The sequence below is a fragment of the Phacochoerus africanus genome, chromosome 8, assembly GCF_016906955.1.
Source record: "Phacochoerus africanus isolate WHEZ1 chromosome 8, ROS_Pafr_v1, whole genome shotgun sequence".
Classification (NCBI taxonomy): domain Eukaryota; kingdom Metazoa; phylum Chordata; class Mammalia; order Artiodactyla; family Suidae; genus Phacochoerus; species Phacochoerus africanus.
Genome location: NC_062551.1, coordinates 59928869 through 59990405, shown reverse-complemented (window position 1 = coordinate 59990405; position 61537 = coordinate 59928869). Strand labels below are relative to the sequence as shown.

Genomic DNA, 61537 nt, shown 5'->3' with positions numbered 1-61537 from the left:
AGCTATTGAGTACATTTCCCTGTGCTACGCTGTAGGTTCTTGTTAATCACCTATTTTATACAGTAGTGTGTATATGTGATTCCTGTCTTCCTAATTACCGTAATTGGAAAAGATCCATACACACCCCAGTGTTCACTGCAGCCCTAGATACAATAGCCAAAACGTGGAAGCAACCCAAATGTCCATCGACAGAGGAATGGAGAAAGAGGGACTGCATCTTTAACTTGATGGCGTTTGCCTTAACTCAAGTAGCTACATGGGCTAGCAGCTACCACCCTGGATGATGAAATCCTATAGATCTTTGCCTATTTTGGGAATCCCTTCATTTTTCTCATTCTAGTACCTACTCTGTTTCACTCAACAGCTTCCTTTTCAGTGCTGCCTATGGGCTAAGCACCATGCATAGACAGTGGGAAACAAGCAGTCCTGAATCTTGTCATCATGGGTGTATATGCCTGGGAGGTGGCAAATCTGACACAGAAAAGCAGTGTTAGTGGCCATCAGTGCTATGAAGGAAACTGGGTTGTGGTGTAGAAAAGAGGGTGACGATGATGGAAAGGCAGGCATGTCTGTCCTGGTGTCACTGGTCGTGGGGTCCAGTGAGGCTGGAAGAGAGGAATCTGTGTATCAGGAACAGAGACGAGAGATGAGGTGTGGTGTGTTCTGAGGAGGTTGGTGTGGCATGTGCAAAGGGCCTGAGGTTACCCCTTGGAGGGCTTGAAAGAGGAGCATTTAATTAAAGCCCTTGATACCTTGTTCAGTATTCTGGAGATGAGATCAGAATGGTAAGCAGTGGTTTTTTTTGTCTTGTTGTTGAGAAGGACATTAAACTAGGTACATTTTAGAACTTAATTGGCAACTCAGTGGATTAAGGATCTGGCATGGTTACTGCTGTGGCTCAGGTTCAATCCCTGCCTGGGAACTTGCACCTGCCATGGATGTGGCCAAAAAAAAAAAAAAACCTAGGTACATTTAGCTGCTTTGGGGTGTTGGTCAAAATCTGTGTATGTAGGACACTTTGTATTACCATCTTCACATCTGAGCCATACATTCTAAAAAATGAGATATAGGTAATTTAAAATGTTGAGTTAGCTTCAGGTGTTTAGCACAGTGATAAACAGTGTGGGATCTTACTGTTTATTTTAGATATAGTTGTATGTATATGTTAATTCCAATCTCATAATTTATCCTCCCCCAACCTTTCCCCTTCGGTAACCATAAGTTTGCTTTCTATGTCTGAGTGTGTTTTGTATATAAGGCTGTGTGTGTGTGTGTGTGTAAAGTATATTATGCATAATGATATATATATTTTAGATTTCACATATAGGAGATATCATATGATGTCTGTCTTTGGCTTACTTCCCTTAGTATGATAATCTCTTTGTCCATCCGTGTTGTTACAGATGGCATCATTTCATTGTTCTTTATGGCTGAGTAATACTCCATTATGTGTGTGTATGTGTGTATACACACCACATCTTTTTTTATCCATTCATCTGTCTATGGATATTGAGTTGCTTTCATGTCTTGGCTATTGTAGATAGTGCTGCTATGACCATTTATGCATGTCTATCTTGCTGCTTTATTTTTTTTGGGGGGGGGGTGGGGGGTCTTGCCTGAAGCATATGGAAGTTCTCGGGCTAGGGGTTGAGTTGGAACTGCAGCTGCCAGCCTTCGCCACAGCCATGGCTACTCAGGATCAGAAACTGGTCTACAGTCTACACCACAGCTCACAGCAATGCCAGATCCTTAACCCACTGAGCAAGGCCAGGGATCAAACCCACATCCTCATGGATACTAGTCAGGTTCATTACCATTGAGACACAACAGGAACTCTGTGTGTATATCTTTTTGAATTAGAATTTTATCTGGATAGAGGCCTGGGAGTGGGGCTGCTGGATCATCTGATAACTCTGCTTTTAGTTTTTTAAGGCACCTCCATGTGGTTCTCCATAGTAGCTGTACTAATTTTAAGTCATGCATTTTAAGAGTCTCAGGATGGTGACCACCCCAGATGGACTTGTCTCCCGTTACCAGCGGTGTGTGTGGGGGACTCGGGTTGTAGAGGAGACTTCTCGCTGGGTCCCCGCTCTGCAGTCTCTTCTCGAGGAGAAGCACTCATGAATAATGCAAGTGAGAGGAATAAGATCTATGCACAGTGACAGCAGTGGCCTCGGTACCTTGTCCTGTACCTGTTTTGCCATCTCTCCCTGGGATTTCCCATCTTTGTTCTCTGTGGTTGTGCCTTTGCCTTGAGTACCCTTCCCAATGTCTCTGCATGAAGCTGGAAGTACAGAAAGAGTGATGTGAGGGTTCACAGATGATAGCTTTCCTCTGGGGTACCTATTCTATTGTCTCATGCTATCACCATTTCTTCTCCTTGTGTCTCTCTTCTTGCAGGCTTAATGAAGACTTGTATTCCCTAGTGAAAAAGGACTTGGAGGAATTACAGGAGAAGGGGTCCTTGCTGAGAATTGCATATAAGTGGGATTTTAATGACCATGAAGACAGATGGTGGTGGTGATCCAGTGGTGAGAGGCCACAGCTTTCCCAAGGAACATCCTCAAACTACAGCCACCAGGAGGTCCTGACCCAAATGTTGCTCAGGTGCTAGTGCTCGTGGGGACCTGTGAGCCGTGACCTCCAGGATTTCTGGCATAGTTTGTCACAGACAGCACAGTAAGCACCCAGTCTCCGGAATCCTAGTCTAGTGCTCTATTTGGCCCAAGATCCTACACTGGCTTTGCCCTCAGTGCTTTTTTTGGTCCTTGGTGTAGTGTTATTTGATTCTGGAGTCTGTTAAGAAGATGGAATAAAGCAAAAGGTATGAAATGTCTTTAGGAGGCCTAAAGCTTCACTGCTCATGGATTGAGAGGTGGGAGAGATGTAAATGTAATTTATAATTCCATGATGCTGATACTGTGGTGAGGTAAGCCACATGGACATCTAGAATGATGCTACATAGGCACATAGACCCAATGTTGGCCTTTGCTTCTCCCTTGGAATGATCTCTGGCTGTGTTATATCTAAAATTTATTTCACTCACCTGAAAATCCTGAGGAGCATGGATCCCCCACAGGGTGTAGGGGGAAGTTGCTGATGTCATGCATGAAATATATGTGAAGAGTTGGAGCTTATTGAATTGCAATTTTTTTTCTCCCTTGCCCCAACACCAAGATTCTTTTTTTTTTTCTTTTTATGGCTGCACCTGCAGCATATGAAAGTTCCTAGGTTGGGGGTCGAATCAGAGCTGCAGCTGCAGGCCTACACCACAGCCACACCTGATTCAAGCCGCAGCTTGGGAAAGTGCTGGATTCTTCACCCACTGAGTGGAGCCATGGATCTAATACATGTCCTCACAGAGACAGTAGTGGGTCCTTAACCTGCTGAGCCACAAAGGGAACTCCCCAGGATTCTCGTTTATTCTACTTTTCATCATGAAAAGCTACCAGGAGTGGTCTTAGGGCACAGTTGGCTATTTCACTTGGAACTTCATAGCTTATACAACACATTTGCCGTGTTTCCTGGGGTTCCTGCCAAGGCCCTGTGGGTTAAGAATCTGACTGCAGCAGCTTGGGTTGCTGCAGAGGCATGGGTTCATCCACAGCCTAGAGCAGCGGGTTAAAGGATCCAGCATTGCTGCCGCTACAGCATAGGTTGGCATCTGCAGCTTGGATTCAAAGCTGCAGGAACTTCCATGTGTCCTGAGTACAGCCATTAAAAACAAACAAACAAAAAAAAACCCCAAAATAAAAAATAGCTTTGTAGTGTTTTTCAATCCTTATCAAGCCTTCTAGGTACAGGCCCTACTTTACTGATTTAAAAAGAGAGACTGAGAGAAAATGATTTGCAACAGGTTACAGAGAATGGGGGGTCAAGAAATCAGGTTTTGAATTGAATTTGTCTATTGCATGCTGTACAAGACTTGGTGGGACCTTCCAGTGAGTTGAAGGCCGTGATCTTTTATCCAGTTGGTTAGGGTTAGCTCCTTCACCATGAAACATAAGTGAAACTCAGAGTCCTTAAAATACTTGATTCTCTTCCATCTGCACCTACATCTACCTGTTATTTGTAGATGAAACGTGGGGTAGAGAGAGTAGGGAGAGGTCTGTGAACTAACTTAGAAAATAGTGTCAAGGTAGGTACTTAAAGGTTTAGATCTGCCTTAATCACCATGTCATTGATGACTCACCTTGAGTGACTAGTTATCAGAATGGGAACATGTTATTTTTTTAAAATTATTGAAGCTCTTGAGTTTAATTAGGTCCCATTGGTTGATTTGTGTCTTTATTGTCTTTGTTCTAGGAGGTGGATCAAACAAGACGTTGCTATGATTTGTCAAAGAGCATTCTTCCTATGTTTTCTTTAGTTTTTTTTTTTTAATAGTATCTGGCCTTAAATTTAGGTGTTTAATCCATGCTAAGTTTATTTTTGTGTATGATGTTAGAAAATGTTCTAATTTCCTCCTATTACACACGGTTATCCAGTTTTACCAGCACCATTTATCAAAGAGACTTTCTTTCCTCCACTGTATGTTCTTGCTCTTTTGTCATAGACTAATTGACCATAGGTTTTTGTGTTTATTTCTGGGCTTTCTGTAGTTCCATTGACCTATATTTCTGTTTTTTGTGCAAGTACCATACCATTTTGATGACTGTAGCTTTATAGTTGAGTCTGAAGTCAGGGAGCCTGATTGCTCTGGTTTCCTTTTTTCTTTTCAATATTGTTTTGGCTATTCAGGGTCTTTTGTGTTTCCATGCAGATCTTAAAATATTTTGTTCTAGTTCTAGAATGTCATTGGTAATTTGACAGGGAGTGTGTTGAATCTGTAGCTTGCCTTAGATAGTATTGTCATTTTGACTATATTGATTCCTCCAATCCAAGAGTATGGTATATTTTTCCATCTATTTTTGTCTTCTTTGATTTCTTTCATTAGCATCTTAAAGTTTTCAGAGTACAAGTCGTTTGTCTCTGCAGGTAGGTTTATTCCCAGTAGAGTTGATTCCCAATGTGGCATTAATTTCTGGTGTGTAGCAGAGTGATTCAATTATATATATTCTTGTTCTTTTCCATTACTGTTTATCATAGGATATTTAATATAGTTCCCAGTGCTGTGCAGTAGGACCTTGTTTATCCTCTATATAATAGTTTGCATCTGCTAATCCAAACTCCCCTCTCTTTCCCTCTCCCTTGGTAACCACAGAATGTTCTCTATGTTTGTAAGTCTGTTTCTGTTGAGATAAGTTCGTGTTATATTTATTTTAATTTAAAGAATTAAAAAATTTTCCTTTTCAGCGCCCTGCAGCATATGACGTTCCCAGGCCAGGGGTCATATCCAAGCAACAGTTGTGACCTATTCCAGCTGCAGCAATGCCAGGTCCTTAGCCCACTGTGCTGGGCTGGGGATTAAACCAGCCCAGTGCTCCAGAGATGCCACCAATCCTGTTGTGCCACAGGGGGAATTCTGTGTGTTATATTTTAGATTCCACATGTAAGTGATATGAGTGTCTTTCTCTGACTTCACTGGGCATGATAATCTCCAGGTCCATCCATGTTGCTGCAAATGGCATCATTTCATTCTTATTTAAGGCCAAGTAATAGTCCATTGTGTATATGTAACATATCTTCTTTATCCCTTCCTCTGTCAATGGACATTAGGTTATTTCCATGTCTTGGTTTTTGTAAAGAGTGCTTCAGTGAACATTGGGGTACATGTATATTTTTCCCTTTTCTTTTTATGGCTGTACCTGTAGCATATGGAAGTTCCCAGGCTAGGGGTCCAATTGGAGTCACAGCTGCAGGCCTATGCCATAGCCATGGGAATACCAGATCCCAGCTGCATCTGTGACCTACCCTGTGGCTTTCAACAATGCCTTATCCTTAACCCACTGAGTGAGGCCAGGGGTTAAATCTGCATTCTTATGGATACTGGTTGGGTTCTTAACCTATTAAGCCACAGTGGAAACTCCCACACGTATCTTTTTGAAATACTGTTTTGCCTGGAAGCTCTATTTTTAGTTTTCAGAGGAACCTCTGTACTGTTTTTCATAATGGCTGTACCAACCTATCTTCCCACCAACAGGGTAGGATGGTTCTCTTTTCTCCCCACCCTCTCCAACATTTGTTATCTGTAGACATTTAATGATGACCATCACTGGTATGAGGTGGTACCTCACTGTAGTTTTTTTTTTCTTTTTTCTTTTTTTTAGGGCTTCACCCATGGCATGTGGAAGTTCCCAGCTCACAGGCTCACAGCCATGCCAGATCCTTAACTCACTGAGTGGTGCTGGAGATCTAGTGTGCATCCTCATGGATACTAGTCAGGTTCATTATCACTGAGCTGCAATGGGAACTCCTCACTGTAGGATTGATCATGTTTTTATGTGCCTATTGGGAATCTGTATGTCTTTGGAGAAGTGTCTACTTAGGTCTTCGGCCAATTTTTTTGAGTTGTTTTTTTTTTTTCCCGGCTGTAGAGTTGTAGGAGCTCTTTGTATATTTTGGAAAGTAGGCCCTTGTCCATTGCATCATTTGCAAATATTTTCCTCCATTCTATATGTTGTCTTTCTATTTTGTGTATGGTTTCCTTGCTGCACAAAAACTTCTAAATTTGATTAGGTCCCATCTGTTTATTTTTGCTTTTATTTCTCTTAGGAGGCTTACCTAAGAAAACACTGGTATGATTTATGTTGAAATGTTTTGCTTATGTTCTTTTCTAGGAGTTTTATGGTGTCTTGCCTTAGGTTTCAGTCTTTAAGCCATTTTTTTTTCTTTTCCCACTGTACAGCAAGGGGGTCAGGTTATCCTTACATGTATACATTACAATTACTTTTTTTCCCCCACCCTTTCTTCTGTTGCAACATGAGTATCTAGACAAAGTTCTCAATGCTATTCAGCAGGATCTCCTTGTAAATCTATTCTAAGTTGTGTCTGATAAGCCCAAGCTCCCGATCCCTCCCACCCCCTCCCCCTCCCATCAGGCAGCCACAAGTCTCTTCTCCAAGTCCATGATTTTCTTTTCTGAGGAGATGTTCATTTGTGCTGGATATTAGATTCCAGTTATAAGTGATATCATATGGTATTTGTCTTTGTCTTTCTGGCTCATTTCACTCAGGATGAGATTCTCTAGTTCCATCCATGTTGCTGCAAATGGCATTATGTCATTCTTTTTTATGGCTGAGTAGTATTCCATTGTGTATATAGACCACATCTTCTGAATCCAATCCTCTGTCGATGGACATTTGGGTTGTTTCCATGTCCTGGCTATTGTGAGTAGTGCTGCAATGAACATGCGGGTGCATGTGTCTCTTTTAAGTAGAGTTTTGTCCGGATAGATGCCCAAGAGTGAGATTGCGGGGTCATATGGAAGTTCTCTGTATAGATTTCTAAGGTATCTCCAAACTGTTCTCCATAGTGGCTGTACCAGTTTACATTCCCACCAGCAGTGCAGGAGGGTTCCCTTTTCTCCACAGCCCCTCCAGCACTTGTTATTTGTGGATTTATTAATGATGGCCATTCTGACTGGTGTGAGGTGGTATCTCATGGTAGTTTTGATTTGCATTTCTCTTATAATCAGCGATGTTGAGCATTTTTTCATGTGTTTGTTGGCCATCTGTATATCTTCTTTGGAGAAATGTCTATTCAGGTCTTTTGCCCATTTTTCCATTGATTGGTTGGTTTTTTTGCTGTTGGGTTGTATAAGTTGTTTATATATTCTAGAGATGAAGCCCTTGTCGGTTGCATCATTTGAAACTGTTTTCTCCCATTCTGTAAGTTGTCTTTTTGTTTTCTTTTGGGTTTCCTTTGCTGTGCAAAAGCTTTTCAGTTTGATGAGGTCCCATGGGTTTATTTTTGCTCTAATTTCTATTGCTTTGGGAGACTGACCTGAGAAAATATTCATGATGTTGATGTCAGAGAGTGTTTTGCCTATGTTTTCTTCTAGGAGTTTGATGGTGTCCTGTCATATATTTAAGTCTTTCAGCCATTTTGAATTTATTTTTGTGCATGGTATGAGGGTGTGTTCTAGTTTCATTGCTTTGCATGCAGCTGTCCAGGTTTCCCAGCAATGCTTGCTGAATAGACTTTCTTTTTCCCATTTGATGTTCTTGCCTCCCTTGTCAAAGATTAATTGACCATAGGTGTCAGGGTTTATTTCCGGGTTCTCTATTCTGTTCCATTGGTCTGTCTGTCTGTTTTGATACCAGTACCACACTGTTTTGATGACTGTGGCTTTGTAGGATTTCTTGAAGTCTGGGAGAGTTATGCCTCCTGCTTGGTTTTTGTTTCTCAGGATTGCTTTGGCGATTCTGGGTCTTCTGTGGTTCCATATACATGTTTGGATTGTTTGTTCTAGTTCTGTGAAAAATGTCATGGGTAATCTGATAGGGATTGCATTGAATCTGTAGATTGCTTTGGGTAGTATGGCCATTTTTACAATATTGATTTTCCCAATCCAGGAACATGGAATATCTTTCCATTTCTTTACATCTTCTTTGATTTCTTTGATTAAAGTTTTACAGTTCTCGGCATATAGGCCCTTTACCTCCTTGGTCAGGTGTATTCCGAGGTATTTGATTTTGTGAGGTGCAATTTTAAAAGGTATCGTATTTTTGTATTCCTTTTCTAATATTTCATTGCTGATATACAGAAATGCAACTGACTTCTGAATGTTAATCTTATATCCTGCTACTTTGCTGAATTTATTAATCAGTTCAAGTAGTTTTGGGGTTGAGTCCTTAGGGTTTTCTATGTATAGTATCACGTCATCTGCATATAGTGACAGTTTTATCTCTTCTCTTCCTATATGGATGCCTTTTATTTCTTTTGTTTGTCTAATTGCTGTGGCTAGGACTTCCAAAACTATGTTGAAAAGCAGTGGTGAGAGTGGGCATCCCTGTCTTGTTCCAGATTTGAGTGAGAAGGCTTTCATTTTTTCCCCATTGAGTATTATATTTGCTGTGGGTTTATCATAAATGGCTTTGATTATATTCAGGAATGTTCTCTCTATCACTTTGGCGAGGGTCTTGATCATGAATGGATGTTGGACTTTGTCAAAAGCTTTTTCTGTGTCTATTGAGGTGATCATATGATTTTTGACTTTTCTTTTGTTAATGTGGTGTATGATGCTGATTGATTTGCGTATGTTGAACCATCCTTGTGAACCTGGGATGAACCCAACCTGGTCATGGTGTATAATTTTTTTGGTATGTTGTTGGATTCGGTCTTTAAGCCATTTTGAGTTTATTTTTGTGCATGGTGTGAGGGCATGTTGTAGTTTCAATGATTTACATGCAACTGTCCAGCTTTGCCAGTTCCACCTGCTGAAGAGACTTTTTCTCCATTGTATATTCTTGCCTCCTGTGTTCAAGATTGACTGCAGGTATCTGAGGTTATTGCTGAGCTCTCCATTATGTTCCATTGATTCATATATTCATTTTGGTGCCAATACCATGCTGTTTTGATTACTGTAGCTTTGTAGTATTGCCTGAAATCTGGGAGCTTTGGAACATGTTATTTCTGATAATCTGACAAATTATCCATTTGTTGGATTATCTAAGGCTATCCAGACATTTCTTCCTTGTTGCTTTAAAAAAAGCAGTATTTTTGCTAGTGCTGGATTCACAAATTTTTCATAATATTTTAGGTATTGTGTTATTCTAGAATTCCCAAATTTGTCATGAGATTACTTCAACTACATCAAAGTATTAAACATTTTTTGACTATTTAATGTTTTTTCAAAGTTGTATCACAGTAAATGCCAAATTTACATTGTGGGGCTTGGGGAATCAACAGTGGAGGGGGAATGGTGAATCATGTATAGAAATGATAAGATCAATGGAACTTGCATGACCCTTGACTGGCAAGCTGCTTCTCCAGGCTCACTTGGGGTTTTCAAGCCCATGACCCAAGAAGGACCATTGACCTGTCAACTGTGTTCTAACTTCAAGTCCGTGAAGGCAATACCTTCATCTCTCCAGCTTCACTGCCTTACCCTTTGACCTCCCCTTGGACCCATCTTCCCTGTGTTTCATACTCCTTTTCCTACCCTCACCCACTATTTGGCAATCTAGAAAGCTTGGGGAGATGTGGCTAGAACCAGGGTGCAGCTGGGAATAAGGCAGGATTCGTCTACCATTCAGGGTAGAAGAAAGAGATGGAATCCCTTCTGTGAGAAAGAAGCAAGGGTGATGGAGAAGCCATGGTTGAGAAATAGGATCCCCCAGAGATGAAACTGGCGAGATAGGACAAACCGCTTCTATGGAATGGACCCACTCATGGTGGGCCTTGAACATGGTGCCATTGTCTCAGCTAGGTAGCAGAGACGCCCACTCTTTAAACCAACTTTCTCATTACAGAATGGGTCTGATAGCAGAGATGTTAGAAAAACTACACAAAATAACTTGTGTGAAATGCTCAGTGTGTGGTATGCGTGTGGAAAACTTCACTCTTAGAGGAATCATCTGCGTTAGTCCTGCCATCTCTCAATATTTTCTGCTAGTTTGATGTTTTGCAGCCCGATACTTTATCGGAACATCCTTCTCTCTTTCTACTGTACTTCTGAGGAAAGGAGACCCAGTTGGGTAAATGGTTAATGTGCCTCCTTGGGTGCAGAAAGGGGCTGTAATTAAGGTATAGCTCGGGGAATAAACTTTCTGTTTCTTAAAGCTGCTTTTATATCCTATCACCTCTGTCTCATAAAAACTCTTTCAGGATCTCTTTCTAAATGATTTCACAGGTCAGAGATTAAGTAACGTTCCCCACCTTTTCCTCTTGAGGTTGTTTTTGGTGGTAAAATGCTTTATCCTGGTCAAATGGCGAATTGTCACTAAGGGTGCAGTTCTGTGGGTTAAGTGCACTCACACGGATGTGCAGTGGTCGCTACCATCCCTCTCCAGAGCTTTCTCCTCATCCCAAACTGAAACTCTGTTCCCATTAAACCCTAACTCCCATGTCTCCCTCCCTCACCCCCAGCCTCTGGCACCTCCCATTCTGCTTTCTCTTCGAATTTGACTCATCCAGGTAGTTGATAGATGTGGAATCACACACTATGTGTCCTCTTGGGATGGGGGGATGTCACTGAGCTTAATGTCTTCAAGATTCATGCACGTTGCAGCATGTGACAGAGTTGCTTTTCAGGGCTGACTCTCATTGTATGGGTTGACCCATTTTGTTCATCTGTCCCTCTGTCAATGGACACCTGGGTTGATGAATTTCCCAATATTAACTCCTACAGTGATGGCAGGGGAGTTAACGAGTGAAATTCTCTCATCCCTCAATTTTCCTTCCAGCTACCCCCTTCCCCCCTACCAGAAGATGGTTATTTGGAGGAAGGGGGAGAAAAGCAGAGAGACTTGGATGTCATGAAGTCTGGTGGGAAGAGGACATGGTGGAATCTGGGGGGTAAAAGGAAATGCAGTGAGTCATACAGAGAGGTAATAGCAGCAGTTCCAGAAAAATGACCCCAAACCCGGAAAGGGGCAAAAGAATTACAAGGTGGTCTTTGGGGACAGTGATGAGATGGCAGCTTTTGTTGATGGAGTGATTATATACCTCTGCAGGGGCTAACTTGTAGAGTCTGATGCTTATCTACCACTCTTTAAATATATGCTTCTACGTTTCCCATTTATTTTACTGAACAAGCATGATTCATGAACTAGAGTCAGAAAACATCGTTTTAGGTTGGTGGTTTAAATTTACTCAAGGATGCAAAAATCGTATCCCGCACCCAGTTAAATACTTAGGCTGAGCCATTTCTTTTGCTGTCACTTAGGTAACAGTCTCAATATCAATCATCGAAAAATCTAGTCCCATGCCACAGTCCACTCAAAACTCTGTAAACCTGAGCCTCTCTCAAACTGTAAGATGGAAACCCCAGATCCTGAGATGGGTGGAGAGGAAGAAAACGTCCAGGAGCAGAAAATAATTACCTGAAGATGCAGTGAGAGACTCGGCATTGGCATTGCTGGATGTGGATGTATAAGGCTGGATTTCTTCTTCCTATCAACACCTGTTGGAAGTTTTAGTGAAGATGACCAGTGTATCTTTGGTTCAACTGGTGGTCAATTCCTTTCTCAACCCCTACGTAGCCATTGATATCAGTCACTTAACTTGCTGACAGGTGTTTATTTTATACATTGTGCACTCCCATCTTCCTGTGTTAGTCTTTCTCACATCTGCATTCCTCACTGCACCCATCTCCCTCCTAGTTATTTGTATCCTTCTCTTGGTTGCATATGCTACATTTCTATCTAGATAGCTGCTGTCAGGAATCACACTCACGTACAAAAAGATTTGCAATGTTGTACGTTGCAGTGATGTTTCTGATTAGAAACCACCCATTCCATTTAGAATGGATCAGCAATAAGGTCCTACTCTGTAGCACAGGGAACTATATCCAATCTCCTGAGATAGACCGTGGTGGAAAATAATATAAAAATGTATGTGTGTGTGTGACTGAGTCATTTTGCTGTACATCAGAGATTGGCACAACATTATCAATGAACTATACTTGAATTGAAAAAAACCACCTAGATGTCTTTCAATGGAAGGGTAGTTCAAATGAAGCATGTGTGTGTAATGCCACTCGGAGATTAAAAAAGCAAGGTTTATACCTAAATGATATATAGGTGTAGAAATAGACATAGGTAACGTATATATGGTTTATATACCTATTTATTATATCAAAACCTTTTTTATATGTACATGAATTTGTATATGTGTCTGTACATAACCACATCTTTATTTTTCTAACCTGACACAGAATGGCACAGTATATCTGCATTTCACTGTATGTATGTACTTTGTGTGTGTGTGTGTATACATACCTATCACACAAAGTACATTGTTTAAGTTTTCACTCAGCACATCCATGTTTTACGTATGCATACTTATATACATACATTTATACACACATTTATATATTTATGTATATCGACATGGGTAGACTAACAATGAAAAAACTTGGAGAATAAATGCACTTAGTGTGGTATCTTATATAATTAAAAAAAACCCTACAATGCTGTATTGTTCATGGATACATTCAAGTATGTGGAAATACAGGAGTGGCATTGGAAGACTCTCCCCTGAATCTCGTGATGGTTGTTTGCGGGGTTTCGGGAGAGAGGAATGAGAGATGGTTGATGGTCAAAAGGACCCTCAGGCGGATCTGTACTCTTAGGAGATTAGGTGATGTGCACTTGGCAATTTTTATTTTTTAATTAAAAAGTATTTAATCTTGGGGAGTTCCCATCGTGGCGCAGTGGTTAATGAATCTGACTAGGAACCATGAGGTTGCGGGTTCGGTCCCTGGCCTTGCTCAGTGGGTTAACGATCCGGCGTTGCCGTGAGCTGTGGTGTAGGTCGCAGACGCGGCTCGGATCCCGCGTTGCTGTGGCTCTGGTGTAGACTGGCAGCTACAGCTCCGACTCGACCCCTAGCCTGGGAACCTCCACATGCCACGGAGCGGCCCAAGAAATAGCAAAAAAAAAAAAAGTATTTAGTCTTAAATTATAGTTGATTTACAATGTTGTCAATTTCTGTTGTACAGCAGAGTCATCTAGTCCTGCATTAATAGCCACTTTTTCATGTTATCTTCCATCCTGTTCTCTCCCCAGAGACTGGATATCCTGTGCTGTACAGTGGGACCACATTGCTTAGCCGTTTTAAAAGTGGTAGTTTGCATCTATCAGCTGCAAACTCCCAGGCCATCCCCCTCTCTCCCCCTCCCCCTTGGCCACAATAACTCCATTCTCTATGCCCACGAGTCTCTTTCTGTTTCGTAGGTAGGTTTGCTTGTGCCGTATTTTAGATTCCACATACAGGTGATATCACATGGTATTTGTCTTTCTGACTTCATTTAGTATAAGAATCTCTAGTTGTATCATGTTGCTACTAATGGCAACTTTTCCAATTTTTAGAAAATGTGCTTTTAAAATACCGTCACGGGGCAAGAGAAGGTAAAGCCCGAGCTCAGCCACGAATAGAATTAGTAGAAAAGTCACCAGGTCTGACTGCGTTTTCAGTGCTGTCTGGTCAGCATCCTGCTAAGTCAATGTGGAGAAAGGACCAGATTTTTCCGTTTGCATGCTTGCTGCAGACATGCAGCTGTGCCAAAGCCTGTTTCAAGGTTTTACAAGAAAGGAGGGAGATCAGGATGGTAGGGTAAGAGGATGTGGCGCTCACCTCCCAGAGGACACCAAAAAATTATCCAGCTGTGGAACAGTTCTGAGAACTGACTGGAAACAGGTAGAAGGACTCCTATACGACCAAGGCTGTAAGAAAGACACGTAATTGGGTGGGAAGCAAAAGAAGAGTGGGGTCAGGACCTGTGCTCCTAGGATGGGGCTCAGAAAAGGGAGGTACAGGAGTGGACATCACCCTGGGAGTGACTGGATCCACCCTGGACTGGATGTCTATGTCCTGGGGTCCTCTGCAGATGATGTAAGCCCCTTGGGGAGGTTGGAGGGCAGCTCGACAGATGAAACGGCAATGAGGGTTGTGGACTTGGCTTATGGCACATGCAGGCGAGTCCCCAAGGCCGGGTGAGGAGAGGTCTGCTCTAGTGCCTATTCCATTTCCCACACCTGCCTCATCACGGGCTCCAGCATGAGCACAGCCAATGCTCCAGCTGCACTCAATCCATGTCATGGCATGATCCTGGATCAGGGACAGCCACGACCAGGGAACATACTCAAACTTGGGATGTAGGAGCAACCAGGTCTGTGACAGGGCATGCACAGGGCAGTGGAGGCCATCGCTGACACTCAGGTGGCACCCAGAAGCCACCCACTGTGACAGCAGCCACCCACAAGGCCTCGCCCTCTGACACACACAGAGCCCATACGGGCCTCGTCTGCCTTGTGGAGTGGTTCCACAACAGGGCAGGGACGGCAGAGGCAGGGGACAGTGATCAGCTGTGAGACCCCAAGGGGACTTTCACCAAAGCTGTGTGTGTGCAGAACTGTGGTCACCCACATAGGCAGCACATTGGACCTCTTTCTGTGTACAAGTCCCTTGGCTTCAGCAGCTGGAGTGAAGGTCCTGGGGTGGGGAGAAGCAAAAACCTTTGCTTAAAGGGAACAGAGCCACCTCAAGCCTGACCCTCAGGGCCTCTGCTCCTGCCCCTGACAGGGCAGTGATGGCCACTGAGCAGGGTCCCACCTCACACTCTGTGCTGGCTCTAGGCCCCGCCCTCACAACCATCTCCCTCCACACCCCCTTCCAAGGGGATCACCGCCAGTGCATCCTGAGGAGAGGCATGACCAGGGCACGCATCAAACCCTGTTCTCCCTCCAAAGTCACTGGACACATACAGTCTGCACAGGGGCTCTCTTCCATGAGAGCCCCCTCAAGACCACAACTGGTAACTGTTTTATCTAAAAGCATAGAAGCAGAGGAGCTACCCTCAGTTGAAAGAGCAAGAGAAAACCCCTGAAAAAAATAATGAAACAAATCAACAACTTACAGATAAAAAATAAAACATTAGTAATACATGTTAACTGAATTGGCGAAAAGAATTTATCTAAAATGCAGAAGATTTAACAAGGAACTAGAAAATATAAAAATAGACCCCATCAGAAATGAAGTTTGATGACAAAAATATACCCGAGTAGGAATGAATAGCAGACTAAATGTTTCAAATGAACAGACAGAAATGAACACATAAGTGAATTCAAAGAATAATGGAAATCATGCAATCAGGACAGTGGAAAGAAAGATGAAACCAATTTATGAGCTCTCTGGTACTGGCACAAAGAGACATAAAGATCAATAGAACAGGACAGAAAGCACAGAGAAAACCCCACACGCCAATGGTCAGCTGACCTATGAGGAGGGCCCAAGGGGGCAAGAATATACAGTGGAGTAGAGACCGGCTCTCCAGTAAGTGGTACTGGGAAAACTGGGCAGCTACCTGTAAAAGACTGAAATCAGGACACTCCCACCATCACAAAAGTAAACTCAAAGTGGATTGAAGACCTAAGTGTAAAAAACAGGAGTCCATAAAACTAGAAGAGAACATAGAGTATATATGTGTGTGTATATACACACACACACACACACACACACACACACACATATATATATATATATAGAGTGATCTCTCTATATATTGGGTTTATCTCCTAAAGCAAAAGAAATAAAAGCAAAACAAATGGAAACTAAACTAAAAAGTGTGCAGCAGAGGAGTGAAAAGACAGTCTATGGAATGGGAGAAAATACTTTTAAATTACATGACTGATAAGGACCCAATACCCAGAATATATAAATAACTCATGCATCTCAATATCAGCAGATGGGCAGAACACCTGAATCAACATTTTTCCAAAGCAGACACACAGATGTTTAACTGGCACATGTAAAGACGCTCAATATGACTCCTTAGAGAAATGCAAATCAAGGCAAGACATCACCTCACCCCACTCAGAACGGCCATCCTCAAAAAGTCTACAAACAGTAAATGCTGGAGATGATGCAGAGAAAAGGGAAGGTTTCTACACTGTCGACAGGAATGTAAGCTGGTGCAGCCACTGTGGCTATGGTATGGAAGTTCTTTAAAAACCTAAAAATAGAACTACTATATGCTCTAGCAATCCCACTCAAGGGTTTATATCCAGAAGAAAATACACATGTACTCCAATGTTCATAGCAGCATTATTTACCACAGCTAAGACATAGAAACAACTTAAGTGCCCACCGACAGATGAGTGAATAAAGATGTGGTACATATATACAAAGGAATATTACTCAGCCATAAAAAGAATGAAATTCTGCCATTTGCAGCAACATGGATGGACCTAGAGAATATTCTGCTTAGTGATATGTCAAAGACAAATCTGTATATTATTGCTTACATGTGGAATCTAAAAAGTAATACAAGTGAATGTTCATGCAAAACAGAAGGCTCAGGAAAAAAACCCTAGTGGTTACCAGTGGTGAGAGGGAAGGAGGGAAAATTAGGATTAAGAGATACAAAATAACATGTATAAAATAAGCAACAAGTATATGTTTTATATCACACAGTATTAAAGCCATTATCTTTTTGTGTGTGTGTGCATGCCCACAGCAAGTGGAATTTTGTGGCCCAGGGATTGACCCACACTGCTGCACAGACAGCACTGGATCCTTAACCTGCTAAGCTGCAAGGGAATTCTGATTATCTTTTATTAACTTTTAATGGAGCATCATCTGTAAAAACTCTGAATCACTGTGCTGCTATACCTGAAACTCATGTTGTAAACTGTCTATACTTCAAGAAAAATGAATAAAAATGAAATGTTTTACAGAATGTTTTATGATAAAAGACTTTATTAGTATTTGAAACGTCATTTGGAGACAGAATAAAAATTCTGATCTTTCAGTGGCTTGCCCAAGGCCACAAAGCAAATAAAAACCATATAAAAACACAATATTGAAATACATCTGAATAGGGTGCCAGAAGAATCAGGGCTCCTGTTGGTGTCAGTGACTTGTAATTCCTGGGTGCAGAGTAGGCACCCAGATAAAGGCTCTGACACTGATGCTGTGTAGGTGCTCTTGAGTCAGAACGAGGCCAGTGTGCTTGCAGTCAGATTTCTGCCCTTCTGGTCCTGCATCTGCTCCATCATTCACCTATGATGGGCCATTTGGGATTTTTCTTCTCCTCAGCCATCAGAAATCTCTGGGTTTCCTCATCGAGTTCCTCTTTTTTCAGGCTGGTTAAACATACAAGCAGATTTAGTTAATCCATGCCTCTTTTTCTTTCTTGTCTTTGCACCTCATCTTTTCCCATCACCGCCTTCCTGGACAAGCTGTCCTTATCATACATGTTCAATGCCTGGCTCACTCTCAAAAAGCCCTATTTGCAGCCCTGTCCATTTCTGACATGTCAATTTTTCTGAACTGTGGAGGGTTTGAAGCTGCCAACTTGATGTTGCTAAACCCAGGGCTTGTGATTGCTGGAAACTGGCTCCACATCATTGGGCAGGACAAATGTTCTGCTACAAAGCCCTAATTCCACCCAAACGTCAGGGTTTGGGACAGGAAGTCTGTGGACGCTCATGAGAAAAACCAAAGCTATGTTTATTTTTAATGTTTTTTCTCTCTGTTAAAAATAGAGCTGATTTACAGTGTTGTGCCAATTTCTGCTGTACAGCAAAGTGACACGGCTCATTAAAATTTCACAGTAACCTTATGGGGACCGTTCTTGACCTGGCTTGTCATGAAGATACGGAAGGTAAGCAAGGTGAGAGTTGGCCCAAGGTCACACAGCCAGGCCCAAGGTCACACAGCCATCCAGGGAAAGAGCCAGGCACAGATCCCAGCAGTTTGGCTCTAGAGTCCCTGCACCTACACATGAGTTCCTGTTGTGGCTTTGAGTTAAACAGGAGGGTTCAGATTATTGGGTCTTGGTTTTTCTGTGGGTATCAATGTCTCATTTATCTTGGTATCTGCTTATGTGCAACGGTCCTAAGTGTATTTATGTAGATCTTTAAAAATAATGTATCGTTGATTTGCAACATTGTGCCAGTTTCTGCTGTACAGCATAGTGACACAGTCATACATATATATATACATTCTTATCCTGTCTTTTGTCACTTTTCCACCCAAGAGACTGGATATAGTTCCCTATCCTATTCAGTAGGACCTCACTGCTTATCCATTCTAAATATAATAGTTTGTATGTACCAACTCCAAACTCCCCATCCATCCCCTCCCTCCCTGCTTCTCCTTGGCAATCACAAGCCTGTTCTCCATGTCTTTGAGTCCATTCTGTTGTGTGGACAGGTTCATACTAAGTGAAATAAATCAGAAAGAGAAAGACAAACACCATGTGATATCACTTACATGTGGAATCTAAAATATGGCAGTGACTTTATCCAGTTACTTGGGATAGACTATAATGGAAGATATAAAAGAAAAAGAGTGTGTGTGTGTGTGTGTGTGTGTATATATATATATAAATTGGGTCATTTTGCCTGCATCAGAAGTTGACTCGACATTGTAAATCAACTGTACCCTAATAAAAATTTAAAAAATAACATATGGCACAAATGAAGCCACCTAAGGAGCTTCCTCTTATTGTTGGAGTGAAGGAGTCTCCTTCACGCAACCGTTCATCCTAACAGGTTTTTGTGAGACTGCCCACAGTCAGGGAGGGTATGGGGAGATGGGCACTCCTGTACTGGGTTTCATCATTGTCACACTATCTAATTTATGTTGTCATAATTACGAAGTTGAATGATTTCCCCTATTGTCTGCAGGTAGAAGACAGACAACCAGAGGTGATAAATGCCTTGTCTCGGGATCAAGCCAGGATTCCACCACTGGCTCCCGTGACTCAGGAAATACCAGACCATCGAGGTCTGAGCTGCATGCTGTGTTTGGAATCTAGCATCAGTGCAATGAGGATGAAGTCGTGCCAGGCCTGGAAATGTCTAGATGTCCATTTACTAGGATGGACGTTAAAGAGATGGACCTGTATCTTCACTGGACGGAAAGGGTGACGTTCTTAGCACAGGAGTTATACCAATTGCAGCCTGGTAAGTACCTATGGCTGCTCGTTACCTGACAGCAGTTGAAGAAGGGCGGGGTTGGGGGATGAATGAGAGGTGGAGATGCTAAGGATTATCTAGTAAAATAATATTATCTGATAAAATACATATTAACTTTTACTATAATTAATAAAATATTTAGCTGATAATACATATAAATTTCATTATAATTATATTCATAATTATATAGTATATTTAGAACTTTAAATAAAAATATATGTATAATCATACACATATATTACAAGTTATATAATATATATAAAACATGTACATATAATTAAAGTACAAATTATATATAATTATAGATTCAAATTAAATAAGCCTATAATTATAGAAATGACACATTATGTATTTTCTTTTATAAATAGTTCATTGGATTTTATATAATTATATATAATCACAAAATAATTATATAATATATAAATATATAATCATAAAATAATTATATAATATATAAATATATAATCATCATAGTAATTATATAATATATCTATGATTATGAGTCCAATTATAATCTATTTAAATTTTTTCTTCCCATTTCATTGATTCAAATTTTTATTTTAATATGTAATAAGCTTTAATATAAGTACAGACTATATTAAATATAACAATCACACTCTGACATAAACGACAGCAACATCTTCTCAGATCCACCTATCAGAGTATTGACAATAAAAAGAAAAATAAACAAACGGGATCTATTCAAACTTCAAAGTTTCTGCACAGCAAAGGAAACCCTAAACAACACAAAAAGACAACCCACAGAATGGGAGAAAATCTTTGCAAGTGAATCAACTGATAAGGGATTCATCTCCAAAATTTATAAACAACTTCTGCAGCTCCATACCAAAAAAACAACCCCATCAAAAAATGGGCGGAAGATCTAAACAGACAGTTCTCCAAAAAAGACATACAGATGGCCGAGAAACACATGAAAAGATGTTTAGCGTCACTCATTCTTAGAGAAATGCAAATCAAAACCACGATGAGGTACCACCTTACACCAGCCAGAATGACCATCATCCAAAAGTCTACAAACAATAAGTGCTGGAGAGGGTGTGGAGAAAAAGGAACCCTAGTACACTGTTGGTGGGATTGTAAATTGGTGCAACCACTGTGGAAAGCAGTATGGAGATTCCTCAGAAAACTCAACATAGAACTACCATTTGATCCAGCAATCCCACTCCTGGGCATCTATCCAGAGAAAACCAGGACTCGCAAAGACACATGTACTCCAATGTTCATTGCAGCACTATTTACAATAGCCAAGACATGGAAACAACCTAAATGTCCATCGACAGAGGATTGGATCCAGAAGATGTGGTCTATATACACAATGGAATATTACTCAGCCATTAAAAGGAAAGAAATACCAGCATTTTTTGCAACATGGATGGACCTAGAAACTATCATGCTAAGTGAAGTCAGCCATACAATGAGACACCAACATCAAATGCTTTCACTGACATGTGGAATCTGAAAAAAGGACAGACTGAACTTCTTTGCAGAACAGATGCTGACTCACAGACATTGAAAAACTTATGGTCTCTGGAGGAGGCAGTTTGGGGGGTGGGGGATGTGTTTGGGCTGTGGGATGGAAATCCTGTGAAATTAGATTGTTATGATCGTTATACAACTACAGATGTGATAAATTCATTTGAGTAATAAAAAAATGAAAAATAGATTTTGTTCTAGTTCTGTGAAAAAAAAATCATCTATCTTCATCGTTATATACGTTTATGTATTATAATTATGTCATCATTTGAATTATAATAGTACCAGTGCCACCACTGCAGGGACCTGACTCACCATTCCCTGGTCAGTCACTGTGCCGCGTGATGGCTTCATGTCCCGAGACATTTGCATCTTGAACGTAGTGAGGTTACACTGTGGCATTTCCACACCTCAGCCCCAGTCAACCCTTCCTCAGCCCCAGGACTGCCCCCTTCCCCCAGGGAAGCAGTTGCCTACTCACCTGAGAACCTGCAGGGTGCACTCAGGGTGCCTCAGGGCCTCGCAAAGCACCACCACCCCACTGAGGTCCAAGGCATTTCTACCCAGATTCAAAATCCTCAGAGTTTTGCTGCTGGTAAGGACAGAAGAGATATCCTGGCAGCAGGCGCTGGTTAGCTTGCACTCACCCAGCCTGCAGAAGAAGACACTTGGTTAGAAGTGCTTCATCCTGGGGTGAAGAGGATGGCACAGGGGTGGACCATGAGCTGGCCTGTTAGCCAGGGCTCACCCCAGAGCCCCTGAGGACAGCATCTTGCAGACCATGTTACGACGTCGGATGACTGCTCTGTGGCAGACGGTACAGATAGCCACAATGGCCCGTCCCCTCTGGACTCGCAGCATCGTGACTCTGCAGCTCGTTACACTGAGGGCTCAGGTCTGTTCCCCACCCCACGTCTGGGCTGGACTTGTGCCCGGCTGTGGCGACAGGACAGGGTGGGAACCAATTGTGTGAGTTCGGAGCCAACACCATCAATGTTTCTTGCTCTCTCAAACCCCTGAGATGTCGTTATAGGCGGACCACGCCCTCCACAAATTCATGCTGAAACCCTAACCTCAGCACATCCAACGGTGCGCATATTTGGAGATGAGATCTTTACAGAGCACATGAAGCTAAAAGGAGGTCATTGGGATGGGGCCCTAACCTTATATGACTGGTGCCCTTCTAAGAAGAGACAGTTGGACCCAGAGAGGGAAGACATGTGAGGACTCGGAGACGACGGGTGTCTGCACAAGGTGAGGGGCCTTGGAAGGAACCAGCACTGCCAATGGCTTGATCTCAGAATTCTAGCCTCCCGGACTGTGAAGAAAGAGCTGTTTAAGCTCCCAATCTGAGGTCCTTGGTTAAGCCAGCCCTAGCAAACAGACGCAAGTGCCCAGGCTAACCAGGTAGATGTGAGAGTCGTGTAGTCCAGTCAACCTTGTTTTTCTCAGTTCTCAGAGAGCCAGCCAACCTCCAGATGTGGTAGCTAGGGCTCCCAGATGAACCAGGTATTCAGAGATTCCTGCAACCAGCTGCTCGGCTCAGACCTGCAGAGCCAGCCCCCATGGCACCTGCTCACCGATGTAAGCTTTTACCGTTTGCAGTGGCCTGTTACGCCCTGACAGCTAAGGGCCGTGTGTCTCTGGTGGGGCTTTCATTTCCCCATCTCTTTCTGTCCCCAACCCGCCACCTTTTGCCACCCAGGAAGACACAGCCATGGCTCTGAGGATAGGATACCCACCCAAGTATCTCTAAGCGACAGCTGGGATGTGTCAGACCTTCGCACAGCAGCTTCACGCCAGCATCTTCTATGTCATTGTACCCGAGTTGCAGATTTCTCAGGTTCGGATTGACAGGGAGCACGGAGGCAAGTTCTCGACAGCCGGCGGCTGTGATGAGACATTTTAAAATCCTGCAAGAAAACAGTAGTGGTACCACCCTCAAGCGTTACTACCGTGTTGTGTGATAGCAGGAAAAGAAAGGTGGCAAAGTGCTCTTCGCGTCTGTCCCCTAAAGGGACCAGTTGTCACCGTCTTTGTATGTTTGCCGAAGGTCTCTCTTCTCCCTGCGTCTGTGTACAACGGCCCCCATGCAGGTCAGAGCAGACTTCTGCAGGTAGGCTCACTCTTCTGTGACTCTGGTCTCTTTCTACATGGCTTTCAACTTCTATACCTTAAGAATCTCTTCGCATTTTTAAAGCCCCCCTCCCACCTTTTATTCTCAGGTGTTTCTTAGGTATTCCTAACCCTTTGCAAATTCCGTAACATTTTGAAATCTGCTTTTCCAGTGCGACAGCAACAAAGTGTTTCCTTTAAATTGAGATTTCCCTAAAATGAAAATCAGTGTGTGGAGAAGTGCCTTTTGATGACAAGGATTTCGGTTCTTGAACACGGCATGGCTCTCGTTTTTCCTGTATTCTACTGTCATTGGATGGTATTTACTACAAATATGCAATACCTATTGTATTAGATTTATTCCTAGGTCATTTATTTTTTAATCTTTTTATTTTTCCAAGTTCTTTTTGATGCTACTGTGAGTGGTATTTTGATTTTATTAATTTACTGTTTCTTGTTGGCCTGTCAGAAATATTTTTTTTTTGTATTTTGTTCAAGGGAAACTTAGACTCAATTCTGCTAATTTAGCTACAGATTAAAAACTACTTCTGTGTGCATTGCTTATAATTAGATTTCAGTTTTTCCTTTGTATATTTTTAAGCATTACTTGCTTTATATTTTCTCTAGCTTTACTGCTTTTGCTAAGATTTATTGGACAGTGCAGGTTAGAAGTGATTACAGCCAGCAGTCTTATCTTTTTCTTGACACAGAAGAGAAAGCGTTTATCACCTCATCATTAAATAAATGTGTGCTTTAGAGCTTTTGAACATATTTCTTATTAGTTCAAAGAAGTTCCCAAATATTAAGTTTCCAATAGTTAGTACAGTAAATGGATATTGTGTTTTAGTTCAGAGCTTTTTTTCTGTATTTTAGATGATTGCAGTTTTATTTTTAATCATTTGGTATGGGGAATTACATTGATCTTTTACATTCTGAAGCAACGTCTTATTCTTAGGATTAACTGCCCCAACCTGGTCATTATATTTATTTTTAAAGATACGTTTCTGGATTCTGCTTGCTTATAAAAACTGTTCAGTGTTTAAAAAAAAATTCATGACTGACACTGGCCTGTACTAATTCTTTCTAAAATTATTCTTATTGTTTTCTGGTACTAAAATTATACTAGCTTCAAAAGATGGTGAAGTGTCTCTCTTATCCTTCCCATCTTGAAAGAATTTGTGTAAGACAAATTATTCCTTCCTTGACTGCCTGGTAGCCATCATTGATGAAGACTTCCAAGCTTTGGATTTTTTAAGTAAAACTCTTTGACTACTGATTTAATTTCTTAATGATTTAGAATTAGTTTTCATTCTTCTTATGTTTGGATAAGACATTAGTTTAAAAGCTTATCGAGTTCTGAAAAAAATCTCCATTTTTAGGTTTATTGTATAAAGTTGCTTATAATATTGTCTTTTTAGTATGTATAGCATCTGTAGTAATATTTCTTTTCCCACTCTTGATATGGAACTATGCTCTTCACTGTCATAGCCTTCAGTGCCATGTGACATGACATGGAAATGTAGCTTGTCTTGAAGTTCCTGCTGTGGCACAAAGGGATTGGTGGCATCTTGAGTGCTGGGACACAGGTTTGATCCCAGGCCGGGCATTGCCACAGCTGCAGCATAGGTTGCAAATGCAGCTCAGATCTGATCCCTGCCCTGGGAACTCCGTGTGCCGTTTTTTTTGGGTTGGCCAAAAAAAAAGTAGCCTGTCTGAATCAAGATCCATTATAGTTTAAAATACACACCAGATTTTAAAGAGTACAAAAGTGTAAAATATCTCCTTACCAATTTTTATATTAATTACATGTTGAAATGATATTTGATATAAATTTTAATATTAATTTCACATATTTGTTTTAAGTTCTAGAGAATGTAGCTGCTAGAAAGCTTCCCATTCCATATGTGGCTTGTCTGAGTCTTTTCTGATGTGGTATTCAGAAAAGTTTTTATACAGTTTTAAAGGTTATATTCCATTTGCAGTTACTGCAAAGTACTGGCTATATTCCCACGTTGCACAATACACTCTTGTCGCCCGTATTGATCTTTCGGCAGCACCGATGAACATAGTTCTCAGTGTTTGTAAAGAATCTGATTTCAGGCTTTGGTGCCTTTTCTAGCATATGCTTGTTTTGGTTCATTAATTTCTGCTCTCATTTTAATTTTAATTTAATTTATTTATTTATTTTGCTTTTTAGGGCTGTGCCCGCAGCATGTGGAAGTTCCTGGGCTAGGAGTCGAATCAGAGCCACACCTGCTGGCCTCCACCACAACCACAGCAATGTGGGATCTGAGCCGCCTCTGTGACCGACACCACAGCTCATGGCAACGCTGGATCCTCAACCCACAGAGCAAGGCCAGGGATGAAACCCGCAACCTCGTGGTTCCCAGGGGGATTCGTTTCCACTGCACCATGATGGGAACTCCTCATTTTTATTTTCTCTCATCTTTCTCTGGGCTTATTTTATCATTTATCATTTTTTAAGATTGATACTCAGCCCGTTCTTCTTCAGCCTCTGTTTTCTAATATCTGTATGGGCTTCACCTTGATCCCTTGAGTTCGTGGTGAAGTATGTTGTTTTTCATTTCAGCATTCTTCCGATTTCCACTCTGTGTCTTCTTTGATACGTGGATGTTGTCTTGGGAGTACAGGTGGCCCTTGAGCAACACGAGCTGGAACTGCACAGGTCCACGTATATGCAGATTTCTTTCAATACATTTGTGTGGCAGTTCCACACGGTCTGAGGTTGGTTGAGTCTGGATAATTACAGTGGAAGCAGAGGTGCAAAGGGCCAAATGTAAGTGGATTTTTGACCATGTAGAGGATTGGTCGCCGTAACCTCCACATTGTTCAAGGGTCAAGTGTAATTCCACTCGCCTCATGGGAATTAGAGTTCTGTTGAGTAAGATGACAACTTAAATAGTATAATGAAAATAATGCGTCAACAGTACTTTTGGCCTCAAACTATTTTGTCTGAGTAATGTTGCTGCATAAACTTTCTTTTTTGTTAATATTTGCATTGTAAACCTTTTCCAACCTTTCACTCTCACCTCATCTCATTTTTATATTGAGGGGCAATTTACCTGACAGAATGAATCATTTAAAGTGAACATTTCAGTGCCATTTACTCCATTTGTAGTGTTGTACCTCTTACGTGTTAATGTGTCATTTATAAACAATTAAAAAAATAACCCAGAATGATAATGTTTGTCTTAGTTGAAATTCTTTTCTTTTAAATTCCTCTAAAGAATTTATCACATCTGTAGTTGTATAACAATCATAACAATCCAGTTTTACAGGATTTCCATCCCACAGCCCAGGCACATCCCCCCACCCCCAAAACTGTCTCCTCCGGAGACCATAAGTTTTTCAAAGTCTGTGAGTCAGCATCTGTTCTGCAAAGAAATTCAGTCTGTCCTTTTTTCAGATTCCACATGTCAGTGAAAGCATTTGGTGTTGGTGTCTCATTGTATGGCTGACTTCACTTAGCATGATAGTTTCTAGGTCCATCCATGTTGCAAAAAATGCTGGTATTTCTTTCCTTTTAATGGCTGAGTAATATTCCATTGTGTATATAGACCACATCTTCTGGATCTAATCCTCTGTCGATGGACATTTAGGTTGTTTCCATGTCTTGGCTATTGTAAATAGTGCTGCAATGAACATTGGAGTACATGTGTCTTTGTGAGTCCTGGTTTTCTCTGGGTAGATGCCCAGGAGTGGGATAGTTGAAATTCTTGATATTTTTATATTTTATACAATTACTGATATTTTTGATTTTTAAATCTTATTGAGTTTATGTTTATATATCTGCTTCTTGATTTTTCTCTCTTGCTTTCTTTTGAACTAGGGTATGTATTTTTTAATCATTCCATCTTCTGCCAATTTGGGAGTTAGGGATACCATTCAATTTTCTTCTTCTAATGTTTGTAGTGGAAGTTTCTATATCTACAATTAACCCATCAACATTTCAAGTTAATCAACAATTTAACCCTCCTTCTGTACTTAGGACATCAACTTATACTCTGTTATTGCTATCATGCATTTTATATTTTCCTTATCTTTTAAATAACAACTATATTCTTCTTGTAAGCAGTCCATATTTTGTATAGATTTATGTACAAATTAACCATTCTCTTTGCTCTGTATCTTTTCCATCTAGAATTGTTTATTTCTGTTTGAGAGATGTTCTTTAGAATTGCCTTGAGTGATCTGATGATGGGAAACTTAGTATTTATTCTTTAGAAAATATGTTTGTCCTCATTCCTCATGATTTTGGTTGGTTCTAAAACTTAAGTTGGCCATTTCTCCCCAGCATATAGGAAATCTCATTGCACTGCCTTCTGGGCTCTGCTGTTACACTTCAGTCAACTCTTCCTGTCCTTTCTTTAGACCTATGGCTTTCTTACAAACCTCAACACCATCATAGATGTCTTAAGATCCTTATCTGTATATCTGGTGATCTGAAGTTTCTCCATTATGTCAAACTAGGGGCAAATAAAGATGGTTTAACTTGTGAGTTGGAATCTTTCATCAGTTATGGAAAGGTTTTAGCCATTACTTTTTTTTTTGTCTTTTTGCTATTTCTTGGGCCGCTCCCGCGGCATATGGAGGTTCCCAGGCTAGGGGTTGAATCAGAGCTGTAGCCATCGGCCTATGCCAGAGCCACAGCAACGTGAGATCCGAGCCACGTCTGCAACCTACACCACAGCTCACGGCAACGCCGGATCGTTAACCCACTGAGCAAGGGCAGGGATCTAACCCGCAACCTCATGGTTCCTAGTCAGATTCGTTAACCACTGTGCCACAACAGGAACTCCTTTAGCCATTACTTCTTAAAATATCTTCTCTTTCTGGGATTCTCACTACATGTGTTAGAACATCTTCTATTCTATAGGTCTCACAGTCTCTCTTCTCTATTTTACATCTTTTCTCACTTCATGCTGCCTTCTGGAGGGTTGTGATCTGCCTTCTATCTTACCAGTTTTCTCTTTATGTCTAGTCTGCTGTTCAACGCATCAAGTTTTTGATCTTGTGTTTATAATTTCTAGTTCCTCAGTTTCATGCTTTCCCTCAATTTACCGATTTTATTTTATGGTTCCTTTTCTCTAAGATATTTAAACATGCTGTTTTTCTTAAAACTTAGTGAATGTAATTTATTTTGCATATAAGTCTTGTCACTTTAATTTGAAGTCTGCTGTGTGTTTGTTTTGGTTTGTTCTTGCTCACTAGTCCTTGTCTTATTTTAATCATGCCATGTTTAATGACCTTGAAAGATCAACTTATGAATAAGTTGAGGCCAGTTATCCTGTTATCCTATTATCTACCTCCCAGATAGGGTGTGCACTCCAGGTGTCTAGAGTTAGGGCTAGTTTCAGGGTTTTTTTAAAACCTCTTTTCTCAAGGATTTTTGGCCAACTTCACATGGTCTACATATAGTCTACTTCATAGACTACTTCTGGCTCAGCTTCCATAAGCTTTTAATATTAAAAAACTTATCTGATATTTTATCAGACCAGCTTTTGGCTTAAGGACTGAGCCAGATAACCTAACCCAGTGTTATGAGGTCAAGAATATATCTTGCTCTTTTCTCACATTATTTAACGTTCTCCATGCAAGGAATACAAAGTTCTAAACTCTGAGATTTCTTGGTGGATTAGGTAAAATAATTCTGCCTGATCCCCCAGAGCCTCTTGATTTGCAGGAAAGAGACATTTGATGGTGAAATGCTATCCTAACTGGTAACTCCAAAACACCACCACTACCACAAGGTTACCCAAATGTTTATCACTTTTATGGCCTAAAATTAGGTTTTTTCATTATCTCCTTTCCCATTACTCTTTTAGTGCCCTTATTCCTTCCTAATGCATCCCTTTGATTATCTGTGTTAGTTCCCACATATATTATCAAGTCTCTCGTCCCCTTGTTTAAACTTTGTATCTGGAATTTCAGTTCTCCTTTTCCACCTGGCGAAACTTGTCCAACTTGCAGGATACATGCCAAACCTCCAACCATTAAGCCATCCCTTTGGCCCCAGTCATAATTCCCCTCTTTCTCTCTCAGCCCTTATGCATAAATACTCTGTTGAATGAACCCTTTACAACTTATCAGATCTGTGGCACAGGAGTCAAGGTACAGATTTGGTCACCTGAAAGTCTGTGCAAGAATCTGAAACAATACAAACAATGTGGGTTTGAACTGCATGTGGATATTTTTCAACATTAAATACTACTGCACTCATGGGCCATGGCTGGTTGAATCTGCAGATACAGAAGGCAGATTATACCTTCTGGACAAATTAACTTACAGTGTATTGTTCCAGGGTCAACTGTATTCTTCAACCCTCACATTCTGAAGCACAGACACTGTGGCTTTCCTCAACTCTAAGTGACTTCTCAGCAGTCCAAGCCCCTGCAAAGTGAGCCTCAAGGACACCTACCACAGTGACTGCAGGTGGCAACCTGGCTCTTTCAATGCCTCACAGAGAAGCTTCAGTTTTTCATCTTTCAGGATATTTGATGTGAGGTCCAGATGGATCAAGCTTTTGTTACACAGAAGAACTTCATAGAGGTTTGTCCAGCAGTGTTGATCGAGGTAGCAGTGACCTAAACTGTGGGGACAAAATATGGGAGAAAAGGGAAATATTACAGAGAGCTTCATGTAACTCCACAGTACAGATAGTATTCCTGTAAACCCACACTCAGGAAATCCCCACATGAGACCACGAACTTCTAGCCTGTCTGAAAATAAATCCCTGTGTCTTTTTACTCACCTCATAGAGGTATTAGAAAATAAATCTGACAAAGTCATGCAGAAGGAAGACTATGGCACATCAAATTCTCTAAGAGAACTTAGAAAAGTTTGGTTCCAATTCTTTATCTGCTGCCATTTTTGGACAAGGCATTTACCTTCCAAAATTGCTTCTTCATGGATTGGCGAAGTGCATTGGATGGCCTTAAAAACCCTCTTCAACTTTTTCAATTCAGATATTCTGTAAAATCATAAACTCAGGGCTTTCAAAGGGATGCATATTTACTTTGGAAAAATTGTGAGGTATAAAGAGTAAAGCGGAGGTTCCAACCTGGTGACGAGGGAGCCACATATGGCCAACGGTCACTTAAATCTGCTGGGACTTTTACATTTTAAAAAATTAGTTGCCACCATTTTAAACACCAATAAAGTTTTTTTAAAATGATTTTAATTTTTTTTTTCCATTATAGCTGGTTTACAGTGTTCTGTCAAATTTCTACTGTACGATATGGTGACCCAGTTACACAAATGTCCAATAAGGTTTTATGTAAAATCCGTATCTTCAGCTTCTGCAGAAGATTTGGGTACCTGACATTACTGGGTGGACATTTCCATGTTGTGATACAGAGGGCTGGGCGGGAGGCAGTAGCTGCTTCCTACGGGTGGGTCACATGACCTCCATCCTCAGCAGGGCCCAGCAGCTCATCGGTCTTAATTCTTTGGCACCACTAGGCATTTGTGTCTGTGATAACGAGTACAGAAAAATCACAGATATCGGCACAAAAACAGACATATAGACCAGTGGAACAGGATAGAAAGCACAGAAAGAAATTCATGCACCTATGGCCAGTTAATCTCTGAAAAAGGAGGCAAGGCTGTACAACGGGGAAAAGACAGTCTCTTCAATAAGTAGTGCTGGGAAAACCAGACAGCTAATTGTAAAAGAAGGAAATCAGAACGCTCTCTAAAACCATACACAAAATAAACTCAAAATGGATTAAAGGTTCAGATACTATAAAATTCCTAGAGGAAAACATAGGCAGAATGCTCTTGACATAAATTGCAGCAACATCTTTTTTGAACTACCTCCTAGAGTAATGAAAATAGAAATAAAAGTAAACCAATGGGATCTAATTAAATTGAAAAGCTTTTGCACAGCAAAGGAAACCATTAACACAATGAAATAACAATTTTGCAAATGGGGAAAAGGTCTTTGCAAATGAAGCGACTGGCAAGGGATTAATCTCTAAAATGTACAAACATGTCATACAGCTTTATATCAAAAAATAAGCAACCCAATTAAAAATGGTCATAAGATCTAAACAGACATTCCTGCCAAGAGAACAAACAGATGGCCAAAAAGTACATAAACAGATGCTTGCCATCACTAATTATTAGAGAAATGCAAATCAAAACTACAATGAGATATCATCTTATACAAGTTAAAATGGACATTATCAAAAAGTTTGCACACTATAAATGCTGGAGAGGGTGTGGAGAAAAGGGAAACCTATTACCCTGTTGGTGGGAATGTAATCTTGTGAAACCACTGTGCAAAAAACAGTATGACGATTCCTCACAAAACTAAATAAAAAACTACCAATGATCCAGCAATCGCACTCCTGGGCATCTATCTGGAGAAAACCATAGTTTGAAAAGGGTACATCCACCCCCCCCCATACTCATGGTAGAAATATTTATAATTGCCAAGACACAGAAGCAACATAAGTGTTCATCAGCAGAAGACTAGATAAGGAAAACATGGTGCAGCAGAATACTATGCAGCCACGAAAAAGCATGATATAATGCCATTCGCGGCAACATGGATAGACCCAGAGATTATCATACTAAGTGAAACAAGTCAGACAGAGAAAGGTAAAGACCACAAATATTTGGAATCTAATAGAAATATGCAATAGAACTTACAAAACAAACAGACTCAAGATTTCAAAACCATCTACTAATTTTAGGCTTTGTCTGTTCTTTGATTGTTTTAGATGTAAGGTTAGGTTGTTTATTTGAGCTTTTTCTTCTTTCTTGAGGTAGGATTTTATTGCTATAAACTCTCCTCTCAGAACTGCTTTTGCTATGTCCGATAGGTTGGGGTTGTTGTATCTTCATTGTCATTTGTGTCTAAGTATCTTTTGATTTCCTCTTTGATTTCCTCAGTGATCCATTGGTTGTTCAGTAGCATATTGTTTAGCTTCCATGACTTTGTATAATTTGATGTTTATTTCTTGTAGTTTATTTCTAGTCTCTTAGCATTGTGGTCAGAGAAAATGCATTGGATAATTTCAACTTTTAAAAATTTATCATGGCTTAAGATCAGAGCAGAAATAAATGAAATAGAGACAAAGAAAACAATAGAGAAGATCAGTGAAACCAAAACTTGGTTCTTTGAAAAGATCAACAAAATTGATAAACCTTTAGCCAGATTCATCAAGAAAAAAGGGAGAAAGCTCAAATCAATAAAACTAGAAATGAAAAAGGAGAAATCAAAACTCACTCCACAGGAATGCAAAGAATCCCAAGAGATGGCTATAAGCAACTAGATGCCATTAAAATGGACAACATAGAAGAAATGGACCAATTCTTACAAAGTACAACCTACCAAGACTGAACCAGGAAGAAATTGAAAATATGAACAAACCAATCACAAGCACAAAAATTGAAAATGTGGTTAAAAACCTTCCAAAAAAACAAAATTCCAGGACCTGATGGCTTCGCAGGTGAATTCTATCGAACATTCAGAGCAGAATCTCTTCTGAAACTCTTTCAAAAATAGCACAGGAAGAAACACTCCCAAGCTCATTCTACAAGACCACCATCACCCTGATACCAAAACTGGACAAGGACAACCCCCAAAAAAGGAAATTCCAGACCAATATCACTGAACATAGATGCATAAGTCCTCAACAAAATACTAGCAAGCAAGTCCAAAAGGATCATAAATGAAGTAGGATTTATCCCAGGGATGCAAGGATTCTTCAATATCTGCAGATCTATAAATGTGATATACTGCATCAACCAAATGAAGAATAAAAACCATATGATCATCTCAATAGATGAAGAAAATGCTTTTGGCAAAATTCAGCACACGTTTCTGATAAAAACTTTCCAGAGAATCTGCATAGAGGGAACCTACCTCAACATAATAAAAACCATATGTGAAAAACCCACAGATAACATCATTCTCAATGGAGAAAAATTGAAAACCTTTCCACTAAGATCAGGAACAAGACAAAACGTCCACTTTCACCACCATTACTCAACATAGTTTTGGAAGTTCTAGTCGTGGCAGTCAGGGAAGAAAAAGAAATAAAAGGAATCCAAACTGGAAAAGAAGCAGTAAAACTATCACAGTTTGCAGGTGACATGATACTCTACTTAGAAAACTCTAAAGACAGGACCAGAAAACTGTCAGAACTCATCAATCAATTTGGTAAAGTTGTATGATACAACATATAATACACAGAAATCAATTGCATTTGTATATACTACTAATAAAAGATCAGAAAGAGAAAGCAGAGAAACCATCCCATTTATAATCACATCAAAAAGAATCAAATACCTAGTAATAAACCTACCTAAAGAGACAAAAGAACTATACTCTGAAAACTATAAAATGTTGCTGAAAGCAATCAAAGACAACACAAACAGCTGGAAAGACATACCATACTCTTGGATGAGAAGAATAAATACTGTCAAAATGATTATACCACCCAAGGCAATCTACAGATTCAGTGGAATCCCTATCAAATTACCAAAGACATTCTTCACAGAACTAGAACAGAATCCCCCCCCCCTTTTTAGGGCTGCACCCATGTCATATGGAAGTTCTCAGGCTAGGAGTTGAATTGGAGCTGCTGCTGCTGGCCTACTCCACAGCCAAAGCAATACCACATCTGAGCTGTATCTATGACCTATACCACAGCTTATGGCAAACACCAGATACTTTAACCCACTGAGCAAGGCCAGGGATCAGACCCATATCCTCATGGAATCTCATCCAGCTCGTTACCACTGAACCACAACAGGAACTTCCCAGAACAGAAAATTTTAAAATTTGAAAACTCAAGAGATCCTGAATAGCCAAAGCAATATTGCAAAATAAAAATGAAAATGGAGTAATCAATCTTCCTGACTTGAGATAATACTACAAAGCTACATTCATTTAAACAGTATGATACTGGCACAGAAACAGAACTATAGACCAATGGAACAGGATAGACAGCCCAGATATAAACCCAAGTACCTATAGGCAACTGATCTATGACAAAGGAGGACAGAACATACAGTGGAAGAAAGATAGTCTCTTCAATAAATGGTGCTGGGAAAACTCTACAGCTACATGTAAAAGAATGAAAGTAGAACACTCTTTCACACCATATACAAAAATAAACACAAAATGGATCAAAGGCCTAAATATAAGGCCAGACGCTCTAAAACTCCTAGAGGAAAACATAGGCAGAAGGCTCTTTGACATAAATCACAGCAAGGTCGTGTTGGATCCACCTCCTAGAATAATGACAATATAGACAAAAATAAACCAGTGAGACCTCATCAAACTCAAAAGCTTTTGCACAGCAAAGGAAACCATTAAAAAAAAATGAAAAGAACCCACAGAATGTGAGAAAATCTTTGTAAACAATGCAACAGACATGGGCCTAATCTCCAAAATAGACAAGCAACTCATGCAACTCAACAACAACAAAAAACAAACAACCCAATTGAAAAATGGGCAAAAGACCTAAATAGACATTTCTCTAAAGAAGACGTTTGGATGGCCAACAGGCATATGAAAAAAATGCTATCACTAATTATTAGAGAAATGCAAATCAAAACTACCGTTAGGTACTTCCTCAGAATGGCCATCATTAGTAAGTCTACAAATAACAAATGCTGGAGAGGTTGCAGTGAAAAACATACCCACCTCCACTGTTGGTGGGAATGTAAATTGGTACAATCACTATGGAAAACAATATGGAGGTTCCTGAGAAGACTAAATGTAGAACTACCACATGACCCAGCAGTCCCACTCGTGGGCATATATCTGAACAAAACTTTCATTGAAAAACGTACATGCACCCACATATTCATCACAGCACAATTCCCAATAGGCACAACATAGAAACAACCTAAATGTCCATCAACAGATGAATGGATTAGGAAGATGTGGTACATATATACAATGGAATATTATTCAGCAATAAAAAGACAAACTAATGCCATTTGCAGCAACATGGAGTGAGGTAGAGACTCTCATACTAAATGAAGTGAGTCAGAAAGAGAAAGACAAAGCTTTCCTTAAAAAATACACATACCTGCATGTTCAATGCAGCACCATTCATAATAGCCAAGACATGGAAACAACCCAAATGTCCATCAACAGATGATTGGATTAAGATGATGTGGTATATATACACAGTGGAATACTACTCAGCCATAAAAAAGAACAAAATAATGCCATTTGCAGCCACATGGATGGAACTAGAGATTCATTCTGAGTGAAATAAGAAAGAGAGAAACAAATACCATATGATATCACTTATATCTGGAATCTAATATAAGGTACAAATGAACCTTTCCACAGAAAAGCATGGACTTGGAGAATAGACTTGTGGTTGCCAAGGGGGAGGGGGAGGGAGTGGGGTGGTTGGGGAGCTTGGGGTTCACAGATGCAGACTATTGCCTTTGGAATGGATTAGCAATGAGATCCTACTGTGTAGCACTGAGAACTATGTCTGGTCACTTGTGATGGAGCATGATAATGTGAGAAAATAGAATGTATACATGTATGTGTAACTGGGTCACTATGCTGTACAGTAGAAAAAAATAATGCATTGGGGAAATTAAAAAGAATACCTTATGATATCATGTATTTGTGGAATCTAAAATATGGAACAGATGATCCTATCCAAAAAAATCAGAAAGTGATCATGGCCTAGGAAAGCAGACTTGGGGTTTCCACGGGGAGAGTGGAGGGAGTGGGATGGATGGGCATTTTGGGGCTTTTTTTGGATGCAACCTGTTATCCTTGGAGTGAATGGGCAATGGGACCCTACTGTACAGCACAGGGAAATGTGTGTGATTGGGTCACTTTACTGTACAATAGAATTTGAAGAAACATTGTAAATCAACTATACTTCAATAATAATAATTATAATAGTAGGAAAAACACCACAAACCTATGTTTACTAAAGTGGAACTATTGGGGGTGGGGATTAAGTTAGGCAGTTGGGATTGATGTATACACACTACTGTATATATAATAGATGGGTATGGGGACCTACTGTATAGGGAAATTTACTCAGTACTATGTGGTAAACTATACGCAAGAATCTAAAAAGGAATGGGTATGTGTATATGTATAACTGATTTTACTGTACCCTTGAAATTAACACAACATTGTAGTCAACTACATTGCAATAAAATTAAAAAATAAAATGGTACTTAGAATATAGAATATAAAATGATACTTAGAATATAGAATATAAAATGATACTTAGAATATAAAAAAACAAAAAAGAAAACTGTGGAGGATCCACAGTTTTATATCCTGATTTTTTTTTTAGGAGCACACCTGTGGCATATAGAAGTTCCCAGGATAGGTGTCAAATCAGAGTTGCAGCTACTGGCCTAAGCTATAACCATGGCAACACTGGACCTGAGCTGCACCTGCACCCCATGCCACTGCTTGCAGCAAGCTGGATCCTTAACCCACTGAAAAAGCTAGGGATCGTACTTGCATCTTTATGGAGACTATGTTGGATCCTTAACCTGCTGAGCCGTGATGAGAACTCCTATATTCGAATGTTTTACAAGCCTTTTTTCTCATGGTTAAAAATTACACACACAAGGAAAACCAGTTTATGGTTACCAAAGGGGAAAGGGGTGGTAGGTGATAAATTAGGAGTTTGGGATTAACATATATACACTACTGTATATAAAATAGATAACTAACAAGGACTTACTGTATAGCATAGGGAACTATACTCTAGTTTAATATTCTGTAATGATCTATAAGGGATAAGAATCTGAAAAAGCTTTCATTCACATGCTCATATATATATAATTATTATACTGATATGTATTATAACATATTAAATAGATCATATATGTGTATGTATTTATATGCACACATATATAATTGAATCACTTTGCAATACACCTGAAACCAACACAACCTTGTAAATCAATTATACTTAAAAAAGAAAAAAGTTAACAAAAACTATACTTCAAAATTAAGATCTCTTTCTCTACAGAAATTTTTTCAGTTATAAAGTGAACCTCAATTTTAAAAAACTGTTTATATTGGCAGGTGAATGGATTATAAAGATGTGGTACATATATACAATGGAATACTACTCAGCCATTAAAAATGAAATAATGGCATTTCCAGCAACATGGATGCCACTAGAGATTTTCATACGAAGTGAAGTCAGTCATAAAGAGAAAGGCAAATACCATATGATATCATTTATATGTGGAATCTAAAATGTGGCACAAATGAACTTATATATATATCAACAGAAACACACTCATGGACTTATGGTTGCCAAGGGAGTCGGGGGGGGAGGAGTGGGATGGACGGGGAGTTTGGGGTTTGTAGATGAAAACTATGACATTGAGAATGGATAAGCAATGAAGTCCTGCTGTCCAGCACAGGGAACTATGTCCAGTCTCTTGGGATAGACCATCGTGGAAGATAATATAAGAAAGGGAAAAGATACATGTGTGTGACTGGGTCACTTTGCTGTACAGCAGAAACTGGTACAACACTGTAAATCAACAATAATTAAACTATTTCCTACCTTAGTGGCAGTGTAATAATAAATCATAATGCTAAAACATGATTTACTGAGCAGTTACTCTGTAACATTTCATATCAGTTGAATATTTTGCTATTTTTAAACCATGTCTGTCTTTACAAGACCTTGGCAAACATAAACAACCAAAAGTTATTTTGCTTCTTAGCAAAAGTGTTGCTTTTCAGGAATCAAGGAAGTGCAAACTATTGTAACTGTTAAGTGGAATATACTTTCACTTTAGGTTATTTTACTTTTAGGATTAAAGGGCTAAATTTTTCTTTCATTAAAAAAAAGTTTTATTGAAGTATAGTTGATTTACAGTGCTGTAGTTATGTCTGCTGTACAGCAAAGTGATTCAGTTATACACACCAAATTTTAAATTAAATACATTCCTTAAAGATGTTTAGCTTGTGTTTGTAAGACCTCACTTAATAGTAATATAATATTGTATGAACGTCTCCCTATCTAGATATTGATTTCAACACAGGAATGATTCCATGTTGCCTTCTTCCAACATCTTTCGTGCCATACTCTCTGTATATCTCATTTTGGTTTCTCTATTTTTGGTTGAAGTGTAGTTGAAATACAGCATGCTGTGTTTTTACAGCGTGTTGTACATTTAAATTGTGCAGTTTATGTGTGCACCCATGAAACCATCCCCATCAGGCTAGGTGACTTATCCATCAGCCACAAAAGATCCCTCATGCCACTTGGTCATTCTCCATCCTGTCCCATCCAAGATTATGCAGACACTGATCTGGCTTGTGTCCCTATTGAGTAGTTTGCGTTTTTTAATTTTATCCTCCAATGTGTGCTCTTTTTTTTACCCCCCATAGAGTCTCCTGGGTTTTCTGCACAGAAGCCATATTTTTAAGAATAAAGAATTCTGTATCATTCTTCCATTTCTGGATTCCTGAGCTTTGTTCTGGGAGCCACAGTCAAGGTGCTTGAAAATGGTGTGATCTTCTTCAGGGGATGCTTTCAAGCATTTTGGGGGCAGGACTGGAGTTGTGTTCAGTTGACGGCTAATTCTATCCCCTCCCAAGGTGAAGGCATTGGGAGAACTTGACCCCACGGCCTCATGAATTACGGAACAGGAGCTCTTCGCTGTTCCCTGGTTTGTGTGCATGCCAGACACCGTCCTGGTCCCTTCATGTGCTTCTTTCCCTGGCCTCGGGTCATTTTCTTGTGCGTGTACTGTTCAGACCTCTGCTGAACATTTGAGGGGAACAGTCTTCAGACTCCTGGTGTTTTCTCTCCTCTGGTGCGCCATCCTGCGACCTCCTGCAAGTCCCCTAGACCCTCAGCCAACCTCTCCTCAACCCAGGAGTCTGCCAAGTCCCTCCCAAGTTTTCCCATCCTCGACTGTGTCCTGGAAACTCTCCCCAGGTAGACAATGGGGGCAGTTACAAGTCTCACCTTATTTCCTGTCTCTCAGGAGTCACTGTCCTATTGCCATGATAGCCGGTGTTTTAAACCGCTGTTTTCCTTAGTTATTTTTGGTTGTTTGGGATAGGAGGTTAAATCCAGTCTCTGTTTCTCCATTTTGGCTGGAAGCATATAGGCTCAGATTTTCTTGATTTATTCTTAGCATACTCTTACTTTCACATAGCTCAAACTCCAAAAAACCCAAAAGTATAAATAGAAAAAAGGTTTCCCTGCCACCCTGTGTCCCAGCCTTCCAGTTCTATTTCCCTGTGGCAACCTTCATCATACATTGTATATCTCCTCCAGGGATATTTGTGAAAAAGAAAACAAAAGACATCTGACCCTTGAACAATGCAAGGGCTAGAGGCACTCACAGTCAGTGGAGTTGAAAATCTGAGTATAATTTACAATCCACTCCCCACATCCACGGATTCAACCAACCATGGATTGCAGTAGTCTGTCGTACAGGTTTGTGAAAAACAAAAATCCACATGAGTTGGCCCGAGCAGTTCAAACCCCTGTGGTTCAAAAGCCCGCTGTACACACACATGCATGTTTATCTTCCCACCACTTCCTTTTTATACATGTATGCGTATGAACTGCAGATATCAGAACTGTATTAATAGATAATCCACCGACTCTGTATGGTACTAACTCATCCATTCTTCTCTGTGAATTCCATGTACCCTCAAATGTGCTTCTAGGTTGGTCGATTCCCTCATCCTGTTCCTGCAGGAAAAGCGTGCTCAGTGTTAAATGAGGTCAGCGCTCCCGTGGACGTCCTGCTCTGCCCGCATCCTTGCCCAGGACCCACAATTGAGAGTGCAGCTCACATCTTCTTAACAGGTAAAAGCTCTTGACCTGAGAGGTACTGGTGTCTGTGCTAAGTGCTTTAATCCAGCCTGACGTCCTTAGAAACTTAATGTGGGCTCTGTATGTGCTTGGTAGTGCACTGTATCATTGCAGTGCTCCTGAGACCTGCAGGACAGAATTCACACCCTTCCTCTGTTTACAGAGAAGCAAAGTGAAGCCGAGAGTGTTTAAGTACCTTGCCCAAGAGGAGAATGTGTACGTCGTAAACCCAGAAGTGGAACGCAAACCCTTCTGATTCCCGAGCCTACACTTTAAAACTCTCTGCTCTGCAGCCTCCAGCAATGGGTAGGTTTCTTGTCAGCCGGCCCGGGTTCACACTACCTGTCTCCGTGGTCCTCTGGTGGGACTCACCCCGCCTTCACTTACTCCAAGACCCTCAGAGCACAGTCTGGCTGACACAGGACCTTACACAGCAGGGGTGCCCCTGGGGCCAAGTAGTTGCGTGAGACATTAAGATTCAGCAGTTTCCTGCGGCTCCTTAGGATCTGGGAAAAGGCTGAACAGTCCTCCACCGAGAGCCAACATCCTGCCACCCTGTAGGCAACAGAAAACGTCCCATGCCTTTGGTTTCTACTTCCCCGGCTCATTCTTCTTGCCCGTCTTGTCAGCACAAGGCTGCACGTATTTGCTCTGCTTGAGAACGTCACGGGCCCCGCCTCTCTTGATGGCCGCTGCCCAGTCTACAGGCAGCAGCGAGTGATGACCTGAGGCACAGGCAGCCTCCATTACCATCCGTCCCTGGCTTCAGCGTACCCAAGGATGTCTCACTGCTTTTAGGGAAGATCTCCAGATACAGCACATGATCTGCAAGCGTGATTCCTTGATCCTTCAGTCCCAGTCACATGGGTTAGTTTCAGTTATTCTCCTTCAAGTATTTATTCTTGTTTGCTGTTCTCCAAACGCATACCCCGTAGGTAACTTAGGGTTTTTGTGCTTGTTCACCCTGAGTGGAAGGCTCTTTGCCTGGCCTTTGGTTAGATGGAACCTCATCCTTCAGGTCTCTGTTCAAGCAACGTTCCCCATGGGACGTTCCGTGGAAGACACTTTCAGTGGGACTCCCACAAGGTCGCCGCTTGCTGGCTTGCTTGGGTCTGCCAGGGTGGCCAGTGATTACGGTTTTCTATGGTTTCAGCCACTGTCCTTCCATCTGGCTGCCATAAAATGTAAATTAGACCCAGAGACAATAAAGATGTAAATGATGGTGATAGGTGTCAAGAAATGGAAATGTGGAGTTCCTGTCGTGGCGCAGTGGTTAACGAATCCAACTGGGAACCATGAGAGTGCGGGTTTGGTCCCTGCCCTTGCTCAGTGGATTGACGATCTGGCGTTGCCATGAGCTGTGGTGTAGGTTGCAGACGTGGCTCGGATCCCGCGTTGCTGTGGCTCTGCCGTAGGCCGGTGGCCACAGCTCCGATTCGACCCCTAGCCTGGGAACCTCCATATGCCGCGGGAGCAACCCAAGAAATAGCAAAAAGACAAAAAAAAAAAAAAGAAAAAGAAAAGAAATGGAAATGTAATTGGCACAACACCCATGGGTCCTAATATTTTTCTCAGATTGTTCTATGGCAGTGCATGGTTTTCAAATTTCATTAGCCGTGGCACTGGGAACTCTGTCAATTATGATGGAACACGTAATGTGAGAAAAAAGAATGTGTACATGTAAGTGTAACTGGGTCACCATGCTGTGCAGTAGAAAAAAATATATATAAAGAAATAAAAGATTTGTTCTAGCCTTAAGATATTATTTTTAAGAAGCAGAAACACACCAAGGCAGATATTAATCAAACTGGACAAAATTAAATATGAGGGAACTAAAAAAAAATTAAGTATGCATGAGCAAAATGAAATATAAGTGAAAATTCACATGAGGGAACCATATCCAGCCACCAGACATTTAAATATGCTGGGACTGGAGTTCCCGTCGTGGCGCAGTGGTTAACGAATCCGACTAGGAACCATGAGGTTGCGGGTTCGGTCCCTGCCCTTGCTCAGTGGGTTAACAATCCGGCGTTGCCGTGAGCTGTGGTGTAGGTTGCAGACGTGGCTCGGATCCTGCATTGCTGTGGCTCTGGCGTAGGCCAGTGGCTACAGCTCCGATTCGGCCCCTAGCCTGGGAACCTCCATATGCCGCGGGAGCGGCCCAAAGAAATAGCAAAAAAGACAAAAATAAATAAATAAATAAATATGCTGGGACTTTTACATTTTAAAAAATTAGTTGTCAACATTTAAACACCAATAAAGTTTTATATAAAACCCAGATTCTCAGCTTCTGAAGGAAATGTAGGTATCTGGTAATACTGGGTGGACGTGTCCATGCTGTAATACAGAAGGCTAGGGGGGAAGCAGTAACTAACTGCTTCCTCGTGTGGGTCACGTGATCTCCATCCTCAAAAGGACCCAGCAGCTGGTTTCTTCCCCTGGTCTTAATTCCCTGGGATCTCTAGTCATTTGTGTCATTGATAACTAGTCTATGAAAATCATGGATATTGGCACAAAAATGAACATGGAGATCAGTGGAACAGGAGAGGAAGCCCAGAAATAAACCCAAGCACCTATGGTCAATTAATCTATGAGAAAGGAGGCAGGAACATACAGTGGAGGAAAGATAGTCTCTTCAATAAATGGCGCTGGAAAAACTGGACACTACATGTCAAAGAAGGAAATTAGAACACTCTCTAAAACCATACACAAAAATAAACTCAAAATGGATTAAAGACCTAAATGTTAGCCCGGATACTATAAAATTCTTAGAGGAAAACATAGGCAGAATGCTCTGACATAAACTGCAGCAACATCTTTTTTGATCCACCTCCTAGAGTAACGAAAATAGAAACAAAAATAAAGCAATGGGATCTAATTAAACTGAAAAGCTTTTACACAGCAAAGGAAACCATTAACAAAATGAAAGGACAATTTTGCAAATGGGGAAAAAAAATCTTTGCAAACGAAGCAACTGACAAGGGATTAATCTCCAAAATACACAAACATCTCATGCAGCTTTATAAAAAAAAACGAAGCAAGCCAATTTAAAAAAAAATGGGCAAAAGATCTAAGCAGACATTTAGGCAAAGAGAACAGATGGGCAAAAAGCACATAAAAAAATGCTCAACACCACGAATTATTAGAGAAATGCAATCCAAACTACAAAAGTATCATCTCACATCAGTCAGAATGGCCATCATTAAAAAGTCAACAAACAAACTATGGAGAGGATGTGGAGAAAAGGGAGTCCTCCTACACCCTTGGTAGGAAGGTGAGCTCATGCAACCAACGTGGAGAACAGTAGAGAGGTTTCCTAAAAAACTAAATACAAAACTACCATATGATTTAGCAATCCCACTCCTGGGCAAATATCCAAACACAATTTTCATTCAAAAATATACATGTTCATTGCAGCACTGTTTACAATAGCCGAGACATGGAAACAACCTGAATGTCCATCGACAGGTGAATGGATTAAGAAGATGTGGTACATAAATATGATGGAATACTACTCAGCCACAAAAAACGCAAAATAATGCCATTCGAAGCAACATGGATTGACCTAGAGGTTATCATAATAAGTAGGTCAGAGAATGAAAAAATCCTATGATATCACTTACATGTGGAATCTAAGAAGAGGCATCTAAAATATGACACAAATGAGCCTATTCACAAAACAGAAACAGACTCACAGACATAGAGAACGGACTTGTGGTTTCCCAAGGGGAGGGGGAGGGAGTGGGATAGATGGGGAGTTTGGTTTTAGTCGATGAAAACTATTACATTTAGAAGCAATGGGATCCTACTGTATAGCTCAGGGTACTACATCCCATCTCTTGGGATAAAACATGGTGGACGAGAAGAATATGAAAAAAAGAAACTAGAAATGGGAATGCCTGGGTCATTTCGATGCACAGCAGAAACTGGTACAATATTGTAAATCAACTATACTTCAATAAAAAATAAAAATAGTAAAAAAGGATACAAATGAACTTATTTGCAGAACAGAAACAGACTTACAGACTTTGAAAACAAACTTATGGTTACCAAAGGGGACAGGTGCACGGGACAGATGGATTGTGGATTGGGATTGGCCTATGCACACGGAGGTTTATGGAATGATTGAGCAATGGGGACCTACTGTCTAGCACAGGGAACTCTATATTCTGTGATAATCTATTTGGGAAAAGAATCTGAAAGCGAATGGATGTATACACATGTATAACAGTCATTTTGTTGTACAGCAGAAGTTACCCTTGTATATCTGCTATACTTTAATAAAACTGTTTTCAAAAAGATGTCCATCCCTCTTTGCAACCGAATCAGAGAGACTGGAGCACACAGAGACTTACAGCAGCTCTTCGATGTTGCACGTGGGGTTGTTCAAGGCTTCACAGAGCAGCTTCATAGCATTGCGTGAGAGCTTCGTGCCACTGAGGTTCAGGCATTTCAAATGTGGGCTGTGAGTCAGCACCTCAAAGAAGAGCCGGCTCCCACGGGGAAAGGAGACATTATTCAGGCTGCAACAATAAAGAAAGGCTTAGGCAAATTTCATCCAACACAACCTGAGCACACAGCTTGAGCATCTGCCTTCTGTTGTGTTCTGTGACTTCACAGCCCAGGGGTGCAGATCAGTGGTTCTCAGTCTTCCACATGGTCCTTGGGGGGAGAGGCAGAATCACCCAATGTCTGGATATGTTTTTGTTGTCATACTAGGGGGTGAGCTGCTGGCATCCAGTGGGTAGAGGTCAAGGATGCTGATAAGTATCCTACGTGGCACAAGATGGCACCTCACCATGGCATGGCCCATAATAGCAATAGCGCTGAGGCGAAGACACCCTGGTGTAATACTTGCCAGTGTAACTCACTCCCAGATTTAAGTGGATTAACACAAAGTTTATTTTTTCTCATGTAATGGTTTGATGCAGGTATTACTGTTGGAGGTAGAAGGCTTTGCTTTAAGACCATGGTTCTCTGTGTTTGCTGTACTCTGACAGCGCACAGAAATATTCTGATAAATTGGCTTGGGGGCCTGAACTGGGCCTAAAGAACTTTGTAAAAGGTCCTCAGATGATTATAACATGCAGACGCTATTGTGAAGATGTGGAACATATACACAGTGAAATACTATGCAGCCATAAAGAAGAAGAAAATGATGCCATGAAACATGGATGCAACTAGAGAGTCTCATACTAAGTAAGTTGGAAAGAGAAGAATAGGAGTTCCCTTTGTGGCACAGTGGAAACGAATCTGACTAGCGTCCATGAGGATAGGAGTTTGATCCCTGGCCTCGCTCAGTGGGTTAGGGATCTAGCGTTGCTGTGAGCTGTGGTGTAGGTCACAGACATGGCTTGGATCCTGCATTGCTGTGGCTGTGGTCTAGGCTGGCAGCTGTAGCTCTGACTTGACCCCTAGCCTGGGAACTTCCATATGCTGTGAAGGTGACCCTAAAAAGCAAAAAATGAAAAAAAAAAGAGGACAAATACCATTTAATATCACTTATATGCGGAATCTAAAATGTGACACAAATGAAACTATCTACAAAATTGAAAAAGATTATGGACATGGAGAGCAGATTTGTGGTTGCCAAGGGGGAAGGGAGAGGGCGTGGGACAGACTGGGAGTTTAGGGTTGGTGGATGCAAATTCTACATTTGGAATGGATAAGCAAGGAGGTCCTATACAGCACAAGGAACTCTATCCAGTCTCTTGGGATAGACTATAGTGGAAGATAACACGAGAAAAAGAATGGATATATATGTATGACTGGGTCACGATGCTTACAGCAGAAATGGACTCAACACTGTAAATCAGCTGTACCCTAATAAAAATAAATTTAAAAATGAAGTCACTACTCTACATGCTCACTTCTCAAAGCATGGTTCCTGGACAAACCACCCAGGACAAACTTGTTAGAAATGCAGGCTCTTATGCCCTACCCCAGACCTAGATCAATGTCTAAAAGACATTCCATCATAATCTGTCTAGTTGATTATGATGGAACATGTGATGTGAGAAAAAAGAATGTATACAGGTATGTGTAACTGGGTCATCATGCTGTACAGTAAGAAAAACATATATATAAATAAATGATTAAAAAGGCATTCCATTTCCATTTTAATGATGTGAAAACGTGAGACTCACAGACCCAGGTTCCCTCTGTCTCCTAACTTCATTGTTCCGCGAATAAATGGAGGAACATGGACGGGCAGAGACGGGCCCCAGTCCCTTGAAGGCTTTGGTGTAGAAGTGATGCTTGTACACGGCGTGTCAGAGGACAGTTTAAGGTCCTAGTCCAGGACGACCTTGCAGACACTCAGAGGCTCAGGTTCTCTCCTGTTTCTCTCACAGCGACCTCCCGCTGAGAAGTGTCTGTACATTTTATGATGGAAAAGCAGAAACCAACCAATCTCCACTTGAACATATGTCCTGGGACTCCAACTCTACACCCCATTTCATTGTTGGCATTTAGGACAAAGGCGGACCCCCAGCTGGGCCTCAGTTATTGCTTGACATAATGCTCCTGGACTATTTAAGGCAGCAGCAGGTGTGGCAACCGCTGCTGAGCTTCAAATTCAGAACCATCTTTGCCCTTTCATAGCTTTGCGACCTTTAGAAACTCCCTTTAATGGGATGAATAGGGGAAAGATGATACAGCAAGAGAAACAGACATGTGAAACTCTGCTCGAGATTGCAATTATTTTCTTAGGCCGTTGGCATCGGCTCCAAGTGAGAGGTGAGACTCATTTATCACCAGCAACACCATCCAGCCCAGGTGCACCTCCAACTTACTGAAGCTTTTGAAGGCGACAGCGAGGATGCTTCAGCTGATCGCACAAAGTCACAAAAGCGAAGCCATGGAGGCTGCTGTCACTCATTCGGAATTCTCTGAGGTTCTCATTTGTAATGAGCGCAGAACAGACTTGATTCCAGTGGATGGCACTGTAACGTGACCTGTGAGGAAGGAGAAAGGAAATGGTTTCCATGGGTCAGTGGTCACCCCAAGGAGTTCCCGTTGTGGCTCAGTGGAAATGAATCTGAGTAGTATCCACGAGGATACAGGTTGGATCTCTGGCCTCACTCAGTAGGTCGAGGATCCAGCATTGCCATGAGCAGTGGTGTAGGTTGAAGATGTGGCTCGGATCTGGCATTGCTGTGGCTGTGGCATAGGCTGGCAGCTGTAGCTCTGATTTGACCCCTAGCCTGGGAACGTCCATATGCCATGAGTGCAGCCCAAAGAAAAGAAGAGTTAGCCCAAGTCACTCACAGCCTATAAGCATAACACATGATCGTCCTGAACATGAGACATTTGACTCAGACCCTCCTTTCGTCACAGAGAATGTCATCATCATGTTATATCTGTGGTTCTCGCTTGGGGGCAGTGTGGTCCCCTGGCTTACGGGACATGGGAAATCCTTGAACCTTTGGGGATGCTACCACTTGGGGAAGGGGTGTGTACAGCATCTAGAGGATAGAAACCAGGGATGCTGCTAAACCTTCTGCAATGCTCAGGATAGCCCTTCACAGCCAAGAATTATTCCTTATTCATTAATAAATTCATTCATTCATTATTCATCCCAAATGTCAGTGGTGCCCGGGGTGAGAAACCTTGCCTTGTGGGCAGGATGTTTGATAGAGAAATTTGGGGTAGCACAGCACAGCTGTTAAGTCTTGAGTGCGATGTCTCAGGGTCAAGCCTAACCCTCACCACTTCCTAACGTGGGCAGTATACACCCAAAGAGATAAAAATAACAGTGGTTTTTGTGAGTACTAAGTGAGTTAAATTTTGTAAGAATTTTAAAGGTGACTTTTAACAGGGAAGTGAAGAAAGAATCTGAATGTAGTCCTGTGGGAAGATACAAATATTGATTGTAAGTACATATCAGATGATGTTGAGAAGTGTAGGAAACACACTTCACATGGATTCTCAGAGCCCGTCCTCATGATGCCTCACAATGTGGTATCTAATGTTATTGCCCTTTTTGCAGTAGGACAGCATCAATGAAGAAAGGGAAGAACCCCATGGACAAGGTCACGTGGTCCATCAAGGATCAAGCCAGGACTTGAGCTGAAGTCTGTTTGGCAGAAAAGGTAAGATCCTAACTGTGAGCCTACATTAAAAATGCTGTTGGCAAAACCTACTTGGGAATATGGGCAGAGGCTGAAAAGGCAGTAGAAAGAAAGGCAGTAGATGAACTCACATGGAACCTTCTTCATCCTCTTCCTCAAAGTCATGTAGGGCAGAAACCCAAAGTGTCCTCAAGCCAGAACAGTGTTTTAAGCAGTAGGCAGAAACCACCAGGTCGGCATCGTCAATGATGGATAATTTAACAGCCTGGAAGAAGTCCATTGCCCACTGTACGAAGTCTTCATTCCGCATCTCATACAGACAGTAACACAATGCCAAGAAATCTACCTGTTTCCAGGAATGTTCATTCTCAGCTATGCTTTGCAAGAACTGGTGACACTTCTGCTGGATCTCCTGGGCCAGGTGGATGCCAAAAAATGCATCCAGCTTTTTTTGTTCCTCTTCACGTAAAAGGCCAAACAGGAAGCACCCCAAATAAATCCAGTATACATTTACCCTCTTTAAAAAGGTCAGCAGCAGTGCCTCGAGAGAGCCAACAGCGGGGTTGGGGTGTTGGGCGTGACCACTCAGAAGGTAGAACATGGCGGCACAGAACTCCTGGATGCACACGTGGATGAAGGCATAGGACTTCTCGAAGGCCCTGCACTTCTGAAGCGCCTTTAAGCCCAGCAGCGCAGGGATGTCCGAATCACATAACCCATTTCTCTCGAGATCTTCTTCACCAAATACAAACGTGTCTGTCCACATGCCCTCTGCAGCCAGGAAGCACAAGCCCTTCAGCAGACGTTGGCTTTGCTGATCTGGACAACCAGCACCCTTGGGTGTGAACAGGCCAAAGACAAAAGAGGTAAAAATAGAGGTGGTGTGTTGGCAGGTGGGCGCCAGATCTCTCCCCTTGTCCATCTCTTGTTTCAGGCAAGTACACACAGCCCAGCAAAGGACAGGGATTTGGCACATGCAAAAGAGCTGTTTGTTTTCCCTCACCAACCTGAAGGCTTCCATGGCTCTATTCCTGTCTCGAAAGATGGTGTAGAAATACAGCTTCCTATCAGTCTCACTGAATCCCAGGAGTTCTCTAATTTCTGGCCCGTCCAAGCTGAGCTCTATTTTCCGTGGGTACACAGGCTTGGCTGCAATGAGCAAAGAGGACTCTGGGAAGATTTTCTTCCTCAGCAGGCTACTGAGGACTAGCTGCACTGGCCGCTTCTCTGTCCAGTCGCTGCACAGATCCGACTCAGGCTCATTCAAGTCATGCTTCAGTTCTTCAAAACTGTCAATGACGAACAAGAGCCTCTCTGGTTGGGATGTGATTTCTTGCAAAGGAGCAAGGGAGTCAGACCAGTCTCTAGAAATCAACGCAGCCAAGCTCGTCTTTGTCAGCTGCTTCAGTTCCTGGCAGCAGAAGTAGAAGACATAAGAGAATCTCTCTCGAAAGAGGTTGCCCTCCGCCCAGGCCAGCATCAGCTTTACCAGGTATGTTGTCTTCCCAACCCCTTGTGGTCCAAGGAGGATCACGGTCCGTGTCCATTTCCCAGTTCTTTTAGGAGCAAAAAGCCGTTGTAGACTTTCCTGCTCCTTACGGGCATTTTCCTGGTCAAGATACTCATGAATCCTGGTGCGGGCTTCTTGGAACCATAGGTTGGAGAATTTCTCCTTTATGTGAGCTTGATATGTCTTTGCATGTCCTGGAGTCAGGCAGAACAAGGGAAAAAGAACAAAACAGCAGGTCCAAGTTAAACACATGCCTACACATTCCTCGATGTTTTTGACCCTGTAACTTCTCAGGGATCTGCCTACTGTGACCCACAGGCTGGAGCGCGTCAACGGTCTGTTTTGTAAGTAAAATTGCAACAGCACTGTTGAGTCCTCACAGAGACTCTGCGGCCCACGATGTCCTCAAATACAAACTCTGCGGCCCTCTACAGAAAGAGTCTGCTACGTAGCACAGAGAACTCTACCCAATGGTCTGTGATCATCTATGTGGGAAACCGTCTGAAGGAGAAGGGGTGTGTGTCCCTGGACCACGGAATCACTTTGTGGCTCAGCAGAAATGATCACAGCCTGGTCCATCCACCGCACGCCAATAAAACTTCAAAAGAGGAAGAAAGCGTCTGCCGCCCCCTGCTCTCCACACACATCCACACGTGTGCTCGCGTGCACACCACTCCTCCTTGCTGCTGTAACAGCAGACACTGGGCAGGAAGTATGTGACCATCGGCAGAAGGTCAGCTCAGGAATTCGTGGAGCCTGAGCTGAATATCAGGCCGATATTGCAAAGTATGGAATAACTTACGTGGAAAAAGAAGAACTCCGTGTCTGTCATAGGTACCCATTTATGTATACAAGGGATTCCGAGAGAGAGAGAGAGAGAGAGAGAGAGAGAGAGAGAGGTGTAGGTTCTCTGTGGGTGGGATCGCTCTGAAGGACCTGACACAGGCACTCCTCAGAGGAAAACGAGATGCAGCAGATACGGCAGAGCGACCCTTAGGACTATTTTTCCTCTCTCTCTTTTTGTAAATTGAAGCTGAGATGCAATGTCGTGTTCATTTCAGGTGTCCAGCAAAGTGACTCAGTTACACAATATATGTCTATTCCTTTTCCTGTTCTTTTTCCATTATGCTTTAGCACAAGATATCGAGTCTAATTCCCGATGCTGGACAGTAGGGCCTTGTTGTTTATATATATGTACCCAGTAGGATGTATCTGTTAATGCCAAACTCCAAATTTCTCTCTCCTCCCCCCCCTTTCCCTTTGGTAACCATACGTTTGTTTTCTGCATCTGTAAGTCTATTTTGTAAATACTTCCTTTGTATTGTTTTTTGACTCCACATATAGGAGATATCATATTTCTTCTCTCTCTACCTGGCTTACTTCACTCAATATGATCTTCTCTAGGTCCAGCCATGTTGCTGCCAATGGCATTATTTCATCCTTTTTTTCATGGCTTGTAGACCATTTTATATATGTACCACAGCTTCTTTGTCCACACATCTGTTGATGGACATTGAAGTTGCCTTCATGTCTTGCCTATTGTAAATAATGCTGCAATGAATATTGGGGTGCATGTATCTTTTTGAAGTAGAGCTTTATCCAGATATATGCCCAGAAGTGGGATTGCTGGATCATGTGGTAACTCTATAGTTTTGTTGTATAAGGAACTTCTGTATTGTTCTCCATGGTGGTGGGATCAATTTACAGTCCCACCAGCAGAGCACGGGAGTTTCCCTTTTCCACCACATCCTCAGTAGTGGGTACTTGTCGGAGAAGAATGCTAGAAACACACAAGCATTGCAACACTGACCCTGTTGCGTATCTGCTCCAGCTAACATTCCAGGGACGAGTTAAGTCCTGCAGTTTGCATGTGTTCTCATGACACGGAACGCATAGAGTAGTGGAAGGGAGCAGAGTCTACCTTCTGCTGCCCTAGCCATTTTGCTGCCGTTGGCCATGAATGGGAGACACTGACCCTGGGTTTTCTGTACTACCGTTCCTGTCTCCAAGGGCTGTACTCATGGATTTTAAGAAGCACTGCGCTGCTGAGCCTCCTGATCTCTGAATCGTAGCTACGGTGGTCTCTTTTAAAATTCATACTTCTAGCAAGTACTTGTGTATCTTTCTTAAAGCCCATCATGATACGACAAGGTAAGGAACTGCATTTTTACAGGGTTTTTTTTTTTAAATATTTTTTTTATTTTCCCACTGTACAGCAAGGGGGTCAGGTTATCCTTACATGTATACATTACAATTACTTTTTTTCCCACACCCTTTCCTCTGTTGCAACATGAGTATCTAGACAAAGTTCTCAATGCTATTCAGCAGGATCTCCTTGTAAATCTATTCTAAGTTGTGTCTGATAAGCCCAAGCTCCCAATCCCTCCCACTCCCTCCCCCTCCCATCAGGCAGCCACAAGTCTCTTCTCCAAGTCCATGATTTTCTTTTCTGAGGAGATGTTCATTTGTGCTGGATATTAGATTCCAGTTATAAGTGATATCATATGGTATTTGTCTTTCTGGCTCATTTCACTCAGGATGAGATTCTCTAGTTCCATCCATGTTGCTGCAAATGGCATTATGTCATTCTTTTTTATGGCTGAGTAGTATTCCATTGTGTATATAGACCACATCTTCTGAATCCAATCCTCTGTCGATGGACATTTGGGTTGTTTCCATGTCCTGGCTATTGTGAGTAGTGCTGCAATGAACATGCGGGTGCATGTGTCTCTTTTAAGTAGAGTTTTGTCCGGATAGATGCCCAAGAGTGAGATTGCGGGGTCATATGGAAGTTCTCTGTATAGATTTCTAAGGTATCTCCAAACTGTTCTCCATAGTGGCTGTACCAGTTTACATTCCCACCAGCAGTGCAGGAGGGTTCCCTTTTCTCCACAGCCCCTCCTGCACTTGTTATTTGTGGACTTATTAATGATGGCCATTCTGACTGGTGTGAGGTGGTATCTCATGGTAGTTTTGATTTGCATTTCTCTTATAATCAGCGATGTTGAGCATTTTTTCATGTGTTTGTTGGCCATCTGTATATCTTCTTTGGAGAAATGTCTATTCAGGTCTTTTGCCCATTTTTCCATTGATTGGTTGGTTTTTTTGCTGTTGGGTTGTATAAGTTGTTTATATATTCTAGAGATGAAGCCCTTGTCGGTTGCATCATTTGAAACTGTTTTCTCCCATTCTGTAAGTTGTCTTTTTGTTTTCTTTTGGGTTTCCTTTGCTGTGCAAAAGCTTTTCAGTTTGATGAGGTCCCATGGGTTTATTTTTGCTCTAATTTCTATTGCTTTGGGAGACTGACCTGAGAAAATATTCATGATGTTGATGTCAGAGAGTGTTTTGCCTATGTTTTCTTCTAGGAGTTTGATGGTGTCCTGTCTTTACAGGGTTTTAAGAAGCGCCCGTGTTTCACCAGGGCCTGTTCATGACTGTCATTGGAATCATTACCTGCCCACCCTCGAAACCTATTAACCTTTTTGGCTATAGTCAGCCAATTCCTATCTGAAGGCCAATTATGCAAAATATATTGGAATGATTCTTTCTACATGTCCCGAATCCAGCAGTAACGGCTGGTGACGTGGGTCAGGAGATGTCACCTCAGGAGGTTGGATGCTCCACCCTCACTCTAGAAGGAAATGGGAGCTGGGAGAACATCACAGAGGAGAAGTGCAAATGCACTGCGTGAAGACAGGACGTGTCCAAGAGGGTAAGAAAGACTCAGGGAACACTCCACAGTGAGGGCATCCTGGAAGAACAAAGTTTGAAAGCTACTAGAACAGACAAAATACCCTGTGATTTCGTAAGCCAGTGACAAATAAACCGCACTACTAAACCTTGGTTTCAGTGTGTATGATTCAGACTGCTAAACACACTTGTTGAGACAGTTTATTTTTAAAATTTTGATGGATTGACTTTTAGAGCTGCACCTATGGCATAAGGAAGTTTCCAGGCTAAGGGTCAAATCGGAGCTATAGCCGCCGGCCTACACCACAGCCACAGCAAGGAGGGATCCCAGCTGTGCCTGTGACCTACACCACAGCTCATGGCACTGCTGGATCCTTAAACAACTGAGCGTGGCCAGGGATCGAACCGCATCGTTATGGTTCCTAGTCAGGTTTGTTAACCACTGAGCCATGAAGGGAACGCTAAGACACTTTATTTTTTTATTGCAGTCTGAATCATACTGAGTGGATATTTTTGCTGAAGGAAGTGGCAAGTATCTTTTCGGCTCTTCCCATGAGAAGATAATGTTAAGTTCAGTGCCATCCAGCATGGTAGCTGCTAGCGACATGTAGCTATTTGGCAACTGCAATATGGTTAGGGCAACCAAAGAACTAACTTTTTAAATTTAATGCACTGTAAATGTCAACAGCCACATGTGGCTGGTGGCTACCCTGCTGGACCGAGTATTACGTACCTGCTTCTCATACAGGCTTGCTCCACTTCAGCACTGTGGATATTTGGAGCTGGGTAATTTTGAAAATCTAGGATGGTTAATGGTTAGTAGCATACTTGGCCTCTGATCACTAGATGTGACCTCTGCCTTGAGGGCAGTCAACAAAATAATATCAGCAGATATAGCAAAATGCCCTCTGGAGGACAAAAATCACTCCTGATTGAGAGCCACTGCCAAGATTAACCTAACATACTGTTTTAACGGGGTCCTGAAAATCCAAGGTTGTGTAGGAATAGGGAGATAAACATTTCAGTAGAAATGCCTCCAAGTCCTCATGTTCTATCAGGTTCAGAATGGGGACCGTCAAGGATTTAGATTTTAATCTCCTGTCAGCAGAGTTCCAGAGCACTGCAAATACTCATGGAGAAAGTCTAGCATTCCTTAAACGAATGCTTTTGCCCAAGCTTTGCCCCTCACCTCAGTGGCCTTGGAGGAGTCAGTTACAGTTGACAAAATTTATTATTATGAGTTAAGATAATTTCTATCATGTCTAACACAAGAGGGGGTCACAGAAGAATCAAACATGAAGCCCGTCTTAAAACATGGCTATTACGTAACACAGTATAGGTAAAGTTGACTGGAATGTGAGAATTTGGTTGTAAGATTTTTGCTCAGTTGATTTTGTTGTATCATTTCCTGTTCTCCCACAGGGAATTCTGCCCCCTCCCCAGAAGAAGAGGGAATCTTTATTTATCAAGGTTATACTAGAGTCAGAATAGCACAGATACAGGCTTTGGCATCAGGTGTACCAAAAAGTATTAGCTGGAAAAAAATCTACGAACAATGGAAAAATTCAGTATTTACTTTATACCTATTGGAATTGCCAACACACTCCGGAAAACATAAGACTTGAAGAAATGGAAACAAAAACAACATTAGAAGGGTGTCATTTTTCTCATATTGTAATTTATCCGAATTAATGACTTCTAAAGTATCAAGAATCTTTTAGAACCAGACAATTTTGTCATGAAGTGTGGGGTTGGTAGATGCAAACTACTGCATTTAGAATGGCTCAGCAATGAGGTCCTGCTGCACCGCACAGGGAACTCTATCCAGCCTCTTGGGATAGAACAGGATGGAAGAGAGAATGAGAAAAAGGATGAATATATATATGGCATTACTGGGTCACTATGCTGTGCAGCAGAAGTTAGCACAACCTTGCGAATCAACTATACTTTAATAAAATACATAAAATATATGTAATGGAAATTCTGGAAGAAAGGACAGTGAGGGGAGTTTTGTACTAATCAATAGGAATCACTAAAAAATGAATCCAAACCCATAGAACAAAACCCCTGTAAACTGCTGTACACAGGTGGGAGATGCATGCCATGATTAAGCTGGTGTTTCATGTTTTAAGGGGGAAAGTTTTTTTAGTTACATAGAAGGGTTTAGGCCAGCTGCTTAAATATGCAAAGACAAAGAGCAGCAGCAGTGGTTTCATAATTCATACCTTACACCAGGGTAAATTCCAAGTGGATAGATGATTCAAATGCAAGAATGTGCAACCGTAAAACTCTAGAAAACCTGTGGAGATTAGGTTTTTCAAATCAGGTGACCTGGGGCGTGTTTGTTTCCAAGTTATGTTTCAGATCAGGAAGCCTTGTAAGAAAGATTGGCCTTGCCTAAAACGGAAATGCTTCACTCTTAGGAAGCCCTGCTCTGTATCACAAGCCCAGACTCCCTCACCTGTAATCTCCTTCTTGGCCTTCTCACAGAGGTCTTTTCTGCTGATCTTGTGGAAGATGCTGAGGGTCACATTCCAGGCTTGTTCTTCCTCGTAATTCACGGTCAGGAGCTTTGCGAGATTCTCCCGTGTGGCCCTTTTTACTTCACTCCAGGGAAGTGGCTTGAGTCCCAATTCAAGAGGCTCTTTCCTGAGGACATCCTTGAATTTTTTGAATTCATCCCTTTTGAGCTCCTTCAGGTACCACATCAGGCCAAAGTCAGGAAAGAAAGATGATGCCATCCTCACCAGGGTAGAGGTGCCAATCTTCAGAGACAGAATTGCCAGGAACAAGAAATAAATGGAACCTGTGGAAAATTCAGGGCAGTGAAACGTTATCCAAAGTCAGTTGGCTGAGATGACTGATCTCTTGTCTGGTGACCTGCAAGGTTTGGGGGGATGGGGATGGGGCAGGACGTTCTTTAGACCAGACTCATGTTTTGCCTTCTCTTTGAAACGGTCATGAGAACAACGATGTCTGAAATAAAATTCAGCCTCTGTAAGAAACAATCCTCAAAGAATTACTTCTTTTTTTTTTGTCTTTTTGCCTTTTCTAGGGCCACTTCCCGCAGCATATGGAGGTTCCCAGGCTTTCACCACAGCTCACGGCAATGCCAGATCCTTAACCCACTGAGCAAAGCCAAGGATCAAACCCACAACCTCATGGTTCCTAGTCAGATGCATTAACCACTGAGCCACGATGGAAACTCCTATTTTAATTTTTTAAAATTAATTTTTTATTAGGGTATAGTTGATTTATAGTGTTGCATCAGTTTCTGCTGTACAGCAGCAGGGACCCAATCATACACATATACATTCTCTTTTTTCCACCACAGACAATCTTCCGTCATGGTCTCTCCCAAGAGACTGGAGAGAGTTCCCTGTGCTGTGCAGGAGGATGTCATTGCTTATCCCTTCTCAGTGTCATCGCTTGAACTTACCAACCCCCAATCCCCATCCATCCCACTTCTTCCCCTCTCCCCCCGGCAACCACAAATTTGTTCTCTATGTCTGTGAGTCTGTTTCTGTTTTATAGATAGTTTCATTTGTGCCCTATTTTATTTTATTTATTATTATTATTTTTTCTTTTTAGGGCTGCACCTGTGACATATGGAAGTTTCCAGACTAGGGGTTGAATCAGTTGCATCTTCCAGCCTACACCACAGCCACAGCAACACAGGATCTGAGCTACATTTGCAACCTACACCACAGCTCACAGCTCACAGCCACATCCTTAAACCACTGAGCAAGGCCAGGGATTGAACCTGCATTCATGGATACTAGGCAGGTTCATTACCACTTAGCCCCACGATGGGAACTCCTCTTTTGTGCTGTATTTTAGATTCCACATATAAGTGATATCATATTTGATTTTATTTTTTTTGGCTGTGCCTATGGCATGTAGAAGTTCCTGGGCCAGGGATCTAACCCACACCACAGCAGTGACAAGGCCGTATTCTTAAGCAGCAGGCCACCAAGGCACCCCCTGAAACAATTACTTAGAAGATATAAAAACCTTCATCTATATTCATTTGACATATTGTCAATATAAAAGCAATTATAGACTTAAGAGTAGTGAAGTTCCTGCTCAAATAAAAGTCAAGTATGCATGATGCAGAAAGGGTTTTTTTTTGAACAGATGGTTGTGGCACAACAGGAAGTCTATATGCAAAACGAAACAAAAAACCCAGACTCAGATCTCACACCTTACACAGAAATCAAGTACAAATGGGTTATAGACCTGAGTGGAAAATTCAAAACTATAAGACTTCTCAAAGAAAACACAGGAGAAAATCTTCATGACTGTGGATTTACAGAAGAGTTTTTTTTTTTTATTAAATGTAAAATGCATAACCCAGGAAAGAAAAATGATAACCTAGACTTTATTAAAATAAAAATATTTGCTCTGAGAAGGACACTTGTTAGGAGAATGGAAAGAGCTGTGGACTGGGGAAAAAGCTTGTGCGTGTTATATACCTGATCAAAGATTTGTATGCAGAATATGCAAAGAACGTCTTAGAATTCAACAAGAAAATCAACAACTCAATAAAAAATGGGTAAGAGATCTGAACAGATACCTCATCACTTAGTGGGGCCAGGGATCAAACCCACATCTTCATGGATACTAGTCAGGTTCACTAACCACTGAGCCACGAAGGGAACTCCTATTTGCTTTTTCTTTTAGTGGTTTCCTTTGCTTTGCAAAAGACTTTATGTCCCATTTTATTTTTGTTGTTATCATTATTCTAAGAGGTGGCTCAAGCAAGATATTTCTGTGATTTATGTCAGAGAGTGTTCTGCCTATGTTTTCCTGTAGGAGTTTTATAGTATCTGGCCTTATGTTTAGGTCTTTAACCCATTTCCAGGACTGAACTAGGAAGAAATAGGAAAGATGAATGGACCAATTATAACTACTGAAATTGAAATGGTGATTTAAAAAAAAAACTCCAGAAAACATAAGTCCAGGTTGAGATGGAGTCACAGGGGGATACTCTCAAACATTCAGAGAAGAGTTCATGCCTATTCTGCTGAAACTCTTCCAAGAAACTGCAGAGGAAGGAACACTCCCAGTAGATTTTGATGCATGCCCAAATTTGAGAATCATTGACCTCAAGAACGGCTTTCACTGGGTAAGAACAGTGCTGGAATTTTGCAGCTAGCTGGCTTTCCCTTGCTGTGGAGCAGTGCTAGGAAGATCAGGGGCCACTCTCTTAAGATACTTCTTGATCTGGCCAGAGAGCCTCTGAAAGCGATGGGGTTGTTGGCCTTCAGATTAGTTCCAAGTCAAATTTAAAACTTCCCCCAGGACAGGCAAATACACACATGCCTCTGCCACTAACGTCAGTAAAAAAAAAAAAAAGTCACCTTTTCTGTCTCCAATGCAAAACTATTAGATTGTGGTGGTTTGAATGATGTCCTTCCCCACCCCCAGTTTTATAGTTAGAAGCCCTCACCCTCCGCACAGCATGATATGAACTTATGTGCAAACAGTCTCAATGCAGATGTAAAGAGTTATGATGAGGTCACCTGGAGCAGGTGTGGTCTAATCTAACATGACTGGGGTCCTTATAAGAAGGAGAAATTTGGACACAGACATGCCAACAGGGAAAAGGATGTGAAGATGCAGAGACACTGATGTTTACTCGCCAAGGAACACCTGAGACTGGCAGAAGGGGAAGGAACACTTCTCCCTCACAGCCCTCGGGAGGAGGGAACTCTGCCCATACCGTGGTCTCTGACTTTCAGTCTGCGGAACCATGAGGTCACAGATTTCCATGGTGCAAACAGCACAGTTGGAGGTGCCTTTTCACGGTGGCCCCGGAAAGCTCTTACCATCTGTTAATACCAGATGAGGTGGAGATAATTAGTGACTCACGGACAACGAGAAAGTGTTTGAAGGTAAAATTCATGGTATGTAATGTTACATATCAAAGGGCAGGGAATAGAGACCAACAGAACTCAGAAGAGTCTGCTTCTTCAAAGGTACAGGGAAGGACGACTGACAGTTCACTCACTACGTTAAAGAATGCTACGTCCAGTCTCGTGAGTTAGAACACGAAGGAAGATGGTATGAATGAAAAAGAATGTACATATATGTGTGACTGGGTCGCTTTGCGGTCAAACAGAAATTAAAGGAACATTGTGAATCAACTATAGTAAGAGAAAACAACAGAAAAACACTAAAAGCAAGTAGTTTGAAGTTAGAGCATAATGAAATAGATATGAGGCTCAAAGTATATTCTTTGAAAAGACTGGTTTTGATACCCTCTCAACAAAACTACAGAAGAAAAATAAGGCATAAAAAATCAAATATAAGGCATGAAAGAGGAGATATCACTGCATATCCTGCAGACATTAAAAATAGAGACTATTCCAAATTTATACCAAAACGATGATTTTAAAAAAGTGTAGTCAATTTACAATGTTGTGACAACTTCTGTTGTCCAGCAAAATGACTCGGTTATATATCTGTATGTGTGTATATAAGTGTGTGTGTATATATATATTCTTTTTTAAAAATACTATTTTCCCTCATGGTCTGTCCCAGGAGATTGGATTTAGTTCCCTGTGCTATACAGTAGGACCTCATTGTAAGTATATACATTTTTAGAAAATGTCAACTTTCGTATTCTATTTCTTTTCTTTTTTCTTTTTTTGTCTTTTTGCCATTTCTTGGGCCGCTCCCATGGCATATGGAGGTTCCCAGGCTACGGGTCTAATCGGGGCTGTAGCCACTGGCCTACGCCAGAGCCACAGCAACACGGGATCAGCCGCGTCTGCAACCTACACCACAGCTCACGGCAACGCCGGATCCTTAACCTACTGAGCAAGGGCAGGGATTGAACCCGCAGCCTTGTGGTTCCTGGTCGGATTCGTTAACCACTAAGCCATGACGGGAACTCCTCTATTTCTTTTTTGTGGGAAGCTTGAAAGCAAGTCTTTACAGGTCAAAGCAATTCTCTCCTTAAATGAGACTTCAAGGACAAACAGCTTCATCAGCAAATTAAGTCAAAATTCAAATAAAAATTCTTTTGCAGAAGCTCTTTCAGAGAGGAAAAGAGAGGTGGAGAGAGAGGGAACTCCCCGACTGTGTGAGGCATGCCTTGGTGTTGAAAATGAGCGTGTTTTATAGAAGACGTCAAGAGTCCCAGTCCACTAAGTGAAAATGAATGCACGTAAACTTAATGCAGCATGAAGTCCATGACTGGTTAATAACCGTGTGTTACCGTTAATTTCCTGATTTCGATATGCTCTGGTGATGCAACGAACATCATTATTTTTAGAAAATAAACCCTGAAGTATTTAGGAGTAAAAGTTTCTTGAGCAAAGTATTAGATATGAGTTTATACACCGTATACAAATTATCTTGAACAGACCAGGAAAAATATGTATATAAATTTAGAGAGAAAAGGTAAAATATTAACACTTGTGGAATCTAGGTGAAGGTTCTATGATAATTTTTCAACATTATCGTAAATGTTCTCCAAATCTGACATTGCATCAAAAAATTGACTTTTTCATTTTACTGAAATATAACTGGAAAAAAGGACTTAAAACATTTTGCCCTTCTTTAATGTTCATTTTTTCCGTTTGAATATTAGTCATTTGTATTTCTTCCTATCTAAAATGGCTACCCATGCTATTGACAGAACACTGTAAACCAGCTATAATGGAGGAAAATAAAAAATCATTATATATATATATATATATATATAAAGTATAGCTGCATTAAAATACAAGAAATGTAATCAACAAAAATAAAAAATGGCTATCCATGTAATTGACAATTTTTTCCCTCAGAACAGCTATATTTTTTGAATCATATACAATTTGCACGTGTGTATATCCTTAAACAAAGCAATTGTTAGAACCATGTAGTAAAATTTACATTCTATGTCTACATTATCTCCCAGTTAGGCTAGGCGGTAAATCTTATTCCAATATATGAGCCAATATTGACTTTTGATCAGGGAAGGATCATCTTAACATTACTTTTTTTCCTATTTGTATCCTAATTAAGGGGTTTCATACGTCTTCTCACAATATTTTATTTATTTATTTATTTGTCTTTTCTAGGGCTGCTCCTGCAGCATATGGAGGTTCCCAGGCTAGGGGTCAAATCGGAGCTGTAGCCACCGGCCTACGCCAGAGCCACAGCAACGCGGGATCCGAGCCGCGTCTGCAACCTACACCACAGCTCACGGCAACACCAGATCCTTCACCCACTGAGCAAGGCCAGGGATCGAACCCGCAACCTCATGGTTCCCAGTCGGATTCGTTAACCACT

General features: G+C 41.3%; 1 protein-coding gene across 1 annotated transcript; it reads right to left on the bottom strand.

Moving 5' to 3' along the window:
• Positions 1-17599: 17599 nt before the first annotated feature.
• NLRP4 (NLR family pyrin domain containing 4) lies at positions 17600-56053 on the bottom strand. Its single transcript, XM_047791389.1, has 9 exons — positions 55713-56053; positions 48183-49755; positions 46774-46935; positions 44335-44502; positions 40367-40534; positions 29578-29748; positions 22766-22936; positions 21505-21675; positions 17600-17690 (listed from the first exon to the last, which is right to left on the bottom strand). Exons 1-9 carry the CDS (start codon positions 55990-55992, stop codon positions 17600-17602), a joined length of 2955 nt encoding a protein of 984 aa, XP_047647345.1. The 5' UTR covers positions 55993-56053.
• Positions 56054-61537: the final 5484 nt, after the last annotated feature.

Bases quoted from the DNA above. Each gene is read 5' to 3' on its own strand.
- NLRP4 (XM_047791389.1), bottom strand. From the start codon at position 55,992: ATGGCATCATCTTTCTTTCCTGACTTTGGCCTGATGTGGTACCTGAAG. The intron at 46,936-48,182 runs GTGAGTTCATCT...CCTTCCTCACAG, and splicing joins GAGGATGAAGAAGGTTCCAT to GTCACGTTACAGTGCCATCC. The intron at 21,676-22,765 runs GTGGGTATCCTA...CTTCTTCTGCAG, and splicing joins TGTCGCTTAGAGATACTTGG to GCTGGGTGAGTGCAAGCTAA.